General features: G+C 34.2%; 7 protein-coding genes across 7 annotated transcripts; 2 read left to right on the top strand and 5 right to left on the bottom strand.

Annotated features, from left to right (window-relative positions):
* Positions 1–17,569: 17,569 nt before the first annotated feature.
* LOC132277296 (protein BUNDLE SHEATH DEFECTIVE 2, chloroplastic-like) lies at positions 17,570–22,824 on the top strand. The gene is made up of 5 exons (XM_059779115.1): positions 17,570–17,824; positions 17,974–18,071; positions 18,892–18,955; positions 20,350–20,446; positions 22,537–22,824. Exons 1-5 carry the CDS (start codon positions 17,767–17,769, stop codon positions 22,613–22,615), a joined length of 396 nt encoding a protein of 131 aa, XP_059635098.1. The 5' UTR covers positions 17,570–17,766; the 3' UTR covers positions 22,616–22,824.
* Positions 22,825–27,514: 4,690 nt separating this feature from the next.
* On the bottom strand, positions 27,515–28,583 carry LOC132279969 (embryo-specific protein ATS3A-like). Its single transcript, XM_059782052.1, has 3 exons — positions 28,430–28,583; positions 28,210–28,317; positions 27,515–28,096 (listed from the first exon to the last, which is right to left on the bottom strand). The coding sequence occupies exons 1-3, from the start codon at positions 28,547–28,549 to the stop codon at positions 27,815–27,817; spliced, it is 510 nt and encodes a 169-aa protein (XP_059638035.1). The 5' UTR covers positions 28,550–28,583; the 3' UTR covers positions 27,515–27,814.
* A 1,313-nt stretch (positions 28,584–29,896) lies between these two features.
* On the bottom strand, positions 29,897–35,596 carry LOC132277298 (heme oxygenase 1, chloroplastic-like). Its single transcript, XM_059779117.1, has 4 exons — positions 35,013–35,596; positions 33,286–33,509; positions 30,244–30,351; positions 29,897–30,110 (listed from the first exon to the last, which is right to left on the bottom strand). Exons 1-4 carry the CDS (start codon positions 35,440–35,442, stop codon positions 30,018–30,020), a joined length of 855 nt encoding a protein of 284 aa, XP_059635100.1. The 5' UTR covers positions 35,443–35,596; the 3' UTR covers positions 29,897–30,017.
* Positions 35,526–37,848, bottom strand: LOC132277297 (peroxidase 25). The gene is made up of 4 exons (XM_059779116.1): positions 37,602–37,848; positions 37,302–37,481; positions 37,005–37,167; positions 35,526–36,915 (listed from the first exon to the last, which is right to left on the bottom strand). Exons 1-4 carry the CDS (start codon positions 37,806–37,808, stop codon positions 36,494–36,496), a joined length of 972 nt encoding a protein of 323 aa, XP_059635099.1. The 5' UTR covers positions 37,809–37,848; the 3' UTR covers positions 35,526–36,493.
* A 3,958-nt stretch (positions 37,849–41,806) lies between these two features.
* On the bottom strand, positions 41,807–44,639 carry LOC132277299 (SPX domain-containing protein 2-like). Its single transcript, XM_059779118.1, has 3 exons — positions 44,142–44,639; positions 42,926–43,052; positions 41,807–42,428 (listed from the first exon to the last, which is right to left on the bottom strand). The coding sequence occupies exons 1-3, from the start codon at positions 44,445–44,447 to the stop codon at positions 41,983–41,985; spliced, it is 879 nt and encodes a 292-aa protein (XP_059635101.1). The 5' UTR covers positions 44,448–44,639; the 3' UTR covers positions 41,807–41,982.
* A 10,404-nt stretch (positions 44,640–55,043) lies between these two features.
* Positions 55,044–56,635, bottom strand: LOC132277300 (ethylene-responsive transcription factor WIN1-like). Its single transcript, XM_059779119.1, has 2 exons — positions 56,080–56,635; positions 55,044–55,812 (listed from the first exon to the last, which is right to left on the bottom strand). Exons 1-2 carry the CDS (start codon positions 56,157–56,159, stop codon positions 55,257–55,259), a joined length of 636 nt encoding a protein of 211 aa, XP_059635102.1. The 5' UTR covers positions 56,160–56,635; the 3' UTR covers positions 55,044–55,256.
* Positions 56,636–57,820: 1,185 nt separating this feature from the next.
* Positions 57,821–60,156, top strand: LOC132277301 (pentatricopeptide repeat-containing protein At4g37170). The gene has a single exon (XM_059779120.1). The coding sequence runs from the start codon at positions 57,904–57,906 to the stop codon at positions 60,040–60,042; it is 2,139 nt and encodes a 712-aa protein (XP_059635103.1). The 5' UTR covers positions 57,821–57,903; the 3' UTR covers positions 60,043–60,156.
* The last annotated feature ends 11,933 nt before the right edge of the window (positions 60,157–72,089 follow it).

The following is a 72,089-nucleotide window of genomic DNA, read 5'->3' on the forward strand; positions in this document are numbered from 1 at the left end:
TGATAAGATATTTAATGTTTTATTTTTCATTAGAGCATTAATAACGTTATACACTCAATCTAAAATCAATAGTGTTAGCTCCCCAACGGAGTGGTCTATACTAGGTGATTTTAGAAAGGCTAAACATAATCGGGAATCAGTTCATATAGATAGACAAGGCATTGTCTTAAAAGATATGGAAATGATAGGATTTGCCCGCCAATAGCAATAATGAACTTCGCCAACCGAATAAGTTATTGGCGTATTGGTTATTCGATTTTTCATGCAGTGGTTAAGGGACCCACATACTATTTTAATGGAAGTGCTCGCCTAATAGTAAATGAATCTCAACAATAGTAATAATGAACTCCTCCAACAGGATAAGTTATTGACATATTGATTGGTTGATTTATTATGCTACAGAGTTGAGGGACCCGCATTAATTAAAAGGGATTGTTCACCAATAAAGATAATGATCTCTTGTTCGATTGAGATTTATTGTATTATGTGGTTAACAAGCTCATTTTAATTTTAAATATGCATGACAGTATTAATAATTCACCTTGCATATTGTATGAATGTATCTATATTTAGATTAATTATGTCTAATCCAATTTGTCTACTTGCTTACATATTCAATGTAACTGGACCTCATTAATATTGACTGAGAAATGAACTTAGATATTTTATTCACAACGTAAGGGTACAAATGTATTTACTACTCCTAAACCCAATCCTTTTACTTTAAGATACCTAAGAGAACATTAATGATTTGAATAAGTGAAATAAGGCAAATGAGATGACTTGGTGCAATATTCTAGAGTTTACCTCGAATACGCTCCAAAGCTAACATTTACATTATTTTATTTTCTTCAAGCATCATGTTAAATGTCAATAAGATGTTTTGGTGAGATTAGATAGAGAGTATGCCAAAGTACTATATCAGACTTGAATAGCATCAAGATAGCCTAAGGAACTCCAGTATGAAATCGAATTTTGGAAAATGATTGTTTATTATTTAAAAATTAGCTGGAGATCAATAGGGCTGACTTGAGTGGTAAGTTTCAAGTTAACATGATTATTGCCTTGTTACCAAACTCATTCGATTCTGTTAGAGTGAACTAAATAAGGAATCAGTTTGAGTTCACACTCGCTGATATTCTTATAGAATTGGTAACAGATGAAGGGATAATCAAGAGTATGGGCGTTCCTATCAATCTAACCTAGTTTATACCATCTTCTTCTAGGCCCAAGTGGACGGGCAAAGCAAAGAAGAATGATGATAATAGGACTAGGCTAGCACAAAATATAGGTATCTAAAAGGTTAAAGGGAATAAGGCAGTGTATGTTGAGGGCGAATGAAACTGTTTCTTTTACCGCTAACTAAAACACTATAGGACGAACTGTCTAAGCAATGACGTGGCATAGGAAAATATATATTTAATTATTGAGCCATGTTATGTGGTTATATCTATTAATTCCTGATGAATAGATTCTGAGGCCACTAAACATGTTTGCAATCATTGCAAGGATTTCAAGAATCCAGAAGCCTCGATGATATGGAATATATTTGTACTTGACCTGATGTCAAGGTTGTAGCTAAGTCAGTGGGAGTATTACATCTGAAATTAGAGAGTATGAGGATATTAGTATTAGAGAATTATCTTTATGCACAGTGGTTAGACGCTATCTAATTTTTGTTTCACTTGTGGTTTATAGAAACTGTGTTGTTATTTTCTAAAACTGGTTTTATAAAATTGAATAGATATGCGATTGCTTCTGGTGCATTGAAAGATGGTTAATATACTATAATCACAAACTCTTAAGATTTGCAGGATGTAGAAACTAATGTTGCATCTTCTAGATTGAATGTTAAGAGAAAATTGTTATTCCTTACTCATTGTATTTTTTTGGTGTCTATTTTTTGGTTGTAATCAATCAAAATGAGATTCAAAGATTGGTCAAAGAAGGTTTATTACCTAGTGAGGCAGAGGAGCCTAAACCAAACTTGTGAATCCTGTTTTGAAGGATAGATAACTCTAAGGGCTTAATCAGCCAAATGAAATAGACATAAAAAACAATTGGAGTCGGTACACACGGACACGTGTGGTCTTATGAACATCCAATCAAGATTACTCACGTTTTGGATAAATTTATCTGTTGCGACATAAGTCTTATACTTTTGGTATATTCCGAGAGGGTCAAGACTGATGAATAGTCATTGGTTCAGTCGGTCCATAGTAATCTAGATTTTTCTCTTCTATATAGATGGGTAGATATTTTTCTGAAGGAATCTCAACAAAAATGCAACTTAACTCCATATTTGATTGTATGAATACAACATTTTTTTTTTAGCACAAATTAGGTAAACTTATCAAGACACTTCGATCTGATCGAGTATATGAGTATTTCTTGGGATAGTGCAAAGACTATATGGTCAATGAGGGTGTTGTGTACAAGTTTTTCGCAATTGACGCTAAATTAATTTAGGTGTCAAATAGGAATAACAGAATTCCACTTAACATGGTTAGATCTATGATAAGTTATGCCACATTATCTCTTTCATTTAAGAGTTTAGCGTTAATGACATCGATGCACATTATGAACTGCATTCCATCTTAGTCTGTCTCAAGGATACCGTTGAGCTGTGTTTTTGACTAAATCTTAGTTTGAATCACATGCACATATGGGGTAGTCTTGCACATGTGCATTTGATATGGACAAGTAAGTTGGAAGCAAATCATAGGCATGCTAGATTTGATAGCTACTCTTAAGTCACTAGGATGGATTATTTTATGATCTCAAAGATAAAAGTTGATGGTTTACACTCACTGTTTATCTATAAGAGAATCATATTATGAATCACATACCTAGTAGCATAGTGTTAGAGAATATGGTAAGAGTACCAGATATACCACATATGAACACACTTATTATAGAAATTGAGATTAATATATGAATTCCCTATTAATGCGTTAGCATCATCGATTTCTGCATCGGTACATTGATGTAGTGGGAGGATTATCATTCAATTCGACAGAATCATGTTTTTAGGTGAGACCATTATGGACATCCCTGTTAAACATGAGTTGGACCCAGTAAGCTACACGGAAGCGTGAACCGATATGGATACAGATCGTTTTGGTGAGTTACTATGAAATCAGAGTTGGAATCTATGTATTCTAATAAATTCTGGGATCTTGTAGAACTTTCTAGTAGGGTGATTCCTATGGATGACAAGTTAATCTACAAAAGGATATCAGAAGATTTCTTAGTAAATAAATCATAAGTGTACAAGGGAATGTCATTATTTTTCTAATTCTATATATATATATATTGTTGACATCCTACTCATTTAGAATGATGTGGAAGTTTTGTCATCAATAAAGAGGTAGTTGTTCAATTACTTTTAAATGAAGGATTTTCAAGATGTAAGCTATATTCCTAGGATTAAACTTTTGCAAGATCAGGTTAAAAGGAAATTAGGCTTATCTTAATAATCCTACATTGATAAAGTTTTGACCAGGTTTGGTATGCATAACTCAAAGAATGAGTTCTTGCTTTATTGATATGGATGGCTCTCTCTAGTAAGTAGTTTTTCAAGACTATCAAAGGAGATTGAGCAAATGAGACTGGAAAAATATGCTTCGGCATATGAGAGTCTCATATATGCCATGGTCTATACCAAACAGGACATCCGCTACATAGTAGGGATAGTCAGTAGAGATCAGTCCAATACTGGACTTGACAACTGGTCTGTTGTGAAAAATATCATTAAGTACCTAAGGAGGACCAAGGATATCATACTCATTTATGGATGTGATGATATGGCCCTAGTCAGGTATGCTAGTTCTGATTTTCAATCAGAAGTAGATACTATGAGGTTCATGACTTAGTGTATGTTCACTTAATGGAAGGGAAATCAGTTGGTAGATTGTTAAGCAGATTTCAACTGTTGACTCAAACTTGCAGGTGGAATATATTGCAGCCTTAAAGGCGGCAAAATAAGCCTATTGGTTTGATCTCACTGATTTAGAGGTTGTGGAGCATACTAGCCTGCCTATCGAGCTATATTGCGACAATAGTGCAGAAGTAGTCCAAACCAATGACCCAAGGTTCCATAGATGAACAAAATACACTGATAGGAAGTATCATGTTCTACATGATATTGTCCGGCAGGAAAATGTACTTGTGGTTAGAACATTGCATTGGAACACAACTTTGTTGTTCCATTAACAAAGGTATCGTCGATCAATAGTTTTGATCAACACCTGGATAACATTGGAGTTAGATGCAATTTGAATTGACTATGAGGGCAAGTGGGAGCTGTTGGGATTTATATGCCCTGGCATAGCAAATTCTTATCTGGATTATAGTGACATATGTTCCTGACATATCTGAAATATTTATGATTTATATAATTGGTGAATTCAATGTATTATGTTTCGATTCACTATAAAATTGATAGTGTCCCTGTGATTACGAGAAATATTTATATATATGTATGTGATGGCAATCAACGCATGATATATAAATAGTAATTATAAATTGTTCATAGTCGGTAATTATGGATGGACTCATAATTAATTAAGACTTGAACTGGATCCGCATTAGGTTGAGATATATTGCGTATGCAATTGCTCCCTATCACCGTCATAGCATTTGACTCTTAAGCATGAGAAAATTTTAGACTCTTTTATTAATTAATAATTACTTTGATTTGTTCGGCGGATTCTTCGGGATCCTTAGACCGACACTTTGGGTAGTTTTGTAATTAATAGTTAGAGGGTTATATTTTTAATATTTGCATCATTGCTACTTGTATTTATTTTGTATTGATTATGGTTGATCACAAAGTAAATTCGAAGTCCTTCGTATGTTTTTAGACAAAATGATTTATTATATATTTATTTATTTAAATTATTATTTTTTGTCAAACAAATGTTTTATTGTGATCTAGCCAGAAATAATCAAAGGTACCAAAATAAATATATTAATTAAGTAGTCGGATTGATGGTTTTATTTATCCGATAACTAATTATGCATAGAGGGGTCAAAGTGCAATATTGACTTAGAGGTTATTTATTATTTAATTGGAGTTCAATTAATTTCTTTTAGTGGAGTAGAAATTAATTTATGAATTAATTTAATTGGGTCCATGGACCGGGCCAATCATTAATTCATTGTAGCAAATAAAATAATAGGCCCAATGGATTCTCACTCATAGCCTAACTTGATATTGGAATCATATTAGATTTGAGACATGTGAATTAGAGATTGAGAAGGATTAGTTGTTTCCTTTTCTTTACCTTTATGTTGCCTATAAATATACATGGTCTATGTATATTTTAGGGGTGATTTTGATGAGAAGAAAAAAGGAATAAATTTTCTCTCTCTAGAAAATTAGGGTTTATGTCCTCATCTAATGGAGGCTCCCACAAGCCTAATTTTCCAAGGTCATTCATGGAGGCATATGAGTGATTCCTAAAGGCAAAACAATTACTAAGAAGATGAAGATCCAAGGAGAATGCATCTTGCTAAGGGATCTACAATAAGTGAGAACATTCACTTTAGAGGAGAGATCTAAGGTTTACTCAAACATTGATGTAAGTATTCAATCTTTTAATTGAATGATACATTATGTTTTATTTTTGCATGAAACTTGTCTCTATGTAATGAATCAAGATCTATGAATTTAAATCCCTCAAAAAGTTTTTAAAACTAGCACGTTTCCCAACACAAACTCCATGAATGCCGACGATTTGTACTGAGCATCCAGCTAGCTAAACCCAACAAAAGCTCCAAACTGCTGCAATACCCACCTCGACGTTCTCCATCAGCGACCAAAACTGAAAGCTCCGTTAGCAAGAACACCGGCGAGACCCAGTTCGGCGACGCTTACCTATTTCGGTCATCATTTAGTGACCTACACTTTCATGCATGTGCATCTAGTGAACCATGATACACCTGACATAAAGCTTTTTCAAGAGACCCACTCTAGCGAGCTTTAATCTAGTCCGGCAATAGTTCTGTCGAGCCCCTTATATATATTTCCAGTGACAACTTATAGCATTAGCAACAACTTATTCAACCACTGCCATCCTTTCATACATGAGCTGGCTTTTCACCGGTGGTTTATTGATTCACTCAATTTCTCTCTCTAAAATTATTTCTTTCTTTTTTTCTCTCTTTATATCGCTCAATATATGTGTATGTATAGTCAGTTTGGAATGGAATTGAAGTACATTTTAGTCCTAAGGTGATTAAAAGGGCAGTTTGGTCAGATTAAGTGAAATATTATTCTTCCCCTTTGTTTCAGACGAAAAATTAACAAGGAGGGGGTGGTATGATAGACTTTTTAAAACATCATGGGGTAATATAATAGTTTCTTTAGTTAAGGGGGTTAGTTAATAGTTTTTGTAAACAACTGTGGGGTTTTATGATTATAGCCCAAAAATTTTATGTATATCTTACTTTTATATGTGGATCGACTTGAAGTAAAAAATTTATGTCTTTTACAAAACTATATTTATGATTTCAATTAAGTATGTTTGGTTGCATGGAGTTGGAGTCTTTGAATTTTCAATTCCATGCAACCCAAAGTATAGTATGTCAATATAAAATTCGTGTTAGTTTTGATTGGTGAAAGAAAGGAAATGAAAGATATACATGATGTTGAAATTTGTTATTATGCATCATCATGTGTGGTGTTTTAGTTGAGTTGAATTCTTCTAAAACTACTTTCACAATGAAAAACTATTGCCAATGAAGAGCCAGATGATTTTAACTGTTTTAAAGACAATTTAAGTTAAAAACCTCCCTCCCTCAATTTCCCTCTATAAAAACACCCCTCCTCTACCTTTCTATAACCATCTCCAAACTTCTTCTCCTAATTTATATCTATATATATTCTGATTGATAATGGAGCTCAACAATGGTGCTCTTCTCGTGATTATTATGTCCTCTCTCCTGATTGTGTCGTCATAGTCAGTGGAGGCAACCCACCAAGTCCACTCACCCCCTCCAGTCATCCCATTTAACGAAACTCTCTTCCAATATTTATTGCATAAGGGAAAAGTTAGTGCATAGTCAGGTTAATTTGCAAATCATCAACAAGCGTCTCGGCGAAAGCTCTGTGCTGCCTAAGGAAACCAAATGCCTTTCCACCTACAGGAAGATCTTCCAAGACACGGCTACTGATTATGGCAAAGCCCAGGAAGACTTTGGGAAAAAATCCTACTCCTTGCTCAGAAAAAGTTTAGATGGAGTCGTCTTCTACTTTGACAATTGTGGGATTTGTTTTGGTGACAAAGCCAGAGATTCAGTCATCTTTAATAATCTCATGACCATTGAGACCGCAATTGAGAAGAGCCGAAACCAACTTATAACAGCCAACTTAGGACAATATTAATTATATATTGTTTGGCCAATCCAAACACACACACACACACACATATATATATACTGTTGCCTTTTTGTGGCTCAATTTCTGAGGTCAGCAAAATCATTCCCTATTTACATCATTCATTCCATCAGCATTATGGGCTTCAAGAATGTGTGATCATCAAGTCTTTTACGTGGTCACCAAGGTGTTTGATCAGCAAGCTGTGGTGAAGTCTTTTCTTGTGTGCGTGGACAGCAAGTTGTGTGATGGCTATAAATAGCCTATGATCTCCATGGTTCAAATCATTCCAAATCAATTGAGTGAATTTGTAATATCAGTTAGTGAGTGAGAGAGTTTGGGTATAATTTGGTTTTGGTTGTGAACTACTTTGCCTTGTATCTTTTTATTTTCATAGTGAAATATTATTCTGTCTTCTCCCCGTAGACGTAGGTATAGCAGAACCACGTAAATCATTATCTCGTTTGTGTGTGTGCCATTTTTTTTTTCTTGTCATTTATTTCTCTCTTATTCTCATAAACTTCTATTCGATCCTTATTTCATAACAAATTGGTATCAGAGTTCGGGTTCGTGTATATTGTGTATAAATACTATTCAGTTACTGTTCATAAATACGGTACTATTCACCGAGTAATTTTTAGGGAGTTTTTTGAGATGTCGACCAGATACGAGATTGAGAAATTTGATGGCAAGATTAGCTTCAGTCTTTAGCGCATTAAGATACTGACCCTGCTGACTCAGTAAGGTCTAAAGAAGGTGTTGTTCGGGAAAGACAAGTTGGTAATAACTATGTCCAATGAAGACAAGGATGAGGTCGATGAAAAAGAACGCAGTGTAATTATTTTGAATCTAGTTGATGAGGTACTGCGTGAAATTATTGATGAAGACACAACGGCAAAGTTATGGCTAAAATTGGAGAGTCTATATATAACGAAGTCTCTCACCAATAGACTTTACCTAAAATAGAGACTCTACACTCTTCGTATAAAGGAAGGTATGCATCTTAAGGAGCATATTGATAATTTCAATTCTATTATTATGGATTTGAAAAATACTAATATTAAAATTGATGACGAAGATCAAACCCTTATTTTGTTGTGTTCTTTGCCTCCTTCCTATGAGCATTTTGTTGTGACATCGCTCTATGGAAAAGACACTATTAGTATGGAGGATATTAAATCCTCATTAAACCCTCAGGAGTTGAGGAAAAAGGTGTCTGGGAATATTGAAGATGAACAAGACGAGGGTCTATTTGTAAAAGGCAAAAGTAAGACAAAGGGTTCTGGTAGTAGGGGTAAATCTAAATCTCATAAAATTGTGGAAGGTTATTACTGTCATGAGATTGGGCACATCATCAAGCACTGTCCCAAACTAGTGGCAAAAAATGGGAATGACAAAGAGAAGGTTCAAGAAGCAGCTTCTGTGGCAACTGCTACAACGAGTGATTGGGATAATGACGATTATGTTCTCATAACAATCTTGTGTTCAAGTAAGTCATTTAATTACTGGTGGATTCTTGATTCTGGTTGTTTTGTTCATATGTGTCCTAGTATGGATTATTTCTCTTCCTATAAAGAGGTGAGAGGTGAAAGGTGGTTCGATTTTGATGGCAGACAAGAAAGCTTTCAAAATTTTGGGAATTGGAACAGTCAAGATTAAGACGCACAATGGGTTGGTGAGAACATTGTCAGATGTGCAACATATACCGGATCTGAAAATGAATCTTATTTCAGTAGGTGTGTTAGACTCCAAAGGTTACAAGGTTGTAACAGAAGGTGGAGTAATGATGGTCGTGATGGATTCTCTTGTGGTACTATAGGGCACCAAGGTGAAAAATTTGTATCTTCTCCAAGGGAATATAGTAACAGGTGGAGCTTCTACAGGGTCTTCTATAGCTAGCAGAAATCTGCTTTCGGGTCTTAGCAAAAGAAGAGCTAGAAAGAGGAGTGATGATCCTAGTTCTCAAAAGGGTTGTGAGGGGACTACACAACATGGTGGGAGAATGAAATCTGTTTTCAGATGGCAACCAAAATTACAGCAGTCCTTATAGAGAGGCAGGCCCATGAGGACAGGTGTGATATTAACTTGCAATAATCTTGGTGGCAATGAGATAGTCCATTCGAGTGCCATTAAGATGCGTGGAGGGCAAGTAATTGGTCACAACAGATATGTGAGGAAAAGTCAAAGACGTCCTATTCTCCACAAGGGTGAGAAGATGATTTTTTATTACCAACCGGTGGTTTGTGGGCGGTTGGAGAAGGTTACTGAAGGAGATGTCAAACTTAGAATTTCTGAGGGTGTTTTTGATAAGAGCTTAGAGTTTGACAGAAATACTAGATGTATACTTGTGGCTGCGCAAGACATGCATAGGTTGAAGAATGAGAGCCCGAGTGTTAAGATTAAGGATGACTCAAACTTAACTATAATTCTTAATTAATTTGTTTTGTGGAGAAGATAGTTTGTTTTGCAGAGATACAGTGGCTCATTTAAATTTTCGTTAATGTGAAGATTTGTTGACTTTTTGTGGCTCAATTTCTAAAGTCAGCAAAATCATTCCCCATTTACATCATTCATTCCATTAGCATTGTGGGCTTCAAGAATGTGTGATCATTAAGTCTTTTGCATGGTCACCAAGGTACTTGATCAACAAGCCGTGGTGAAGCTTTTTCTTGTGTACATGGACAACAAGTTGTGTGATGGCTATAAATAGCCTACGATCTCCATGGTTCAAATCATCCCAAATTAATTGAGTGAATTTGTAATATCAGTTAGTGAGTGAGAGAGTTTGGGTGTAATTGGGTTTTGGTTGTGAGCTATTTTGCTTTGTATCTCCTTATTTCCATAGTGAAATATTGTTCTGTCTTTTCCCCATGGACGTAGGCATAGCTGAACCATGTAAATTCTTATCTCATTTGTGTGTGTGCCATTTTTTTTTTTTCTTGTCATTTATTTTTCTCTTATTCTCATAAACTCCTATTCAATCCTTATTTCGTAACATATATTATCATTGTTCCTATCTGCATAATAATTGTTGTGTGTTTATGTTTTGGCATATCTATATATAGTACAACATTGCCTATGTGGTGGTTGTGAATTGGTGGAACACTTTAATGTGTTGGCTTTGACACTACCTTGATGGTTGTAGTAGGATACAAGAATCTAAATTTCACTCAATTGAGTCATATCAATGTAGAGATAAATTTCATTTACTTGTGTAACTCAATCAAGACGTTTAATTGGTACATAATATATTAATTACATAAGTGATAAGAGCGGATCTAGCATTTTTGAATGGAGTGGACTAATATTACTTTTATTTTTTTTCTTTTTTTTGAGTTGGACTAAAAGTAATATATTTTTTTGGGGTGGGCTTCCACCCCCCCCCCCCCCCCCCCTCTGCCTAGTAACATAATAAGCTGAGCTACAATAAATATCATTCAATCTTGCTACACCCAGAACATAGCAGGGCCTTCTTGCCTATATGATTCAGTTTAACATGACAAATTAACTAAAATTTATTATCCATGTGCCTCATTTCCCTTTAATGTTCTAAAAGTTATAGAAATACGTTTATATGTTCATATATTTACATTGATAGAGCTAGGACAAAATAAAAATTCAAAGGGACAAAAACTCATTTTTACATACATTTCTTAATCAAGATTCAATTAGTATGTCGTTATTCACACAAAAAAAAATAAAAAATGTTATAGTATCGAAAAATAAAAAATGCACATTGAGTTCATAAAATTACAGTAATAAATTTCAAAAAAAAAAAAAAAAAAAAAAAAAGGGAAGAAGTTATAGTAAGAAAATCATACATGAGTGCAAAAAGAAAAAAATTTGAGAAGCATAAATAAATAAATAAATAGAAAAGAGGAGGAAGAAAAAGAGAACTTTGAAGGAAAATAAAAATTATGGTTTGATCAAAGAAGTGAAATGTAACTTTTTCTTAAAGGAATAAAAGGAATTTGAAGAGTAAAAGTGAAAAGAAAGAAAAAAATTAAGAGATATTTTTAGAAATAGGGGTCACTTTGTAAAAATTTTATATGTGCATAAAAATAAGTATATATATATACATAGATAAATTATATTGGGCGGGGCGGGGCGGGGCGGGGCGGCTGCCCCCGAGCCTACAACTCACTTGTTGCCAGTTTAGTGCATCCTTGCTGCAAATTAAATTGGAGCAAGTGAAAATGAAGTCAGTGATGTGCCAAATTAGAAGCATTTGAATAGAATTATTGAGGCGGTTATTTATCATATTGTTGATGAAAGTTTTTTGGAGTGAGAAAATTATTGTAACGACCCTAGCTGATGCCAAAAATTAAAAAAAAAATTCGGCATAACCTCCCCTAAAAATGGGCCTTCAACAACCTGTCCCAACACATAATAAAATTAATATATTCCAACATCCCATTCATCACACCTCAACATTGCTCCTCTCATGGTAGAACATGCACACACCAATTAATCCAAGTTATAATAATTACAGTCCCAAAATATAGTTACAATAACAAGAAGAGTTCACGAATCTCTATACCAAATATAACAAACTAAGATTTTACAAAAATATGGGACTTAATACAAAAATAGCAAAAGAAGTCTTCTAATTCAGATTAGGCCTGTGGTGGAAAGTCATCCGCCACTTCTTTCCCGTTTCCTGAAAAATAATAAGTATGCAAGGTGAGCTATATGCTCAGTAGGTGACACTTAAGACACGCATCTTGTGTCCTTCTGAATCCATACAAAGAATAGATCAATAGGAATGAGGATCATACAATATCGGGATAATACAACATTCCAATTAAACTCAAGTACAAACAATGCAATGCCATGAAATGCAAATGCATGCCGATGTCGCTCCCCGTTTTCACATTTAAAATCTATCTCTTTCAAACTGTTAATATAACCCTCCCTTTGGTGACCCCGCAGCGACACGAGAGGAGTATTGGCTAGTGTCCCTAACCCTTGGTAACCCCGCGAGGTCATTATGGGGCCCAGCTAGCTCAACCACGCTAGGGCGACTCCCTAGTCCCCTCTAGGCTATATTAACACTCCGGCCCTTTGGTACCCCTGCGGCGACCGGGTTTTCCAAAAACACTTTCATCAAAATACTTTTCCCCAAAACTCCCTATTTTCATTTCAAAAAACAATCTTCCTAATCATGTCTCATGGTATGCATGTACATCATGTTCTTAATGTCATGGAAGTGAAGGCTTTCACATTATACAATTGTGCATACATTACAAGTACTCTAGAGAAATTACACATGCCATCCCATATCATTCTAACAAGTTTTACAACAATATAAGCATGGTAAATCAATTTATCAAACAAGGAAATTAGTCAAATAAACATGTTCTCATACAACTCAAGTGACACATTTAATCATAACCTCACATATAACACTTACATCATCTTTAATACAATTAATTCAAAAATAAGCATGCTTTTCAACAATTTAGGAGGTATAATTCACAAAAGAGCAAGAACATCATGAATTAAGGGCCCCTACCTCAAGATTGCACAAAACCCTTAAAATGGGTCCTTAAATTCGAAGCCCCTAGGAAGACCAAAAACTGAAATTGCTTGTATGAGCGCGTAGAGCTCGTCGCGGGCTTTGTTTTGCCTCAAACGATACTTAAAAACACAAAGAAATGAGGGAGCAATCAAGAATTGAAACCTTGAAGTGGAAAAAGGAAAAAGAAAACAGAGAGGAAGGTGGAAGCGGGCAGCTGGGAAAGAGAAAGTGAGATAGCAGAAAACAAAAACACAAATGTGGTCTTAATGACCACTTTAAAACAAAATTGTGGGTCCCTCCACTAACACACATATATATATATTATGCAAGTCTCCAATTTAATAAAATAATCAATCTTTGACAATTAAAAGTGATAAATTAAACTAAAAAAAATCCGGATCATCACAATCTCCACCACTTAAAAAGAATTTCATCCCCAAAATTCAGATCCAACAGTCATCCTATACCCGAAAACACCAATAATCACAAAACCAAATCCATAAATCCTTAACCCAAGCGATGTGAGATACAGTGATATGTAGGACGTTGTAGTAGCTGACAGTGCTAGTCACCCGCCCACACACTCCGTAACCGTTGTGGTAGCTAGTCAATGCGTCACCCGCCTACTAAAAAAACAAACAATAACAAATCTGGACTACCTGCCCAACCACATTAACCATCCATCCCAGTGGCTACTGGTGAACGCCATGCGCCCACACACACCCGGCTACGAGTGGTAGCTCATCAGTTCTACACACTCGCCCACTCATACCCGTCTACATCATCACTATACCCACACTTCCGGTTGGGTACAGCTCTGATACCAATCTTGTAATGACCCTAGCTGATGCCAAAAATTAAAAAAAAATTCAGCATAACCTCCCCTAAAAATGGGCCTTCAACAACCTATCCCAACACATAATAAAATTAATATACTCCAACATCCCATTCATCACACCTCAACATAGCTCCTCTCATGGTAGAACATGCACACACCAATTAATCCAAGTTATAATAATTACAGTCCCAAAATATAGTTACAATAACAAGAAGAGTTCACAAATCTCTATACCAAATATAACAAACTAAGATTTTACAAAAATATGGGACTTAATACAAAAATAGCAAAAGAAGTCTTCTAATTCAGATTAGGCCTGTGGTGGAAAGTCATCCGTCACTTCTTTCCCGTTTCCTGAAAAAAATAATAAGTATGCAGGGTGAGCTATATGCTCAGTAGGTGACACTTAAGACACGCATCTTGTGTCCTTGTGAATCCATACAAAGAATAGATCAATAGGAATGGGGATCATACAATATCGGGATAATACAACATTCCAATCAAACTCAAGTACAAACAATGCAATGCCATGAAATGCGAATGCATGCCAATGTCGCTCCCCGTTTTCACATTTAAAATCCATCTCTTTCAAACTGTTAATATAACCCGCCCTTTGGTGACCCCGCAGCGACACGAGAGGAGGATTGGCTAGTGTCCCTGACCCTTGGTAACCCCGCGGCGTCATTATGGGGCCCAGCTAGCTCAACCACGCTAGGGCGACTCCCTAGTTCCCTCTAGGCTATATTAACACTCCGGCCCTTTGGTACCCCCGCGGCGACTGGGTTTTCCAAAAACACTTTCATCAAAATACTTTTCCCCAAAACTCCCTATTTTCATTTCAAAAAACAATCTTCCCAATCATGTCTCATAGTATGCATGTACATCATGTTCTTAATGCCCTGGAAGTGAAGGCTTTCACATTATACAATTGTGCATACATTACAAGTACTCTAGGGAAATTACACATGCCATCCCATATCATTCTAGCAAGTTTTACAACAATATAAGCATGGTAAATCAATTTATCAGACAAGAAAATTAGTCAAATAAACATGTTCTCAAACAACTCAAGTAACACATTTAATCATAACCTCACATATAACACTTACATCATCTTTAATACAATTAATTCAAAAATAAGCATGTTTTTCAACAATTTAGGAGGTATAATTCACAAAAGAGCAAGAACATCATGAATTAAAGGCCCCTACCTCAAGATTGCACAAAACCCTTAAAATGGGTCCTTAAATTCGAAGCCCCTAGGAAGACCAAAAACTGAAATTGCTTGTATGAGCGTGTAGAGCTCATCGCGGGCTTTGTTTTGCCTCAAACGATACTTAAAAACACAAAGAAATGAGGGAGCAATCAAGAATTGAAACCTTGAAGTGGAAAAAGGAAAAAGAAAACAGAGAGGAAGGTGGAAGCGGGCAGCTGGGAAAGAGAGAGTGAGATAGCAGAAAACAAAAACACAAATGTGGTCTTAATGACCACTTTAAAACAAAATTGTGGGTCCCTCCACTAACACACATATATATATATTATGCAAGTCTCCAATTTAATAAAATAATCAATCTTTGACAATTAAAAGTGATAAATTAAACTAAAAAAAATCCGGATCATCACAATTATTCCATGTAGGTCAAGAATGTTGAAGCTAACATCTAAGGAGGAACCTAAGCAACACGAGAGATTCTTATTTTTGGTTGACATTAAGAGAGGGAAGGCAAAAATTAGTACCCAGGTAACTCGAGCTCGGGGGTAGTTGGTCTGTCCTTTAATAACTGATTATCTCTCCTATTTATACTACTCCTTCTTCCGGTTAAGGACAGGATGACTCATCTTTTACCTATAGACGGTTTAATGGTCATGCCTCTAATAGATGGGACACCGACAGGTGGCCTGAGGCGATTCGTATCTTAGTTCGAGGGGGTGGTCATATCCTGCATTAAATGCGGGTCATGTTAACAGGTTGCCGCATTCAATGCGCCATCTATCCTCTAGTAAGAGCTCGGTCCTGGGTAATAATCATCCTCTCCCCCTTGTGCTAGTCTCACCTCGAGGCGTTTTCTTATATCCCAGCCACCTGTTCGTTATACCTCAGATTCTTGACGCCATAAATGAGGGAGAGGGATCCCTCAGGGCTCTGCCTTCTAGATTCCCCGAGACCCCCATCCTTTCCGCACCCCGAGTCTCGTAAACAAGTGAACTCGAGATGGGAGATCATTTTTCAAGATCGAAGCTCTATCTGCACGAAAGAGCTCCGAGAGTAACACGAGAGGTGAGAGCAGGGTCCCTCCACATGAGAGAGAAGGGTGGCGACCCATTCCTCTCACAAGATATGCAATTGCGGAACAAGTAGCTCGAGGTTACTTGGTACCCTTCAGAGGGATGCCCAGGCAGATACCGGCGTGGTCTACTCAGCATTGACTAAGTGTAATATTCCAGAAATGCTGCCACATGGCGTGGTGCCGCGGTTTGCTCATCTACACATATTTATCAAAATCTATTTACCAATTCAGGATGATATTTGCATGATTGATCTCACCAACCTTTGCCTTGTCCGTCAATGATGCCCAAACTATAGACATTGAGGCCACTTATGCCACTGAATCCTAGCCATTGACTCGCATCACGCCCCTTCCATTCTGGTAGGTGAGGATGGCGCCACAATTTTTTCTCGAAATCTACATACTATTTGGGAAAAGGGAAAGAAGAAGAAGATTACATTATAATATAATTTTGTGAATAAACCATACTTATTTGATTTGATGCATGTATTTTTATAAATATCAAATTAATTTTTTCCTTACATTAAAATCAATTTTCTTAGCCTTGCATGGACCACTAAACATTGCTGGAGTTAACAAAAATTTCGACCACCTTAGGAGTTACATTTTTTGTGTTACATGCAGCATTCCATGCCTTCAGAAATGCCTAAAATGGAGTATAAATGGTTTTGTTAATTTTCTTAAGGTGAAAAAATGAACTAAAACTCACAAGAAAAAAAAAATACTCGAGTATCATCTTTATGGCTCCCCGATAGCTCCATACTCCAAGACATTAAAAGTGCCTGCATTTTTTTTTTTTTGGCGTTTGAGGAAGCAATCATTGAAGAAACTATGCCTAGAACAAATATAAAAGCAAAAATATCCTGCAAAACATGAGAAGTAGAAAAAGACGGAGTTAATTAGTTTAATGTATAGTTTTCAAGTTTATATGAATCATATATATTTGGAAAACGTATTTATGGATGTAACCTATAATCAATTCCAAAAGTATGAATTGTTATGAAACTAGAGTTACCTATGCAAAAGAAACTAGCTAATTATTTAAATTGAAAAAGAAACAAAAAGTTAATTCTCACCATGATGTATGAAAAAATACTAGAAATGGCCACACACACACGGGAAATGTAGACCTAAAATACAAACAAAAACAAAGTTACAATTTAGTAATTCTAAAGAATCAACTGTAAAACTGTAGGAGTATAAAATTAAAATTAATGAAGCATTTAAGTTTTGCAATTTCTCTTTTCAATTTAATCATATCCTTGTGATATACTTACCATTACAATTCAGTTTATACACAGTTCATTGAAAATCAAGTTAATGTCTTTTCCATTTTCCTACTCAAATAAGATTTTAATTCTTCTCAGTCCAGCTCCAGTTAAATAATATAATTTTTTTGTTATTTTAGGGCTTAAAGATGTGCAAAATACGCAATTCAAAGAGTATAGATTGTAAAAAGGCAAATTGGAATGTCCATGGGCATTTCAGTAAAAACATATGTCATAATTTGTCTTCACTACGAGGGCGCCTTATCTATCTAGTTGTTGTGTAGCTTCTGCTTGTATTCGTCATCACCACCACCACCATCTCCGATCCAAATTTACCTGCGCTTCGAAGGCATTTGCCATCCAGACTGTCCCAAGTTTAACAGTCGTCTTCCAATCATCTTCAAAAGCACTTTCCAATTTCAATTATCAAAGTAAAACCAACCAACCAACCAACTTCAAGCTCTTTAAAAATGGTGAACTCTCTGTGTTTCACTCCACCAATTTCCTTCAAACCCGCTAATAAACCAGGTACATATGTTCCCCTTCCCATCTCTCTCTTTCTCTATATATACACACATATATGTACACATGTATATTACTCTTGATTCATTTTATCTTATTATATATCTTGTATTAAGTGTATAAGCTTTTATTGTAATGAATATTGATGGTTTTAGGGCTTAATAATGGAAATTCTACTGCTCAGAAGGTTCTTTGGGTCAACGGTACAACTCACAACTGTAAAAATGCTAAATTTCAATCTATGGAGGCTAAGGTGAGAGTTCATTTGATTCAAAGATTTGAATTCTAACCATTTTAGCTGAATACAATCAAGCACAATACTTGAACAAACTTATTAAATAAGGAGCTCATACCGATTTATTATCTGCTTAAATTGTATTAATTGCAAGATATGTGAACAGAAAATGTTTAACTGATTACTAGGAATACTAAGAAAATACGGGATGTGTTTTTGGTGCAAAACTAGGAAGTAACAGTGGAAATGTTAAAGATTCATCACCAGGAAATACCACAAAGACTCCATTTTCTTTTAGATTTCTATTGAACATTTTTAGGTGAATTTCACATGAAACTGCCCATAAGAGGTATTTCAAAGCTATCCTCTATTGCATTTGATTTATACAATTCATGTTTAATGAAAAATGTGATATTGTGGTCTGAAACCTGGCACATTTACTCGTATGCATTGTTAACAACAAATTTTTTTTTTTTTTTTTTTGAAAGTTAGTTAACAACATTGTGCCTATAAATTTAGCATATTAAATCTTTTAGATGAATGAATGGGAGAGAAGAAGTAATATACTTAGAAAGTGGAGTTTTTGTAAAACTTAGATGCGTGATGAAGGAAAGTCGTCTAGGATTGTAACTGCAAAAGAGATTCGTGGTCGCCTTATTACTTAGAAGTAGATATGGAGCAAAATGGAAATAAAGAATTTATGTAGCCACTCAACATATAGGATGGCCTTAGTTGAGTTGACTTGAATAGTATTCAGATTGCATTTTAATTCAAAGGGCTTTTGCCTGATATCTCTGTGTTTCTGACCTTTGAATTAGCTTTCATCTTGGCTTTACAGGCTACAAATAGCAGTCAAACCCCCAAATCAAATAGCTTAGTTTGTGCTGATTGTGAAGGAAATGGTAAGTTGAACTAGTGACTTTTATTTCTCTTTTCTCTAGGGTTCTTTCTTTCTATCACTGATGTTTTCTTATTGTTTCATGAGATTGAACATTTTTGTAGTTATTGTTGATATTAAATTGGTACACAATTTATTCTATGTCCTGTAGAATGATGTTTATATGTTATACATTATTTGCAACTGGTTTAAGATGATAAAATATGTGATTTGCTGAATCTGGTCATTCCAGGTGCTTAAAAAAACACTTGGAGTGCAAATTTTATTCTTATATATGGTTGTGTACTTTGAGATGGCACATATTTTCCTTGAGAAGGGTAGTAGGATTTGATCTCCATTTCATTCATCTTTCATGATTATCTGATTTGAACAAGTATGGCTATTCTAAGTTTCAGTCATGGACAATTCATTCAGAAGGATGGCTATCCTAAGTTTCAGTCATGGACAATTCATTCAGAAGGATGGCTATCCTAAGTTTCAGTCATGGAGAATCCTTTCAGAAGGAAAGTGTAGCTTAATCTAATTTGTTAATGGACAAAAGCAACACAGAGCATTATAACATGCTGATGCTTAATAGTTCTGATTATGGATGCCTCTGTTGCGAAGAATAGCTAATAATATTATTACGAAAAATGGTGCTTGTTGATGTTCTATTCATAATTCTTATTTGTGGACACCATCTATGTACGGGAAGATATTAGATATATTACGTGAAGTAGCAGAATATTGCTCAACTGCTACGTCTGATTATGGAACCAGCAAATCTTGTTGCAAAAAAATTCTCACAGTGGTTTAGAGAATATGTAACTATGTAAGGTCAATTTGCCATTCTTGTTCATTAGGTACGACAGTTAGAACACAATTATACATATAGGTTTCTTCTCTTTATGAAGAGGTGCATTTAATCAATTAAATCTCTGGATGTTAGGTGATTGAGAAGTAAGATTATTGTTTTAAGCCACTAGTAACTGTCTTAGCCTTTGAGAGGTGACTTTTGTATTCTCAATATCAAATTATGGTGGTTGAAGAGATATGTAATCCCTTGGTAGAATGTGTGTTATGTATTATAAGTGCAATATTGCTTGATTAGATCCTATCTTAACATTGTCCCACTAGTGCTTCCGTGTTGGTTAGGCAGATTTGTTCGGATGGCACTTTAAACCTTCTATTAACGTGTAATCATGCAACACTTTTAAGAAGAGTTTATTTCTTTATCAACCAAAGTTCTCAATGAATATGAATATCGGTTGTGTACATATTTATTTGTTTCGATCTATGACTGCTATTGTAAGGAACTTTCTTTAAATCCTTACTTTCAACCATGCAGTTTTCCTTCTCTGGAAACAAATATTTGTTAAAATATCATCTCAGAAAGTTTCTATTTTTCATTGCCACCAGGAGTCATATTGTGTTCACAGTGCAAAGGCACTGCAGTTAACTCCACGGATTACTTCAACGGACGATTTAAAGCTGGTGGATTATGTTGGCTTTGCAGGTATGTATAATCAATTGTTTTAGCTGCCTTGCTATTTTTTTTATTTTTTTCCCATAGTTTTTTAGCTGCCTTGCTAGCCATTGGATGTTGGACCATTTAAGTACTATACTACTAGTATCAGCTGATTCTCTTGTCCCCATACCACATTAACAAAGGTATGAGTATGACGCAACAGGGTTGTGGTATGGAGATGTGTTGGATGGGGAATCGAAATTGAACACTTAATCCTGTACTTTTGATTGCAGAATAAATTCGAATAAGAATACTTTTCTATTTTTTACCTGAAAAAAATTGATAGAAAATCTTTCTCATTTTTTTCCCCCTCATTACATCCCAATTAATTTGAATTCCATTAGTTCATTTGTGAAAAATACTAATTGTGATATAAACATCACAATATTATAGAAAATATAATCCATTTGAATGTGCAGGATGTATCCACATATCTGTGTCCAAAATTTAAAACCATTTCAAGCTGAGTCCTCATATCCTGAGATTTGGGGTTCAGGGAAGTCTGAAAACACAAAAAACCAATTCATGTAGTTGAATCCATTAGCATTTGAGTATTTGTATCATCGCATTTATAATCATCATTGTCATCCCAACTTGTGAAGGCTAGAGAATTTTCAGTTTTTGACCCAGTTTTTGATTGAGATGAAATGAAAATTTTGGAAAGTTAAAACTATATTATGGAACTCTATAGGAAGTTAGGAACCAATCAAATTTGGCTGAAATTAGAAATTGACTCAAAAATGAAATTATGTTCCCATTGAGGAAATGGCTATAAAAAATATATGTTGTTATTGTGTTGGAAGCACAAGCAGATAGATATGCTATAGGAACTAAGATGGATTGTTGGATCCTTCGTTGCAATTTGTAATCCTGGACAACTTTAATGACCCATTATAAAAGGTAGGTCTCATCACTTGCCACTTCGTTTGCCTTCAACTGTTTCTCTTCTCAAATTTAGGTTGTCATTGCAAAATTTTAGGACAAATTCTCATATATTGCTTTATACGTGATAACAATTATTGTAACAGTAAAAAAAGAAAAAGAAAAAAAAAAGGTACCTTGGTCTCAAAATCTTGGGGTGCTGCTTTGAGGGAAATAGCATCTATTAGAGCAAGCTTACCATGAGGACAACCTCAATGTTCTTGCCATGGGCTTTGAACTCTGAGGTTGGAGCAAGTTTACCATGACGACAACCTTCTGATTGGTATATTTTCTGCTTAAAAATTTATGCTAAAAAACAAATCAAGGTATCTTAAAATGGCATCAACACACTTGGGTAAAAGAGGATGACAGTAATTGGGTCAAACTTGGTTTAGGACAGACAAATGATTGATCAGTGCGCGCAGTGAGTCTGTTTTATTGGATAGTGATTGTTGAATGGCTGGGACCTTAGGGGCATGTCTTGATATTTATGCAAGTTTGCACTTTGGACCTAAACATGTTTATAGTGTTTTCTATTCTATTTATCCTTTATAGTAATGCTATTAAGAGAGCTCTCTCATGACAAGAGACATGAGTTCTCCACATTTAACTACTGGATTGAGACAGTTTTTTAAGATCCGTGAAAAATTAATTGAGTCCCTGAATACATTTTTCAATTCAGTGATTAAATGTGGAGAGTTCATTGCTCTTGTCACGAGAGAGCTCTCTTAATAACATTACACTATTTTTTATTTATCTAATCTTTCAGAATTTTTGTAACACATTATAACATCTTGATGAATGACTCTTCCAATACCTTTGCTACTTTTTCGTTGGACAATCATCTATTTCATTGAAACAGATATAGCCAAAAGCATTTTAACTTCCTTTACATTTAAAATACTGAGAAAAGTCAGGTGGAGTGCAGAACCCCCCGCCTTGTTGACATTTTATGCACTAGTATGCATGTACGAATGTTATGATTTCTTTATGAATATCTTGTATTGTATGCCGAATATTGTTGGTTAGACGACATTGATGGAACATGCGCAAGCATAATCTTCCACAGTGGCTTTACCATTCAGTGAATTTGGTTACAAGACCTTCATCTGGGCACCAATTTGATAACAGCTCGTTTTATTTTTAATTCATTGCAGAGGTAAAAAGGAGATCTTATGCGGGAGTTGTAATGGAGCTGGCTTTGTGGGTGGATTCATGAGCACTGGAGATGGTTAGAATTCAGATCTTGAGTGAGATGTGCTGGTCTTGAGATGAATTTGGTAGATTATTTAACGTCTTTTTGTTATGCATCTTAAGATGGAAATGGCATACATCATTGTAAAATGTCCTTTAGACACAAATCAGATACTTCTTATGTCCAATCAGATAAAATAAAAAAAATAAAAAAAAAAATAAAAAAAGGTGGTTTTAATCCTTTATCTCAATCTCATAATTGCTCTGTCAGTTTTTTCTATTTAAGGTGTTTGTTGGAATATTGAATGCAAGGGTTTGGCGGACCATAACTTGAAATTATGGGTTTGGTGAATTCTTGCTCTGTCATGACTTTGTAACTGCATTTTGTTTAGATTATGATGCAAAGATCAAATTGGGCTTTTTCCAACTTCTATTCAACTCAAGTCAAATCAACAAACCATTCCAAATTATATGGGGTGGGTTAGATAAATCATTTTTGTCCTTCTAAATCTCAATTAAACCATATAATAGTATATATATTTATAAAAAAAATACCAATTGTCCCAATCCGTTTCTTGTTCTGTCCAATCTCCCAAGCATTATCATCAACAGGCATTCGAGAGTTGACCCTTATTGAACGTTATTTCCTTTGAACTGGCATGAGAGTCGGAATAAAATTCACATAGTCCACTTCAAGTAGTTGGAAAAAGAATTGGTGATGGTTGTTGTCGTTGAAAAAGAGTTAGAAGTTGATGGCAATTATCAGACATCTTTTTTCAAATGGAAGCGAGAAGCAACATTTATAAGTGAAACTCTTAAAATTTTGTGTTGAAGAGTTAACCAACCTTATTGATAATTTTTCCAATTTCCTACCCATTGTTTTCATTCATAAGAGTGGCTTCTCACCTCCATTTGAAGATACGTTAAGTTCCCTTACGCGTCAAAGGATTTTGTATAATGTCAATTAAGTTTTAACTTTTTGGTCCATAATTTTCTCGTGAGCTTAATTTGACAACCATTTCAAAGTGCTTTGACGAGCTGTGCTGTTTGAAGGGTTCCTTGCATCAGTAAATTAAAAATAGGGTATAATACGTAAATACCTGAGAATACAGTTTTTATGCTATGATGGTGAATATCATGAAAAAACACATAAATCATAATATGTTATCTCAATCTCCCATTTGAGGAGAGGTTATACCGTCAAAATCAAAGACAAAAATTAAATATTATATATATATATATATATATTGCCAGAGTTAATCATGAAAAAACACATAAATCATAAATATTCACCATCATAGCATAAAAACAGACACTCACGTACATGATGTCCACACATGTCCTATTAAATGGACGACCGTTATTAGGAACAAGATTATAAATAGGATATGAATTACAAAAATACGTGCCACAACAAATTAAGTTGGACATGTGGGTTATTGAAAAGTTTTCAATAACCCACAATTTCGCATAACCAACTTAATTTGTATTCAATGAAAACTCTCATTGTGCTCTCCAACATGCACAATTTCGCTCATACATGAATTGGGCCCTGGCCCAACCCACACACCTTCGCCAAAACAACCTGCGACAAACGGTACGAGACCACTAGTTAAGCTCTCACCGGAGATTTCTATTCTCTCTGCATTCCAACCGTCCGATCTAATCCTTTTAATACGCAGTTAACAGATCTTGTCCGTGCACCTCGAATCTTTATAACCTAACCAAACCATAAATAAATAAAATCATTAAAATAAAAAATTTAAAATTTGAAATAAATACCCATTAATTCAAACTAGATTTCTCTGAAATGAGTTGGCATTAGATTTTAAATTTCAGTGGAAAATCATTTGAAATAAAAAATTATAAATACTACTTACCACGGAGCCAGAAACGTCGCCAAAATCGAAAGTGATTTGGTGGTTGGTGATTGGTGCTGAGGAACATCTTGCTCTGACTATCATTTTCTACAGGGAAAGTGCAGAAAACACCTCTGAAGTGTACTTTGTGTAGCACTTTTACTCCCTATTTAAAAAAGTGTGCAATAAACACCCTTAATCTTTTAAAATTATACAAAATTACCCATCTGTGCAATAAACACCCCTAAATTATTGCTGTAATACCCATTTTGCTCTTTTAATCTTCCCAAAATACCCCTCTTTCTCTTTCTACTCTCTGCCGCCAATCCCACCACCGTCTTCTTCTGCACCCAATTTTGCTTTCACTCTTCTTCTTCATCATCATCACCGAATCAACAGACATCCAATTAAAAGCTAAAACATGAAATTAAAAGCTAAAATATACTAATAATTTACAGACATGATTGCTTGATTCGAGAACTCACACGAATCGGATCCGGGCAGGGACAGGCTCAGAGAGGTAGGCGGGTCGGTGGTCAACGACGACGACGACGATCTGCTGTATCGGAGGAGCTACCCCGACGGTTCTCTCAGACGAATTAGATTCGTCGATCTGCAGCCAATTCCAACGCCCCTTGCTCATAACCGCCGTGAGATCTCGTTGGCCGCCCGCCTATCCTGGGATCCATAGTCACCGGTGGGTTCTTCTCCATCCACCGAGCTTTTTTTTCACGCCCAGATTCACAATGCAGGCAAAAATCACAACCTTTTCGGCAGCGACAGAAGCGGACTAGATGGCTGAAACGGTGACTTGGGACGGAGTGCGGCAGTGAGCTTCGGATCGGTGGACCGGCAGAGATGGACAGCTGGTGACATGGGTTCGGTTCGACGGTGGCTTCGGCTGTGACGAAGCTTGGCTGGACTGATGGCTGTGCAACGACGGCGGAGCCCGTCTTCTCCCTTCTTGCCGGCAATGTTACTCTTGGTTTTGTGATGAATTTTTAGAGAGATGAGAGAGAGTGTTTGAGAACTGAGGGCGGGAGTGTTGTGGTTTTTGGTCTTTTTACAACATTTTGTACTTTTATATATTTTATAAAATTATTGACTAAGGGTATTTTAGTCAAGTTTGATTTTAAATTGGCAAGAGGGACTTGATTGCACCAAATTAAAATTTGAGGGGTATTTTTTGCACTGGAGGGATGTGATATGCACTATATGCATACTTGAGGGGTGTTTTTTGCACTTCACCCTTTTATATAGACATGTAGTTGCAACCTGATCATGATATTTTAAGAATTTAAAACAAGTATTATTATTAATAACCCATATATATATATATATATATATATATATAATATGTGTGGCTGTGTAAAATATATTTTATATTAGAAATAGATAGCTAGCGCGTGTTCTTAATTGTAATGTGATAAAAGTATATTAAGGTAAAGGTACTGAATGGACCCAATTTGAAATTTGAAATTGAAATAATTAATGAAATCAAACATGAAAAAATAGTCCAATTCAATTCAGTTCTCCAATTTTGAGGCTTTTTATATTTCAATCTAATATATATATAATAAAATGCATATTATATATTATATAATATTCTATTCTATATATTATAATACATAGTTGAGTAAGTAAAAGATTAATTGTCTTTAATTATATACTCCCTTTGTCCAAAAAAAAAAAATGTCATAATTTCTTTTTTTGTCTGTCCCAAAATAATTATTCAATTTTTTTTTTTCAAATAATATATTTTACATCTTTTCATATATGCCCTTGGAATTTAAAATTTCAAACTTGAATATATGGACAGATTAGTAACTTTCCAGAAAGATAAGACATGTCTTATACGTCTCCTTAAAAATTCTTACTTTCCAAAAGTGACATGAGAATGTATTATATAAAATATATAAATATATATTTTAAATAAAGATTTGGTTCGATTTGAAATAATATAATTTTAAGCTAAAATTAAATCATTTATAAACAATTTTATATTTTTGAAATCAGCATCGAATTGAACCAAACAGTTAAAAAAAAGTACAAATCAAATTGACCGAGTTCATTTGATCCGATTAGTTTAACGGGTTTTTTAATTTTTACTGGCACCACTACCATATATAGACATATTTTTGAATTTTGCATTACCTGGTTAGTTTTGATCTGGAAGGATGTGAAGAGGTGGGACTGCCTTGTAGTGATGGTTCTGCAAAGAGGAAGAGGAGGAGAAATGAGAGTAATTTGGCCATTTTTGTGTAGAATGTCAGTGGGACTGAATGAATATGCGTCACAAAATGTGTATGCATATATATATATATATATATATATATAGTCTTACCCTAATAAATAGTTGTGATAATTAGTAAAACAACAAAATGCACACGTCCTCAATTATCAACTTTGTTTTGTTGCAAGATTTAAAACAAAAAATTTAAAAAAAAAATTATAAATGACAACAAAATTATAATTGGGACCTTCGGTAACATCTTTTTGTTTTGCCGTAGGCCAACAACCAAAAAAAAACAAATTGAAGATTCTTCCGAATGCTTTTACGTTAATGGCGAGAAACACACCGCCGATGGTTAAAATATCTATCAAAGAAAATTTATGCCACATTTTTTTTTTTTTTCTAATTAGTATTCACACACACATATATTTTTTCTGAAACTTGAACCCTAACCTCCTTTTAGTATATAAAAAACTGATATTGATAGACCGTTAGTTATACCACGCATGCTTTATCTCTTTTTATCCAGCAAAAAAACATATTGTGTCTCAAAGAAGAACACAACAAGTAACAATTGGTTTCAGTAGCTCGATTAGTATGATTTTTTTTTTTAATAGAAAATTAAGAGTTTACTTCAAGCTTTTTTGGAATAAATATTTTTGAGACATGGTCATTGAATCTGATTTCTATTTAGGTACTAAAGGAATCAATCCTTTTAATGATATTAATTAATAGTGCCAAAAGTTAATTAGATGAAGCTTCAACTGCAATAAAAAAATCTGAATGTTGGGAATTTAACATTAGTCTATAGAAAATGGTAAACATTTTTTGCCAATTGATAATCTATGGATAAAGGTTGTTTCCTTTTGACTGGCTTCCAATAAATAATGTCCGATGCAAATAAAAAGTCTACAAATAAGTAGATATATTGTGAGCCTATCTTATAATTGCACAAATGAAATGATTTCTTATTTGCCTGGAATGAAAAAGCAATGAGCCTATCTTATTATTCTTATATTGCCATCAAATGAAAAAATAAAATAAAATAAAATAAAAAGGTCTTATTTGCATGGACAAAAATCCCTTCTTTAAGAAAATAAAAAATAAAAACAAAAAAGTCCATCATTTAAGCATTAATATAGGACTCACTCATATTGTCTTCTCCCACATAACTGCAGATAATGACACAGTGTTACAATGATTGAACCCAAACCACACACCGTTGGGTAGAAACGTATTATAGTAAAAAGTAACAGCCCTAGAATTTGGACCGTAGATCTTTACACTCTCTGGCTTCCAACCGTCCGATCCACTCCTCAACATGTACAGATAACAGATCTCGTACGCGCAGGGCCCTCGTATCTGAAACGTATCTGTAGAACATCTCTCGAACGTCCTGGAATACGGATCGTCCAGTCTTGGTGCATAGACCTAACCATCAAATCCATCGGCAGAATTTGAAAAAAATAAAAATACCCATTAATTCAAATCGATTTTGCTACAATGGGTTGGTCTTAGAATTGTGAATTTTGATTGGTACTTGCCTCTTTGCCATAAGAGTCACCAAATGCGAGACTAACTTTGTCTCTGGTGTATGATGTTGAGGAACAGCTCGTTTTGATGATCACCGTGTACGGACAGCTACTTGCAGTCTGATTATGAAATTTTGTGAATTAAAAGAAGACGTAAATATATATATGTGTGTATTTCTGTGAATATTATATATGCATGGATATGTATAGAGATTCGTGAATCTTGATGTACCTTGTTAGTTTTGATCTTGAAGGATCTGAGAAAATGGGGCTGTGTTGGAGTGATAGATCTGGCGATGGAGGTTACAAGGAAGGCTGCAAAGAGGAGGAAAATGGGGAGTAATCTGACCATTTTTAATACAATCGCCTATGTCCTACCGTGCGTGTGCGTGTGCGTGTGCAATGCAATCTATATATATATATATATATATATATATATATATATATATAGAAGGAAAGAAATTCATATTAAATAAGATTGGGACAGATTGATGATCATGAACTGTCTATTTTATTTATTTATTTTCTTTTTCTAACCTCTGTCAAATCATAGTTCCTTTATAATCTATGATTTTTAAAGTATGAAATTATTGATGTCATGGTAGGTCATGTTAACTGCTGGGGTTCACACGCCATGACTTTCATTTCAGATCTACGGTGCCAAGTGGTCAAAACTCACAACCATGCTGTTAATTTCTTATGATGCGTCTCTTATGTCGAAATCATCATGCTTTAACGGTAATTCATCTAGTTAATATCAACTAGATTGAAATCATGACGTTTTTTTTTAATTTTTTTTTCAATGCTTTAACTTTTGTAATATAATAAAAGATAAATTACATTAAAATCATCATGCTTTTTTATAATTCGGTTTTCAAAAATTAGTTTTTAGATAAAATGTCAAGTAAATTGATGACCTTTGTTTTAGAAGTAGAGCATTCTTGGGCTTTCATCATAATATACACCAGTAAAACTTCGCATACAGAGTCTGTATTCTAGATTTTAGATGCACGGGTAAAAAAATCAAACATTTATATAGGAGTATAAATTTCAATTATCACAACATGATTCTGACATCTTTATAAAAATTCTGTTTTTCCTAATAAATTGGAGAATTATTGATGATAATAGGATCCATCAATGTCATTCTCCATTAGGTTACAGAATCATTTACCTACACAACCATCCAGATATGCCTGGAATTGGATCAGTTTAAAAACAAACACTCCATCATAGAACAGATGCCATCTCTACTAAATGGAAGCCTATCTTGTCACCGTAAAACCACCAAATCCAAATGCTGGAAGGTGAAAGCTATGGCAATGGTGCTCACTGTTCTCACCGTGAAATCACATTCTCAGTTGCTGAATTGAGAACTCTCTCACTGAACCCAAGTACTGATAATGTATTAATGCGAATCCAAAGAAGACATAATTTTGACACCATCTACAAATTTGCTTTAGGGTCATCATATTACATGTAAAGACCTGGAAGAGCACTTTGGAAACAATTAACAAGGCTTCTCGTATCATACTTTATGCTATAGACAATGTATGAATTTTCAAATGGAAGGAATAATAACCCCACCACAATCAGAAATAATTCGTGCTCTTGCTCAGAGAGAAAATCTGTCGGTACCCATCAATATTATATTGGAGCAAATTTTCATATTTCATATTCATTTAAATTTTGAACGAACTTCTATTATGCACAACAACAGTGAATTCATAAAATTATTAAGAAAGAAGTTTCAAATATAGGCAAATGTTACAGCTTGCACCACCACTTGAGTTTACAAGAACTGAGTGCAGTTTTGCACATCATGACAATATTAGACGGAGGATATCACCCGAGAACTTAAACGATTTCTCAGTTTCTTCCAAGCAATGGTTCTTCTCCTCTCTAGTCCATCTCTGAATAAAACAACATATATGAATATATCAGAAACTAAGAGTATAAACAAAATAACTGCATTCAAGAGTAATTATAACAAATAAAGAAAATCAAAGAAACTTAACCACAGAAAACAAAACAAGAGAAAATTACTTCAGCAACTCTATTCAGCTTCTCCCTCACATTCTGCAACAGTTGGGAAAGGTCACCATTCCATTTATAGAATTCTAACTCTTTACTGTTTAGAATCATTTCAGCTACCTGAAAAGGTAAAAAATAGAATAATTTAAGCCATGTAACAAGGTAACACCTGATAACTTAGATTAAAGAGATTAAAATCACCTTTTTTGCATCTTGAGCAAAATCTCATCAGAGTTGCTACGCATAAAAAAGAAAGGACATTTGGTAGGAAAGGATAGGAAGCAGGGACTCATCTTTAACTTAGCAAAGCAGGGTATAAAGTGGGTACACAGTGAATCCAATGGCCAGGTCGAATAACAAAAGAACTACAAGTTATGGGGACACTTAGACAAGATGAAACTTAATCATCTGCTCATTAACAAACACTGTTGACCTTAAGGACTCCATCCAAGGATAATCTAGAGGTTTTGATAATAACAAACCATTAATGGTGTTTAAGGACTGATGTTTACATTGAGTGCTATAAATAATTTACATTCAAAGAAGAACCTCAATGAAGATCATAAAGATCATTCCAAGTATTCCATTACTCAAGATCACATCAAGGAAAGCAATGGATACAAAGAAGACATGAAATTGTAAAGAACCAAATGCAAAGTCCATCCAAAGATAACTTAGACTACAATGAGCAAGAAAGCAACTCAAAGGAGGGAAGAAGAAGACTACCTCAAAGCCTAAAGATCATGGACAAAGCTTAAAGAAAGGGGTAGATAGGATGGTGAGTGTTTAGAATTAAATGTCAAAATATTTATGAATCCATTTGAAACTCATCTCTATAGGACCATGCATATCATTACATCATTCATATGCTCCTATATCTATTAGCAATAAACTATGCACTTCATTTATATATAATTGACATATGGAGTCTTTGCTAAAAAGTGAGTTAGTTCAAGGTTGCATAAGTTTTGAAAGAACTCATCACTTGTGCTAGAAATGCTAAGACCATGCACATCAATCACATGATTCATGTTGGTCAACGATTGAGGCATATGAAGCTTTCATTACCATGAGTTGGTAACGGACATTAGGACCCCTGAATGCACATCATGAAAAACTGTGTTTTTGGCTAAGTGTGAAAAATGAATTTTTGAAATAATGATTATTTCAAAATAATTTTTCCCAGTAAATTCTCCTTGCACTTCAAGTAGCTTAAACTGATTTTATAGGATTTTATGACCAAGTCTACATTAGTCTACACGAGGATTCATTTTTACCAAAACCGTCGAAAATCCAAATTTGTACTAAAACTGAATTTCTACATTTTGATTTAGTTGAATTTCAAGTTTCTTATATTTTTTATTGAATCCAAATGGGGAGTACTTCCTTATTTACATTGTAAACTTAAAGTAAATTGACATATAAATATTCTAAAGACATTTACTTAAATGTTTAAAATGGAAGTGCAGATGTCCGGTAGAAAAACTGTATCATCTATTAGCTTAGAACAAGACTTCTGAAGCATCAGTTTCATTTCGGCAGACCGAAATGCATAGGCAAATTGAACCGAACGATCGGTTACTGGGCAGTAGCCAAGACAATTCGAGAGGCACAACCGGCAGACCGGTTTGCCATTTCGGACAACCGAAATGAGGCCTTAGGCAGACCTTATTTCATTTCGGTCGACCGATATAAGTCCAGTTTGAATTTGAACGGCTATTTTTCCTCCAGCTCCGTGCACAATAGCTATATTTTTTAATAGCTGCATCAAAACTCTATAAATAGAGCTGGGGACTTCAGGATTTAAGTGTTGCTACCATAGAGAAACATCATATAGCATCCAAAGAGCTATTATTCTTGTATTCATACATCCCATATCATTAGAAAAGTATTGTGCTTCATTGTATTCATATATATACTCTAGAGTGAGTTTAAACTTTGTACTACAAATCTATGAGAGATTATCTTATACTGAAAATCTAATATTTAAATCTGTTGTAAAGCCTAAGAGGAGGTGTTCTCTTAGCAAAGGAAGAAGAAGCTAGTTGGCTTGAAATTTGTAAGGGTTGGTGTGACCCAAAGGAAGACTAAGGGAAAGTTATTCCCTTAGCAAGGTGAAGCAAGGAGTTGCTTCATGTAAAGGTTTGCCCTACACAGGGCCGGTCCTGAGATTGACAAAATCTTAAGAAGCCCTAGGCAAACTTAAACTTAAGGCCCTTTAATTACTGAAATACACACTAACATAAAGTAGTAAAGGGCCATATTCAATTTCGAATTTAATCACCAAGTTTTTAAGGGCTCTAATTTTGAATAGGCTGTGAATTTGTTTAATCGAAGGGCCTTAAGTTTTTTTTTTAATATTATTATTATTATTTTGGCCTATCACTCATGGTAAGGGGCCTAATTTTTTTTTTTTTTTTTTTTTTTGAACCTATCACTAATGGGCCCAAAAATTTTGAGGCCCTAGGCGACCGCCTTGGTCGCCCGGCCCTAGCCCTACACCAGTAAAAAGAAGCCATAGTGGATTGGGAGGTCTTAAGAGGAGTCTTGAGCCGAGGAGTAGGAGTTTCTGAACCTCGCTAAAATCGCCGTATAAATGTTTGCAAATCTCTCTTCCCTCATCTCCTTTACATTTATGCTATTAATTGCTTATGTCTATATATTGATTATTGCAAAATTGTTAAAAGGTTTTTAGTAAAATTTATAAAATTGAAAATTGGCCATTATTTGCCATAGACTCTGTTCCCCCACCCAGAGTCAATACTTGAGCAACAAACACATTTCAGCAAAAGCTGTATTTTCATACTGAAGAAAGAAAAAATGAGTTTTGGGGTTGGTATTGATCCAAGAGACCTACTTCACTTGCATATAGTGCATATGTTTTCAATACTAACTACTTTATACCACAGTTATAGGAATGAGAAAATATTAGATGGAGCAATGAACACAACTCGTATTTCATTACAAGACAATGCATATATATATATATATAATTTGTTGTTATGAGATAATGTAATTTAAAGTTTAAAACTTTCCAAACAAATACTTATTTACCTTTTTCCCAATCATTCGACCACCAGCTGTGTGAGCAAAGTATATATTGTAAAAATGGCAAAGGAATCCTTGAGGATCTTTCTCCGATAATTCTTCAAGAAAAAGAGCATAGCTAGCACCAGGAGATGATGGTTCAGGAATGACATGACCTTTCTCTTTAAACCATTCCAGATCTTTTGCCAAACCTTCTGACCTCTCCAACCCTGTATTTCTGAATTCAGCATCTGTATAGAGAACAAAAAAGGTATATTTTTAGAATTTACTTGAATGAAGAAATTTGAAGTACCTGAGATATTTGAAGCTAAGGGATTTAAAATCAATATTTAAAAGCTCCACTGATTGGCATATTTTGTTTGCATACAAATCCCTACATCTCACATATTTCTTGTTTAACACAACAAGATATTAGAAAATAAGATTTTTATTTTGACATCCATATTTAATACTCACTGTTTAGATTATAGAAAGAGAAAACCAAGGACAGAGAAGTGATAAAGAAAGTCCTTACAGACAGGCTCGCTGAGAGAGGAGAGAGAGCGCTTGGTAACGTTCAATTAACCAGCAAAACTCAATGGTCCATTGACTTAATTGCTTTCTTTCATGAGACAATCATCTTTGTATTAGAGCCCCAAAATCCATCCTTGAATAACTCAAAGAGTATTTAAAATTCTTGTAGCGTTTTACTGAGTATTTTGAAATCCTTTTTCAACCTCATATCTCTCAAGTAAACAGAGCCTTAGGATTCTAGCTACGTCATTGAAAAAAATAAAAAAAATAAAAAAAAGCCTTCTGTGGGTGGCACATAACGGCATGCTCATTAACCAGATCATCTATTTGAAAAGGCCACAAAGATCACAACTTTCAAGTTATCAAATAAATTCATAAACATAATTGCCTCTCTAACAGCGCAGCCAGAGAACACTATTTGTGATATTTCATATTGACCATTGAAACTACAAATTTAGCATTTAAATTTCATAACTTTGAGTATATTAGAGCTTGGGAAGTATATGACCACGCATATGTTCAAAATTTCTAACTAGACAGTTCTTGCATTTAAATGCCTGTTAGCACTGATGAACTAAACAATGCTCAATCTTCCAAATTGAAACTTAGAATAGTTTTCCAATCATGTCCAATCAATAAACTAAAAAACAAACCGCATCTTAACACTTGTAAAGGAAATCGAAGGGCTCAAAATTTTTTTTGATAAGTAATATGTGCATTAGAAAAAACACTCAAAAGGAGAACACATCCCCAAAAGCTACACAAGGCCAAATAGGGCCTCTAAACTCTCAAAGTCTCCAAAAGATCAATAATCTCCTCTATGTATATACAATTTCTCCCCAGGACCCAACAGATCACGGAAAGGCTCAAATAAACACAGACATGCAAAATCACACCACAGGCTGTTTCAAACTATAGCTAATTAGCAACTTGCCAAGTGACACCCGAACACAATTAAAGTCACAGAACAAACATCAAAGAATACAATAATAACAATAACAACCAAAACGTATCAAAACAAAAACTATTGTAATCATGTCCAATCAGAAAACTAAAAGATAACCCATCTTAACACTGTTGTTAACTTGTTGTAAAGAATAGCAAGCAAGTTAACAACTTGTAAAAATTACACCCAAACACAATTGAAATTAAAGAACAAACTTCAAAAAAAAAAAAAAATCAAACACAATCCACGAAAAAACAAACTGAGTAAAGCTTACATTCAGGAAAAGCTGCTTTTTCGATGATCGTCTCAAGCGTATCGTAAACCAACTTGCTGTCCACAAGAAACCTCAAATACCCATCAATGGAGGGTTTCCATTTGGCTACTGGTTGACCCTGGGGCTCCTTCTCGCCCTCTTTCGCCTGGTCTCTGGTGTGCAATTTCATTGCCACAAACCTCATCTCCTCCACGAACCCTTTTGCCTCTCCTGGGTACCTCTTCTTCGGCTTCTCCGCCGTCGTGGCCGACACAACCACCATCTTCTTCTTCGAATGCGTTGCCATAGTTCCACCACCCGTACTGTGATCAGAGAAAACCCTAGAATTAAAATTGGGGCTAGCGATGAAAGTGGTCCGGAGCTTTCTTGTTCTGAATTGAAGTTTGTTGAAAAGAGGTTGAGATTGATAAATGGGGCTGATAGAAGCCATGTGAAGGAAGTGGTAGTTGAGTTGATTTTAGAGAGAGAGAAGAGTGAAAGAATGGACTACGATGACTCTTCACGTATCCTTGAAGCCAAAGCGATATATATATATATATATAAAGAGTATTTTGGGGGGAAATGAATGTAGGGGTTTGATACTATCGGCATAGCTTCCATGAATACGTTTCTTTTCTTTATTTAAAGCTTCAATTCAATGGCCTGCTTCTTCCGGATAAAACGAGAATGTCCTTGTTGATGAAAGGAGGCGACGACGTTTATTAGTAATATATTACAGAACGACGCCGTAGCATCCATCCCTTTTGCGGTTTTGCCTTCCTTTTGCTTGTGGACGATAGATTCTGACATGGCATTCTTGGTACCATGAATTTGGGAGAAGAAAACCAAAACCTTGGCAAGTTGCTATATTATTTTTAAGAAATACTCCCTCCCTCTGTCATTCCCAAAGACACTAAGTTTAATTTGGGACGGGGAAGTATTTATTATATTATTTTATTAATATATAAATTAAAATATTAAAATAAAACTAACAAGCATAACTAATATTATTTCTATATAAATAGGGTATATAAATTTTTTTATTTTTTATTTTTTATTTTTTTCTTTGCTCAATCACATACGTGTCTTTCCTTAAATTTAATTTTTCAAAATCCTTCCTTATTACTCTTCCTCCATATAAATAAATCTCTTAATTTTTTTATTTCCAGTAAATAAAAACTTCTCTCCGCCTAATTTATTCACATTTTTTTTTTTTTCTTAAAGAATGGAAATGGTTGATAGCTTCATGAGCATCAAATTAAACAATCCAATGGAATTTTTATTCTCTTGATAACCGCTTGTTTATTTTATTAATTTTGGCATCCAATGGAATTTTTTATTTTTATTTTATTTATTTATTTTTTTTTGGGCACTTGCAAGGTTCTTTATGTGACTTAACTCTTCCATTTTACTTCCATCCATCAACTTTATCAGAAGTTAATTACAATAACAACATCATTATGCTCCAATGTTGCATATGTTACACTGATATCATTAAGCTGCTAATTGAACTTTGAACATATTTTTCTGATCTCTCCTTGTGTACCAGTCTTCACCTCAATGCTACTCATTTTGATCATAGCTTTCTGAAACTCGAAATCAAATCTAAATCCCAGTAAGCCTCTTATGTTCCCTGCATAATTTTGCACGATGCTGCGCGTTGCAGCATCTCCCCAGAGCCTCTGGTCCGACTCCAGAATTCCATTGCCATCTCTGACATTCTTGAAGAAGCTCGCATCAAAATTCATCTGACTATCTTTGTCTAACGCCACGCGTTTTGAGCCATCGCCATCTTTGGGGCAGAGGGCTTGTAGTTGCGCCACGAATGCTTGGTTTATAGTTGGGTCTGAATTGCCTGTTGTCGTGTAGTTGTACAGACGGTATCTGAAGAATAAGCAGTCTGTTTGGCCTATGGTATGTGCCCCTGCATATCAGAAATAACCCTTTTAATACTAACATTTGATAATATAAGTATAAATGGTTACATTGAAATGAGAGAGGTGAAGAGTGTACCAACAAGTGTGACAAGGTCATGATCATCTAGGCCTTTGGCTGAAAACTTGCTTCTCTGGGCAGCAACAGAATCGAAAGGAGATGGCATATTTGAGGACTCAGATGATGAAGAGATCCTACCATCTCTTCTTCCAGCAGGCACTACCCAACTTGGACCTTGGCTCTGAGATGTGGCATCAAATTAAAAACACCCCATTGACAACCATGCCAAATATTATTTTGTGTGTGTGTGTGTGTGAGTGAGCTAGAGAGACACAGGGTTGTAATGTGGTCTTTAATTAATTGATTATTAATTACCAAGTCTACAGAATCACGAGCAGCGAATGCTAGTATATCAGCACATGAGACCAGTCCAGGGCACAAGGCCTCTAGTTGTGTCTTTGCATCATCAACCACTTCAAATCCTCTCAATCCAAGGTTTGGCAATGCATTCCTTTCAGCTGAAGCTCCTGTAATCAAAATTGAACCATCGCAGCCCTGCAAACATATATATATAAATGCCTATCATGTCAAAATAATAAGAAATACCCCTTGATATATAAACTCTGATATCAATACATACATACATATAAATAAATAAATAAATAAATTAAGCACCCGAACAAAGCAGTCATGGAAATGAAGCCTAAGCAAGCCAGCTGCAATGGTTGGATCTTTGCGGAAGTTTGCTTCAACAGTGGACCTGACTATGGCTTCTGCTTTTGGGCAAGACGAAGAATAGAAATTTGTTCTTAATCCTCCTTGACCTTTTGCTGCCAAAACCATCAACAGAATCACTAGAAAACTCAGACATATAGTTTCCATCTGAACTAATTAACAGGCTAGAGATAGAGTACTCGATGATTCTCGGTCACTAATGCTACAATTTATACGCAGTTTTGCTTAATTTCTACTGTACGTTTTGGTTGTCCCTTTCATTGAATTTTTTGGGCTAGCTTTTTGTTAAACTTCCTTAAGTGGAGACGCGTTGGACGATAGGTGACAGATGGCGGGGTTCCTTTTCTTAGGCACTCACTTGGTGTTTGGAGAGTCTGAAGTGGGATTCACTGGTGATTAATATTGTATTTCAAGAAATGATGATAATGGATTCTCTCTTATCTTTTATTCTTAGCTTTTTTTTTTTTTTTTCCCCTTCTTGACGCGTTAAACGTCTCCCTGCTCTATCGTTTTCTCTCTCTTTTCCTTTTCTTCGTTTCAAATATTTTCTTTGCATTCACATTTACTTTCTATTTTTCATGCTTGCATGTATCTGCAGTTTGATTGATTGGCACAGAAATATATTATGTTGACAACACAATAATGCCATGCTTGCAGCACCTAATCAACATAACATGCAATTAATCAGAGTCTAATGAAGTTTAGCGATCGCCATGATTTATTGTCGCTCATACTTCAAATAATTTAAGGGTGGCATAGTATGAAGTTCATGGACATCACAGTGCACCTCAATCTATAATAAAGATAATGAATCAACTGGTATTGCTTACAAGGATAAGGTCACTTCAAAAGTGACATGGAATTCATCATTTTAATTTGGTGCATGTGAACGCACAGAACAATCAACTACAATGGAGCCGCTGCATGACATTAGAGACTTCATTTTCCTTTCAAACATTTTTTTTCGCATTCACATTTGCTTTCTGTTTTCCATGCTTACATGGATCAGCTGCTTGATTGGCATGGTAATATATTATGTCTTGGGATTTATATGCCCTAGCATAACAAATTCGTATTTGGATTAAAGTGATATATCTTCCTAACATATTTGAAATATTTATACTTTATATAATTAGTAAATTCAATGTATTATGTTTCGATTCATTATGGAATTGATAATGTCCACTTGATTACAAGAGATATTTATATATGTATGTAATGGCGATCAATACATTAATATAAATAATAATTATAAATAGTTCATACTTGGTAATTATGGATGAATTCATTATTAACTAAAACTTGAACTGGATTCACATTATGTTGAGATATATTACGAGAGCCGTCGTATGTAATTGCTCCCTATCACTGTCATGTTATTTGACTCTTACGCATGAGAGATATATAAACTCTTTTATTAATTAGTAATTACTTTGATTTGTTCAGCGGAATCTTTGGAATCCATAGACTGACACTTTGGGTAATTATGTAATTAATAGTTAGAGAGTTATATTTTCAATATTTGCATCATTACTACTTGTATATATTTTGTATTGATTATGGCTGATTACAAAGTAAATTCGAAGGCCTTCGTGTATTTTTAAACAAAATGATTTTATTTATATATATTTATTTATTTAAATTATTATTTTTATCAAACAAATGTTTTATTGTGATCAAACTGGAAATAATCAAAGGTACCAAAATAAATATATTAATTTAATGGTCGGATTGATGGGTTTATTTATCCGATAACTAATTATGTATAGAGGGATAAAAATGCAATATTAACTTAGAGGTTATTTATTATTTAATTAGAGTCCAATTAATTTCTTTTAGTGGAGTAGAAATTAATTTATGAATTAATTGAATTAGGTCCATGGATCAGGCCAATTATTAATTCATTGTAGCCAAGAAAATAATAAGCCCAAAGGATTCTCACTCATAACCCAACTTGATATTGGAATCCCATTAGATTTGAGATACCACTTTAATTTTAGACATTGAGGAAAATATAATACCTTCAATTATTATTTTTATGTTGTCTGTATATACATGGAGTCCATGTATATTTTAGGTTACGACTATGTGTAATTATTTTTAGAAGACAATAAATTATTTTGTCTCTAAGATTTGAAGGTTCGTGTTCTCATCCGATGGAGGCTCCTACAAGTTTAACTCTCCAATATCATTCAAGGAGGCTGCATGTAAGAAAGGAATTTACAATAAGTGAGAACATTCATTTTAAAAAAGAGATTTACGGTTTACACAAACCTTGATGTAAGTTTTCTATCTCTACTTTAATGGATCATCATATTCTTGATACATAAAACTTGTATCTACACATTAATCAAGATCTTTATTTGAAAATCCCTTATTATGTTTTAAAAACTTCTGTTTCCCAACATTATGTTTACACATTAATGCCATGCTTGCCCGTATATGCCTAGTCAACATAACACGTAATTAATCACACAGTCTAATCATGGTTCGTGATGACCACGATATTTAATTGTGCGCTTATATATGCATCAATATACCTCTAATAATGGCATGGTATGAAACCGCTGCATCAAATGATTGTAATCAGCTATACAAGGAAAAATATGGAAGAGTTTCATCATATAAGAAGTAAAATCTTCCTAAAATGTTCCTCAACACGAGAATCCATGTGAAAAGTAAATTAAATCATCTCAATAACAGAGTGGAATATCGTATTTAAGTGAACTCGTTTAACTTGCAAACAAGAACTTAGCAAGCTTTTGTCAGTTCCTCAATTGGCATGGATTCACTATATCTAATCCTATCTTACGTGGTGATTAATTAACTAGCCAACCCAACCAAGCGACTTGCTTGTAGTTAGGTTTTGTACAGTGTGAATGCAAAGGCTGGAGTGGAAAGTCCATTGAGGGGCTAAAACATCAGCAAATGCGATATCACAATGCACAAAATCTTCCCGACATATCAAAGAAAATACTGGTCTTCACGATACTCCATCCATTTAGCTTCTGTTACTTTTGGTGATGTGTTGGTGTTATCATGTTAATTTATTTTAGATACATGGGAAAATATTACTTCTTTTTTCTTTTTTTATTTATTAGGTAAATAAAATCTCACACACACTCAAACAAGAGGTTATACCACCTGTGTAGTGGAAAGAGATTACTTACACAGAGTGTAGCATAAAAATCATCGTTTCAACTTTATCGAGTTTGCCATGCATTATATGTAGAAACAATATCCATGCATTTATATAATTTTATAATGTCAATGGTCCCCTTTCTTACGCATGATTTGGTTACTCATGGTGAACAGAGACTTCCACTAAATTTTGAAATTAAACAAAGTCCATACTAGAGACCAGTGCTATCATGTGCTAGTACCAGTCTGGTAATAATGGTAACAGAAGTCAGGATATATTCCTCTCCAAGGGAGCTTTCAAAATGAGGGATTTTTCTCAATTTCAGTTCCTCAGTCATAACGTCACGCCACTGAGGGTGTACTGGTGCATCTGCAATTCTATAAGGAAGAGGGACCGAGGCAAGAGAAAGAAGAAAACTCCGATAGGAGAGTGGGAGAGCACAATCGGAAAGCATATTCTCAACTGCTAATTTAGAACTGAATTGTAATTGTAGCTGCAAAGTAATATTTGTCTAATCTTTATAAAACAATCAAAAGGAGAGGCATAGTTTTTAAATAATAATAAAAATATAAAAGAAACACATCAGAGCAAAAACAAGTGTTTTTTTTTTTGGGTTAATGAAAGCAAAAACAAGTTGTTATTACTTCCACTAAACAATGTTGCTCCTGTACGTTTGGATTGGTGCAATTGGATCCTCCCATTTTCTTTCTACATTCAGATTTAAATTTCATCCTACCTCCAAAGCTATCTTCTACCTTGAAATTATTTCATCACCTCCAAAGTTATCTTCTACCTCGAGAAAAGCACAATTATCAGGAGTGTTCCTAAAATGGACCATATATATAAATCAACTAAGCAGCCCTTAAAATCAATTAAACTTGGCTCCTGGATTAGCAAAAAGCACATTTGCCTACTGGGAAGTTTAAAATTTGCAGGAAGCTTGAAGAGACATACAGAACATATGATTCTATTATACGAAATTTGCAGGAAGCTTGAAGAGACATACAGAACATATGATTCTATTATACGAATTTCATCGTCCTTAAATTTATAGATTTTACACGTGTTAGTAAAATACATGCATTTCAAATGCACAAGTAAAAAAATAAAAATAAAAATAAAAAAAACAAAAACTAAAGGAAGTGACACATTTATCCTCTCTCCCTTCATAAAATTGAACTATTTTGCTTCTTGCTCCAGAACAGGAATTTTATTCCATGTATCCTCCAAACCACTAATTTGCAGCGGCGGCAATGAGAAAAAACTAACAGTTGAGCTTTTACTGCGAATTTCCTTCAGAGCTCGCAGTGCTGATATGGTGCTCTTCATGTATAAGCTCTCCATGAACTCAATTTCTGCAAGTTCCTTGGGTATCCTCAGCAGACCATCATTCTTGGTAGTGGCAGAAGAAGTTAAGGGTTCATCATTCCCATCATCAGTTGCCTCGGTAGAAGCCAGAGGTTTGTTTACAGGAAAAAGGCGATCGAGCATTGTCTCACACTCCTTCACAAGCTTGTATAGTAAATCAGTGGTGAAGAAGGGTTGCTGTAAGACCCTCTGAATGAAGGGCAGGCGAAGGAGGGCGCCAGTTCTCTTGTCATACTTCTTAAGTATCTTTACCAATCCTGTTCAAACCAATATTACGTAAATATTACTTCACTTGGATACATCAAAGAATTAACATTGAAGAAGTTTCAAAAGTCCATGACTGATGATTGCACATGCATTTTGCAATACAGTCAGCCAGTATATTATTATTCCCGCAGTTCTCAGATAGTTCTGTTCGATAAAACTTTATAGTTCATGATTTTTAAAATTCAAAAAATCTGTATTTTTCAGGCACCGCAAGTTTTAGACTGACACTAAATACTTGCTCGACAGTAACTAGTCCATGTACAAGATCTGCATTTCCACGTGCATTGCGAGCTTAGCTGGACTTACATGTGGTCATATCTACCACATACATGTGTCATAAAATATTTGCATTTTCTTCCAGAAAAGCATTGATTCTAATACCAGTCGAATGCAATTATGCTAATGAGGTACTTATTTTATCAAACACAATAAACTGATATTAAATCATCGACTCGTGCAAAAAAAAAATAATGGAGAATGAATTTACCTGTATAATTAAGGGCACTATAATTCTCCAACAAAACCATCTCTCCATGGAAGTCCACAATCTCCTTCCGTATCTTTAACATCTCTTCACTCCAATCCTTGGCCTTTGCAACTCTATCTTGCAACTCCTGTACCACCAATCACAATAAAATTAAAACATGCCACCATTTAATCTGAATCCACCATATCCCACCTAAACTCACAAATTTATTATTTATTTTTAAAAATAAAAAAGAACGGACATCTTTCGACCAAACATAGTAATGGAGCACAGAATATGCTAAATTGAGAACATTAGTGCGCAGAAATTACTCAAACAAAGTGGAACACATTACAATTGGACTTGGATTCTTTTCCAAGCATCTGGACAAAATTGATGTAATCACAACCACCCATTAAAAAGGTAAACACACTACAACTAAACTATATTTTCCATGTCGTCAAATGAACTGTGAAGAAAAAAATTCACTAATCATTTCAAGAGAAAATATTACAGCATACATCATTTATAGTTCTATTGAAACAGAAAATGTGGATTTTCAGTCCCAAAAACCAAAATTCATGACAAATTTGAACCATTAACTATTGACTGCTGACTGCGAATTTATGACAATTCTTGGATTTGAATCTAAAATTATGTTTTCGAAAATCCAAATTGATACATAACTAATCAGTATTGATTTTTTTCAATAAATAAAAATCCTTGTCAATTTCAATTATAACAACAATTATGAGTATGTGTAAACCCCAGAACAGAAATTGTTACAGAGATATTTAATGGAGTTTTTTTTTATATAATTTCATTGGTTTCATGGGAACCAAGCCAACCAACTCCTATCTTTTTCTTCTTTTTTTTTTATTTTAAGGGTTTAGTATTCAATAGTAAATTAAGTCAATTGTCATTTCAAATTTTACTTCATTTTAAAGAAGTTTGTGACATTATAAGAATATTCAAATTGCATTATAACACTGACATAATTAGATAAAAATAAATTAAGCAATGAATTAAGTCATCAAACAACCATCTTAATTTAACAAAAATACAGAGTGTACTGTTTAATAATAATTAGTAAAATTTCAAGAATTCGGTTTAACACACAGTATATAGAAATTAGAAAGGGAACGGTGTCGTTTTGCTATGTTGCAAAACAAATGCAAAACTAGATCTCAAGCCATTAATTAATGAAAGATTAATGAATTAGTAGCAGTAGTAGTACCTTTAGTCTGATAATGTACTCTTCCTCCTTCTCGACGAAGAAGGTGTTGAATTTCTCGAGCTCGTCCTCCAACAATTTGATGAAATCGACCTCCTCTTTGGTCATCTCGCTCACCTCCTTCTCTCCGGCACCGTCCGTACAATCTCCGGCGGAGGCCAACCTGGGCCGCTTGGTGGCCCTCTTGTCTCCAGCTTTGGGTTCAATGAGTTTCAGCTTCTTCTTCAGCTCTTTATAGGAAAGAAACTTGTCTCTCCATTCAGGTAAGGTCTCGTCGATCTGATTGCTAAGACTCTTTCCGAACTTCATATCGATACTACTTTCTCTCTCGAGAATTAAGTAATTAGAAGCAGTAGACAAGCGAAGGCGATGGGAGGGAAATTAAGAAAATGAGTACATAGTATGAGAGGAAAGTGAAGGAAAGTGGAAGAAAATGGGAGGGTGGAGGAGGGGATGATATAACGTAAAGACAGAATATGCGAGGGCTGGAATTGCGAATATTCTTTGTTTTTGTGCAAGGAGGAGTATATCTCAGGGTTTTATTCCGTTGATAGAGAGACTTTAATTGGGATGCCAGGTGGCAGACGAAGTGGCGCCTGTTGAAGCTGGTTGGCATTGGATTGACTGTTGATAAGCCATGAGCTAATTTTAGAAATATTTTTTATTCTGATTAAATTTGACTGTATTTCATAATTAATCATAGAATCTCATTATAAGCACTGATAAACTTGTAGTGTTTATAGGTTCCAAAATTTTGAATATATAAAATAAAAATTTTATTATATTCCACTTTTAAAAAATTATACAAATTTCTTCTATCAACGTCCTTAAGATTAGAAGATTGAGAATCATGATCATCTTCAATTTTTTGTATTTTGCATAAGATTATGCATATAAAATGTGGAGTTGTAAATTATCGGATAATAAATTATAATGTGCTCTAAAAAGCCCTACATCACAATGATACCAAAAAATAATAATAATAATAAACATAAACACACCACCATGGGAATTTATTTTGATTATAAGTTTTTAGCTGCCACGCTATTCACAATATATATAACTTGTTTTTCTTTCAATTATTTTATAATCATATTATTTATTAAAAAATAATAATAAATACACTAATTTTTATAAGTGCACTTTTTTTTTATTTTGAATAAATTACACGAATCTCCCTCATAATTTGCTTTAATTATACGAACTTTTACTACTATTGACAAAATTACACAGATCTCTCATAAAAAAACAAACCTTGTTAAATAGGTCTCTTGTACTAGTGACGGACCACCAAATGAATTAATATATTTGTACATTTTACTAAAATGTCCTTACAAAACACCATGAAAATGATTATACTACCTATATCATCTTGATGATGCTTTGCCATGTCACCAATTTTTAGAGGAAAAATTTTTGAAAAGGGGAAAGCTTTCACTTTCACTTTCACACTGCAGAGATAGGGTTTACAAAGATTGACAATTAGATGACATGGTGGAGTTAACTCCATTCATACTTGACAAGTCATTGACGAGAAGAGATCCAATCCATCGTAAGTAAAATCAAGGATAGTTGTATCAAGCACTGAGCTTGCTGCTAGTGGTTGGCTTGACACTTCCATGGGTTACTCTTCTTATTTTTATAATAACACAACACCAAATGAAATCTAGTATGTTTGATAATAACTACTTTATATTTAGCAAACTTAATCTCCAAATACAACAATTTACGTGTGTGTGTGTGTGAATGTTAAAGGTTTTTTTTTTTATTTTTTATTTTATTTTTAAAAGGTTGCATGAATTTTAAATTTCATTGGTTGAAAAGATATCATGTAGTCAAATCAGAACTAGATGATTTGGAACATGGTAATGGATTGCTTTTGGATGGGAAGTTCGTGTAAAGGTTATAGTGGAAGGGATGATGTGGTCTGATTTGTAATTTCACCTTATAAAAATAAGGTTCAAACTGTCTTTTAATTTAATTAAGGGCAGTATTGGTATTTTAAATATATTTAGTAGATGACATTAACAATTTTTGTCATTGATTAAAGCTACTCTGTGTAATAAAGTTAAGTTTTGTTTTTAAACGATGTCAAGAGTAATTTTAAAATTTATAGAGAATATCTTTGTAATTATAATAAATCTTAAAGAAAATTAGTGTAATTTATCTTTTTATTTTTGATTTTAAGTTAAATGATGTAAATAAATTTTATACTTAATTCTCATTAATTGAATCAACAAAAAAATCATGATAATTCACATTTATATAAAATTAGAATGCATTCATCACATCTTTTATGAAATTGTGGACATAACTGTTAAAAGAAAATTTCTTTCACCAACTTACCCAAAAAATAATAATAATAATAATAATATAATAAAATTGATATTTGTAGTTCATCCACGTGGCGAACCAGGATTCACTCCAAAGGAACAGCCGTTAGTAGGCTAAAGCAACTCCGCCAAACGAGGCTTCAACCCGCGCCTAGAAAGCCGAGCACCGGCTCGTTCCGAGCCAATGACTTATTTTCCATTGATTAATGGAAGAGGTTTGGTATAATCTTGAAGGCATGTGGAATATGCGTGACTTTTATGCCAAACAAATATAATACCATAAACACAAAGGTCATTTCAAGGTAAGTTTGAAATCAAAGCTTGATAAATAACTTATGGAATATTCTATTTATGTTCTTTGGAAGATTCGGATATCTTTGTGGGATACCCTTAAGTTTTGACGTTGGAAGTAAGGTACACTTATTTTATTGATGATTACAAAAAATAAAATAAAGTATCGTTCGTTATTAACGTATTTAGACCGAATCTTTATAATGATCTCAGTTAGATTTAGTAGAAAATAATGTCAATATGTTTAGACCGAATCTTTACAATTATCTCAGTTAGATTTAGTGAGAAATAATGTCAATATCATAATAAACGTGAACTTGATAAGATACAAGTCGTTCTAACTATCAAAATATTTTTTAAATTTTAGTAAAAAATAACGTCAATATACTATAACAACAATAAAATGTTAGTAAAAAATATCGTCAATGAACTATAACGATAATAAAACGTTAGCTTAATAAAGTATAAATCGCTCTGATTATCAAAATATTTTTCAATAAAACTGTGTTGAAAAAAACATTTTTGACCCAATTTTTTAATAGTCAGGGCGGATTATTCCATAAGTTATTTTCCATTGATTACTGGAAGAGGTTTGGTATAATCTTGAAGGCATGTGGAATGTGCGTGACTTTATACCAACAAATATAATAAAAAGTACATATGCGTGCCCTTTTTTAAGCTGCCTTTTTCCATACACCATAAACACAAGGTAAATTTGAAATCAAAACTTGATAAATAACTTATGGAATATTCTATTTATGTTCTTTGGAAGATTCGGATATCTTTGTGGGATACCCTTAAATTTTGATGTTGGAAGTAACGTACACTTATTTTATTGATCATTATAAAAATAAAATAAAGTAAAGTATCATTACAGTGAATATGTTTAGACCGAATCTCTGTAACTATCTCAGTTAGATTTAATAAGAAATATACTATAATGACAATAAAATGTGAGAGTCAATATACTGTAACGACAATAAAACGTAAGCTTAATAAGTTATAAGTAGTCCTAACTATCAAAATATTTTTAAAATTTAGTGAAAAATAATGTCAATATATTGTAATGACAATAAAACGTGAGCTTAATAAGTTATAAATCGCTCTGACTATTAAAATATTTTTCAATAAAACGTTGTTGGAGTATTAAAATATTTTTCAATAAAACGTTGTTGGAGAAAACGTTTTTTACCCAATTTTTTAAAGTAATTTAATTGTCCACTTTTATCAATTAATACCACACGATTTTTCTTTTTCTTTTTCTTTTTCTTTTTTCCGACTAGTCGGTCTAAAATCTACCTATTTCCTGAATTTGTTTTTAAAATTAGAGCAAATATATTGTGAAGATACCTTTCAAAAATAATGTATATTATGAAGAAACTGTTGCTAAATAATGCACTCATAATGGTTGTGAAAATGTGTATATATTGAATTGTTATTGTTATTTGGTAATGGTTTTTCTAATTTTACTTTGCAAATACTTGGTTCAAGAGCTTCTCCCCCATTCTCCAACCCTTTTTGTAATTTTGTCCTTTATAGTTTAAGATTGCTCCTTAAAACTCCAGCCAGTTTGGAAGATTTTATTGCAACTTGCTTTTATTCACAAAACATGTACTACAATTTCTTCTCATCTTATTCTTCTTCTTCTTTCTCATCCACAAGTCATTCTTTACGAAAAATAAAAATGTTATAATACTACCCAAAAAAAATTAAAAAGAAGTTCTTTATCCATTTTAAAAAGTAACAATATATCATGAGTTTATATATATATATATATATAATTTTAAGGTTTCTATAGGCAATAAACACATAATTTACAAGAACGATAACAACAAGATACTTTAAATATTTTATATTATTGTCAGATCATATTCTTTTTGTATCGAAAGGTCTCATATTATCAGTTTATAATTCATATATATATATATATATATATATATATATATATATTGCTAATGCGCCAAGTGAAATTAGCCGTGATGAATTTTAAGGTTTCTACAGGCAATAAACAGATAATTTACAAGAACAATAACAACAAGATACTTTAAATATTTTATATTATTGTCAGATCATATTCTTTTTGTATCGAAAGGTCTCATATTATCAGTTTATACTTCATATTGTTTTTTTATCAAAAAGTCTTATTGTTTAATAGTTATATACTCGAAAAATATATATATATATATATAGTTATATGTGTGGCCCAAGGATGGCATCTTATCTGAAGCTTATAAAAATGCGATGTAAACGACTATTATATGCATTTAATCACAAGATAAAGTGTGGGACAAGAAGTTGGAAAAGTAAAGAATGGCATATTCCAATTTGGTTCTTTTGTGCCACCCATAAATATGGTCCATCTTTTTCTATTCTACATTATCATATTCAATGTTTTAGATCTGGACTAATTATTTCTCTTTGTCAAATATATATGACCAACCACCCATTTTTTTCTCTCATATCATTCATTGCTATTATCTCTCCATTCATTGGCATTACCTTCAAGTAACTACTACCAGGTCTAGACTTTGAATGACAAAACTTTCAATTACAAGAATACTTCAAAATCTATCACTATATCTTTCGAGAAGCAATAATAGGCATATTAGACATATTAGAATCCGGATCTTATTGTGTGAGTTGAATAGTTCAGTGCATAGAGAAAGGTGAAGATTAGCGTATGTAAAGTGAACTTCGTTTTATTTTTGGAGTTAGCAAAGTCTTAAAAGGTGATAGTCATCTTCCCTTGTGATCAAAGTTGGACGTATTAAAGAACTTATTATATGCTTTTGTGACATGAATGTTTTATGTATCACATACTCTAAATATAGGTTCATGGGCCGCCAGGGGTATAGCGCGGATTCGGGAGATACGTTCTTAAAATTCCGCTTTGGAATCGTACTCTTGACTTAAATGATGTATGTCGTGGACTGACACACGTGCTATAAGAAAATATATATAGAGAGAGAGAAAGAGAGAGAGAGAGGTTCACGTGATCTATTATTGGGTCCAGGTTCAGTTGTACGAATTGAAGGACAAACTCTAATCTTTAACACTGGAATTGGGCTTTAATTGAAGTCAAAGTTGGATCCTTTGTGGGCTAAGCCCAATTGGCTGATCTGCTTCTATACTCACATGCAGTTTATTTTAAAGGCTTAAAGTACAAGACTAAGCCTGACTCAGAAGTGAGAAGAACCAAGACGGATATAAATTTTTTCCGGGTCCTATCAGTGGAGAAGCCTAAGCCCAAGATCAAGCCCATTTTTTTTCTGGGCAGCCTCAGGGACGTAATTTCTGCCCAATAAAAATGTTCTATGGAAGAGCCTTGTAGCCCAAAAAAAAATTCTACCCAAGTACCCATTACAAAACATGTACTTGTCAATAAAGGAAAAAAAAATTAAAAAAAATTAGGGAGTTTATATTCTATAAAATTGTTGAAAAACCTCTATAATATTTTTCAAGTAATACTTTTTTTTGTAAAATATTTTTTTATTTTTTATTTTTCGATATATGGTAAAGGTCCTATAAAATATTTTTTTGAAAAGTATATTTTGGTGTTTTACTTCTTAAAACATTTTAAAATAAAAATTGAAGCCCTTATTTTACTCATTGATTATTAAATTTCTCTTTTACCTATCCATTAGTCTAAGTATTTATATTCCAATATTTTATTGGTAAGTCACTTTTTTAAAAAATTTACCAAGTAAAATATATATATATATATATATATATATATATATATATATATATATATATTGGACAACCAAATACCAAAAAATTAAAAAAAATTATTTTCAAAAAATGTTTTACATTGACAGAGTTGTTTGATTACTTAATTCTGAATATATTCAACGATTATCCAATTAAGTGTATTTGATAACGCACTTTGAATACCGTTGAAAACGATAAGCACCACGGAATAAAATTTTAAATATCAAATATATCACTTATTACTGAAAAAATTCAAAAAGATATAAAAAAATATATATATTCATTTTTAATTACAACTTAAAATTCAGCTCTTAAAATTTTCAATACTTAATTTCAATGTAATCAAACGGAGTATAAATTTCTTATCTAGATAAGCCATACTAATCAAACCAAAGAAATGGTCACTTGATATAACTCGAAGAGATGGATGAATCCCTCGTTTGTGAAAGAGAGTTCCAGCAGATTATATTTTTCTCTGCTTTCAAATTTGCTTCTTAATCCAAAGTTGAAGTAGCTTTTCACACAAAAGCGAAATTCCTATATTTCTCATATATTATATTATACAAACATATATATATATATATATATATATATATATATATATATATACCCTGGTTTGAGAATAAGAGAGCCTTTTGCTACTGGACCTCACTAGTTAATTAGTGATTTTCATTTTCAACTCTCTGGTACAATTCTTTGTAGAGAGGTGGGGATGGGTTGGGACCAACCGCATTGTATGCTTTTGGACTCACTTTAGACTTAATGGTACTCAGCCCATTGACTCTTGGCGACGCTCTCCACCACAAACCCTACTATGAATACAACAAATAAAAGGTTCTTTAACAACCTTTTATGTGACACTAGTAGTATGGTTTGATTGGTGCATTGAAGACTTTTTTTTGTGATTAATATTTGCATCTCACAAACATACAAGACTTTATTGTATATAATTCTCTGCTCCACTTATTTCTACAATGTGTAACGTTCTTTAACAAGTGTGAAATAATTTATTTTGCTTACGGCAAAAATAATAATAATAATAATAACTTATTTTGCAATTGTGACATAACTATTTCAACTTGTAACAAAATAATTTTTTTTTCTTTTGATAATTAAAACATGTTTGATTTGTAATTTTAAAAATAATTTTTAAGAATTTAAAAACTAGACATTTTTATAACTGAATTTTTAAAAAATTAAAATTTTTGTACAATTTTTTACTTTAATTTCTCTAAAAATAAAAAAAAATATTTTCAAAACTACAAATAGTACATAATTGGTACAATTGAACAGACGTAAACCCCCTATCTACTAGCCGCAGACCTCGATACACAAAATAAATGGAGGAGTGAATTAAAAACATATATTACATGTGTTCTAATTTGGATTTTGTGGTATATTTTTTTCACCAAACAAAGATTTAGTTGTAATTGGTGTGTTGCTGTGTCGAAATAAATTGTTTGACTTTTTGTACCCTGTTAAGTACAGTAAGGCATCCGTCGACATCAATGGGGAAGACTTTTTTATACTATTATTTTGTTGTTGATAAGGGTAGGTAGGGTGGGTAGTTGAGTTTTTGGACCGAACATGCTAAGAGACATAGCCACATGCATTTCCCAAGTACCTGCTTCGGACTTGTTTTGTGGAAATCAAAGTTGTTGGTTGGTCATTTTGATTTCATTGCAAAGAAGAAAAAATCTTGTTTAATCTTGTTTAATTATAGAATCAAAAAAATATAATTTAGAACGTAATATTCAATTATATAGATGTACTTACATTTCTTTTTTTTTTTCTGTCTTAATTCAATTATGTCAATGAAGTTTTTGTCTTTGAAAGAAAATAATAATTTTTTTAAAAAAAATTAATAATGAAAAACACAAATCCTATTTATTTAATCAAGAAATTATATTATTGTTAATTCTCAGCATTGTCACTCTTCAAAGCACCGTGGTCAACATGGTTCGTGGGTCCCATGAGGAGGGCTGTGGGTAGTGGCAAAGTCAAGAGTTGGTTGCTGTAGAACGATTCTTCTTCATTTCATTAGTTGGGCATTTTCATCATTAATTTATTTCAATATTTAGCTATCGGCTTATCTGTAGATGGTCCGATTCGATACGATTTTTAACTAAATTGAAATTATGAACAAAAACGTTAAAAGACATGTTTGGTTCAGTTCCAAACCACAGGTCCTTTTTTTTAAAATAAAAAAATAAAAAAACCCTCAATAACTCACTACCAAAAAGATGGATTTACCTTTGCACAATAATAAACCTCTCAACCAAGAAATAAAATATATTTGTAATGCAAATGAACTATTATAATTTTTTGTGAAATAAATATGAAATATAGAAGTAAAAATTCATTAAAGAGTAGCGTTATCTCTGTGTGTGGTCAAAAAATATATATTGTTATCAAACTTCTACTTTTCAAAAGGAGGTCAGGGTTCGAATCTCAATGGAGGCATGTGTGTGATAGTACCAATTAAGAAATTTTTATTTTTTTTAATCTTTGTAACATATGTTATATTGTTGTTTATTAATATTGTAATATAGGTATATATAATATATATTTTGTTTACTATACGGTTGGAATTAATTCTGGTTCCAATTAATTTAGAATCGAAATCGTAAACTAGTGACTTCTCATTTTTGAATCAAATTTGAAATCGAATCGTAAAAAAATTAAATTAAAGTGGCGATTCAGTGCGATGCCATGATTTTAATAATCCAACGGTTCTTTGTATATCCGTGTTAAAAATCACTATTTCACTATTTGTCGTATGATCATTTGTGGGCGTGCGAGAAAGCAACATCATTAAGAGCTTGTTGCCATCTTCTTATTAGAGAAAGACTAGGGACGAACATGACTTTTGTGAGTTAAAAGAAAATCGTTGGTCACTTGTCTTTGTCGATGATTAAGTTTGTGTTTTTGTGTACAATATCAAGTTATGATCATCACCACCACCGGCATCATCACGTAAGTAATTTGAAAAAGACTAAGTGAGAGAGAGCATGAATTTTGTGAGTTTTAAATAAAATTGTTACTAACTTGTTTTTGTTGATGATTAATAAGTTTTTGTTTTGATTACAATATCAAAGATGAGCATCGTAATTATCAGCATCACCACCAGCATCATCACATGTAGACCAACTACATTAACCCACTAATCATGAAAAAGGTAGTAAAATTTAATGCTTTTGGACATGAGGATATCTTGCTATTGTTGTATGGTTCTTGTACTTGTCCCAATTTGGTGCACAAATAATATATATTACTATTTAAGAATTGAAAAATTAGAAAATATTAACTTCCTTTAAAAAAACTAAGAATAAAATTATTCATTTTTTATTGTTATGTTAAAAAAAAAAAAAAATCAGCTTCTTAATACTTGTTATTTCCACCAGCTTCTTAACTCAATATTTGACCACAAAGTTGATATTCAATTTCAATCAACAAATTTCCATCTCTTCTTCCTTTCTTCTTTTCTTTGTCGCCTCAAAACTGTGATCTAGGGCTTGAGACTAAATTGAGACCCAAAAAGATAAAGGTAGACAAATTTAACTTTATCTTCTTAGCCACGTATTGATCAGAGTTTGTTCTCGCTGTTGCCTCTCTCTGGTTCAATTGTAGCATCTCCTAGTTGCTGCTTTTTGTTTATATATGTGTGTGTGTGTGTGTGTGGTTTTGGAGCTTCGGTCTGCTTCTTATAAAAAAATTTATGATTGCAAACGCCTCAATAAACTAATGCATTTCATGATAATCTTCATGCATGAGTCTCATTGAGTTTGACCTAGCTTCTGTTTTAATTAGGATGCATGTTTTGTGAAGCTAACAATTAATTATCTGAAAATGTGAGTGCAAACAAGCATTCGAATTCCTTTTATAAAGAAAGAACTTTATCGAATCGAAAACATGTTTGCAGACCTATACGGTAGTATATATTTATTGTGTATAGGAATATGTCATTGATCGACCAATGAAATCACTGCAACAAATGTACTTTTCACTGACACTACTATATATATTCAAGAACTTCATTGCTCAAGCTTTACTTATGAGAAGATGACCCAGCTTTACTTATGCGGATGGTCGGCAGAAAGAAGACAATCTTTACTTATGAGACCAAGGAATTCTACAAGTTAATCACAAAGTAAATAAGACAAACTAATTTCAATATAATTATTATTAGTCAATTTTATTATAAAATCTATTAAAAGATGAATTTGATTTACAAGCACAACGCGATTGTCTAAACACTTCGTGAGCATGTTCTGTATATAGTAATAAGTCCATTTAGACCTAGAACTAGCTAGAAAATACTAATTTTCATTCTTATGAAATGTTATAGCTCATAGAACTAGTAAAAATAAAAATTGCTCCACGATATGCAAGAACAAACCTCCAAAATCTAGTGAGAATATAAATCTTTTGCCAAACAAATTATAATTAATTAGTCCCCACTTATTTCACACTGCAATTCCATTCATCTGTATGTATGTATATATATAAATTCCTAAGAGGAGAAACTTTGTACTTTGACCATTTAAATCTAAAAATAACATAACACAGAAGTAATTAGGATAAAGAAACTGTTATCACAATTTTATTCTTTTTTTTTTTTTTTTCGATAATTAACACAATTTTATTCTTCTATATATATATCCATTGTCACCTAGCTAGACAACATTTTCTTAATTAGTACTAATTAATTTCTACCCAAAGCCTCCCTTGTCTTCAATATGAACAGAAATAGATACATTGATATATATATATATTTAGGGAACTACATGCAAAAGTAACCCACACCTTGAATCTCAAATGAAGGGCTAGGACAATTAGTGTAAAGAAGTTCATCTATCATTTGCACTGCAATTCTCTCCTCTTCATCCATCTCATCATTTCTCAACCTCTTTGAACCCACCATTGTTGGGGACTGGTCAGACAAAGGCAGTGATGATTCGCTCTCGTTGACTTTGCCATTGTTCTTCTTCTCGAGATCAACTGTCATTACCCAGTTGGAATCTGAGCACGGACCGGCGCGCTTTTGCCACACTCCAATATGGGAATTCTCAGTGTCTAGCCTCAAACAAGTGAGAGATGGAGATGGTGTTTTGCTACATTTTCGAAACTTAGCTCGTAGGATTTCTGATAGACCCTTTAGTGGCGATGAAGATGACTCTTGATCATCGGTGCTGGTGCTGTTCGAGTCTTGGTCTGGTTTTCGGGCTACAGGGAAGTTGGTTTTGGCATTTCGGCCATTCATTAAAATGGCAGCTTGATCATAGGCTCTAGCTGCCTCCTCGGCGGTATCAAATGTTCCTAGCCACACCCTTCTCTTCCTGCAACAAATTAGAATAAGATCGAGCTAAAGATGTACATATATTTCCATATTTATGTACCCTGTTGTATACATATATGCTACATATACAATTTGTATCGTTATCATATGCAGAATGTTGCATGCCCCCTTGTCTCTCTATAACATGCCCTTGAACCCCACACACACATACACACACAAACACGCACACAAGCACAGAGATCAGTCACAATGACAAAATTAAGATGCTACAGAAGGAATTTAGGAAAGAATGTCACTGTGAGCTTACAGTAATGGGTGGCGAATTTCGGAAACCCAAGAACCCCAGTGACGTTGCCGGACACCTCTGAATTTCTTTGATTGTACCATTAGTATTGAGAGAGAGAGATTTGGGGAGAGAGTATAAGCAGAGATTAAATTAAGTACATAAACCACTCACCGGAGTACTAGGGGATATTCATGGAAGTGATGATGAAGAGGTGAAAGAGCAGAGGTAGGTTACAACTGAACGTAAGAATATATACACGATATTGTCGGTGATCTAAAGATTGTTTGTCCTGCATAATTAACATTATCACCTATATATCATACATCCACAATTAAAAAATAAAAAAAATAAAAAGAAACAAAATGATGACTGGTAACAAATTAGCTTGATTTGATATATAACTCAACCATTTAACGGTGTATAAAATTTTTGAACACTGTGAAAGACGAAAATGGAAAAAGAATACGTACTATTCAAAGGGGAATAATCAGGCACATGCAATAGCTAGGCCATTGGGTCATCAAGTGAGTTTGTTACTATTAAATGTAAAGTGAGTTCTATTATAGATTAAAGGTTTTTTTTTTTTTTTTTTTCAATTGGAAGATTTTAATGTACAAGCATGTTACAAATGATTCAGTCATGTCATTATTAGTTCAGAGTTCTAATTTTTCGAGTGAGAAAAAAAAAAAAAAAAGACTAATTGTTCAAATATTGTTAGGGACAATTTATTAATGGAGACATTTACTTAAATTTTTAAGAATATAATTTTTCTTTTCTCACCATCAATAATTGCTTGGGAGAAGGGCTGAAATTTATAAATGCAACTGAGAAGATAACCCTCACAGAAATTACCTAAAAAGAAGATAATCCTTACCGATCTAGCTAACATATATGCATGAGAAATACTTGCTTCAACTTAGAGTCCACCTTCAAATCATCTGGTACGTGATTGACTTTACCTCTTCCAATGACAAAAGCTTTCGTTTTCATATTCTAAACCGTACGTCTACAATTGAATGATTGTGAGAGAATCAAACCCAATCAAAACATACAAGTTCAATTTACTTCAAATCTAATTTGACCAATTGAATGATTTTACATGCACCATGTAGTACATCGGGCTCCCAACCGTAACCTAAAACCTAAAACCTAATTTTTTTTTTTTTTTTTTTTTAATGTACTCTAACGATGCTAAGTCAAGAGTCAGAGTCTGACGCAAAAAAGTCAGAACCAGAGTCAGACTGAGTTAAAAATAAAAACTCATTCCAACTGTAAACTCAAACCTAATTCTTTGAATTCACAATTCTGAATCAGGAGCAGAGTCTGACTGAGTCTTACTGTAGTGCTTACTCGTTACTATATGACCCACCAATGATGGGTCCCATGTTTCTTGTTAATATAATGTTGCAAGGTGTGGGTTGGGATGGCATCGGGCTGACTTGGGGAAGGGTTTATTTTTCTGTTAGCAAATTTGTGGTATTAATTTTATTTTTATTTCGAACTAATTTGTGATTTTGTCTTCCGTATAAAAAAAAATAAATTAATTAATTAATTTAGTTCAATGTGCTCAAATTAAACTGATAAATAAATTGATCCAGCTTTTAAATTATTAAGTAGTTGGTATTAACTAACACTTATTTTAAAAATATTAAATATATATTTTATTTATATAAAAAAAATTAAAAATATATATATATAATCAGGATGGATTCATTGTTAAATTTGCATCCTAGGTGTGGGTCCCACTTTTGCGCCAAAACAACTCCCTCCCGCTTAGGTTTTTGAATACTTTATATTTCAAGTTTCCGACGACAATGTAAAACGTCTGTATACTTTTACTCATCCATGTTGGGAGAAAACATGAGATCGATTCAATTGCATAAGCAAAAACAACTTTTGAAACTCTTTTCGTCTAATCTGTACGCTTTTCTTCACATCAACAGAAGCTTTGCTTCCTCTTCTCCTCCTCCTCCTCCTCCTCAGATCCAAATCAATCAAAAACCTTTTATACCCAAAACTTTCTTCAAATCGGATAACAAAGATGAACACATAAGCCGCTTATGTAAAGAAAATAAATTTACAGAAGCCATAGACATCCTATGCCAACAAAAGCGTTTAAGAGACGCAACTCAAACGCTTGAGCTTGTGCGTCGCCCCAACCCAACTATATACTCCAAGATCATACAGCTCTGCCTTCAACAAAGAGATCTCCAGGAGGGAAAAAGGGTTCATGACCACATTCGGTTCTCGGGTTTTGTACCTGGCCCCTTTATTTCCAATTGTCTTCTTGACATGTACTGCAAGTGTGAGAGCCTTGCTGATGCGCGGAGGGTGTTTGATGAAATGACCGATAGAGACTTGTGTTCTTGGAATACAATGATTTCTGGCTACGCAAAGATGGGACAATTGGAAGAAGCACGGAAATTGTTTGATGCAATGCCGGAGAGAGATAGTTTTTCTTGGACAGCCATGATATCGGGCTTTGTTCGACATGACCGGCCTAAAGAAGCTTTGGATTTTTATAGAATGATGCAAAGGCATGAAAATTTGAAATGCAATAAGTTTGTGATTTCTAGTGTTCTTGCCGCTTCGACTGCCACTCAATCTTTACATCGGGGTAAAGAAATTCATGGACATATTATGAGAACAGGGTTGGCTTCGGATGCGGTGGTTTGGAGTGCTTTGTCGGATTTGTATGGGAAATGTGGGAGTATACATGAAGCTCGTCGCATTTTTGACCGGACAGTAGCTAGAGATGTTGTTTCCTGGACAGCAATGATTGATAGATACTTTAAGGATGGGAAGAGCGATGAGGGCTTTGCCTTGTTCTCAGACTTATTAAGGTCGGGGATTAGACCTAATGACTTTACTTTTGCTGGAGTATTAGATGCATGTGCTGATCAACCAGCTGAGGATTTGGGTAAGCAGGTTCACGGGCACATGATGCGAATTGGGTTTGACCCATATTCATATGCAGCAAGTGCCCTCGTCCATATGTACTCAAAGTGTGGAAACATTGACATTGCAAAAAGGGTTTTCAATTGCATGCCTCAGCCGCATTTGGTTTCGTGGACTTCCCTTATCAATGGATATGCTCAACATGGCAGACCCAATGAGGCTCTTCAGTTTTTCGAGTTGCTTCTCAAATCAGGCACTCAGCCGGATCACATTACTTTTGTTGGCGTTCTTCATGCTTGCTCTCATGCTGGTTTAGTTGATAAAGGCCTTGAATATTTTCACTCAATAGAGGATAAACACGGGTTAGCTCACACAGCAGATCATTATGCATGTGTGATTGATCTTTTGGGGCGATCTGGCAGATTCAAAGAAGCTGAGGATGTTATCAATAAAATGCCTATGAAACCTGACAAAGTTTTGTGGGCGTCCCTACTTAGTGGCTGTAGAATTCATGGAAATCTTGAACTGGCAAAGCGAGCTGCAGAAGCGTTATTCGAGATAGAACCTGAAAATCCAGCTACATATGTTACGTTGGCCAACATCTATGCAACTGCTGGTATGTGGGGAGAAGTGGCAAAAATCAGAAAGACTATGGATGACAGAGAAGTGGTAAAGAAACCTGGTTTGAGTTGGATTGAAATCAAGAGAGAAGTCCACGTGTTCTTAGTGGGAGATACATCCCACCCAAAATCAAAGGAAATACATGAATTCTTGGAGAAAATTTTGAAGAGAATGAAGGAAGAAGGGTATGCCCCTCACACGGACTTTGTGCTGCATGATGTAGAAGAAGAACAGAAGGAGCAAAATCTCTCCCATCACAGTGAGAAGCTTGCCGTTGCTTTTGGAATCATTGCTACTCCGCCAGGAACGCCAATTAAGGTCTTTAAGAATTTAAGGACCTGTGTGGACTGCCACACTGCTTTAAAATTTATTTCAAAGATTGTTGAGAGAAAAATTATTGTCCGGGATTCAAATCGGTTCCATTTTTTTGAGAATGGGAACTGTTCATGTAAAGACTATTGGTGATTCAGACCGTTAAGAAAATCAGCCAAACACAGAGTGCTTCTAAAAGACAAACTTTCAGTAGTATTACTTTTACAGACATATTATAACATGTTCTGATTAAGGTTGTAGTCTTTTTGGAAGTTTTCTGGATTTTTTTTTTTTTAATTTTTTTTTTATTTTTTATCTAATGGGTACTCACACACACTTGTCTCTTTTGAGATTTGAACTCCTGACCTCCTTTTGAGAAGTAAGAGGCTGATACCCGTTAGTAAGTTTTCTGGATTTTCACACTGAAGTTTTTTTGAAAATGTTGCTTTCTGATTAATTTTTTGTTTATGATTTTGCAATTGCATGCTTGATGCCACTTCTTTAATGTCTAAATTAAATTACATAGGAAGGAATGTGTCATATATAAATTGCCAAGGTAGTTGCTGGAGCTTGAGTAAGCAAAGATTTTGATGGGAAAAACCTAACTAAAATATTACCTTACTTGAGTGTCATTTGTGTTCAGAATAGAACAAATACCATCCTGAGATGTGGAGAGTTACAAGGTAATATTTTTCTTAGGTTTTTCCCATCAAAATCGAGAGTTACGAATGGCCCAATTTTAAGTGGAGTTTTTAGTTTTATTGGTTCCTAAATAGTGAAAGATCGATGATTTGAATTTTTATCTTTCTTTTCAAATTCTTTATTTGTTGCTGTATCAAGATGGAGCACTAAACAGTAGTTATATGTGTGTGCGCGCTTGTTTCCTTACATTTTAAATCAGTTGCAATGGTCTCATTCCACTGATCGTTTTTATATGTTGATGCTGGTCCAACTTAATTTTGGCATTATAGCTTTCCATCTATTAACTTCTTATATTGATCCTTAATTACTTTTTTTTTTTTTTAAAGGTGCTTTAGTTAGGTGTGCCAAAGTAAAGTGGAGATAGTGTATTCTCTTCAATCTATAGGATTTGAGTTTATTACTCTTCATTGTAGAATAATTTTTCAATGGGTACTTTTGGCATTCATCAGTTTACTGGTATACATGGTGTCTCAATTCTATTTTCTTTTTCTTTTTTTCTTTCAATTAACTCGAGTTTTGACATAAATTATTTGCATCTTTAAATCAAGTACACTCGCTTGAGAAGTTAGGTGCTTTACCAATTAGGTTATTAAGTAATGTCCGTTTTCATTCATTTTAGGAGACGGTACATGTGATTAACTTTTTCTTCATCTGTTTTGGTTGCCTTCTTTAAATTACAGTTCGAACTTTGATGATCGCTTGTGGTGATGGGTAGGGTCATTCATGAAGAAGAAGGAGACTAAGGACCAACTCAAATTTGATTTGCTGTGCAGAGAGGTCCTCATAGCTCACAAATGGTACAATAATAGACCAAACATCACTCCCAACTGGTCCGTCCATCCTTATTTATAAAGATCAGTGTGTAATTAAAAACTATTTAATTACAAAGACTAATCTTTGTCTGTTTTTTCCAATTTGTAGGCCACCTTGTGTAGGAAGGTCTCGAAATTGGCCAACTAAATGATCAATCCATTTATTGTAATATCCATTCCCATTTCTGTTTGCTATGGTTTTGGAGAAAAATAAAAACTAAAAATAGATTTGTAAAGGGAAAAGTACATATAAATAAAATTAGGGGAACATTTTTTACAGTCATGCGAAGTAAAACTTTTCAAATTTCAAATAGATAAATTCTACAAAATTGTTGAGGTAGACATGAACAGACATTGTGCATTATTTTGAATGACCCACTATGCCCCCTTTTATATTATTATTATTATTATTTTTATTTTTATTTTTATGCATGTACCACTTTTGTTTGCTTAGGCTTCCTTTGGCTAGATATAATCAACAAGAAAAGAAAGAAAATATCATTTTTTATTTTTTATGTTTTAGTTTGGATGGAATGAAAATATAAAATTCTAAAAAATTAGGATTCCCGCCACTTCTTATTTTCCCCAAAATTTTATTTCGGCTTGTATTTTGTGTTTCTATTTATCAATGCAGACCAACAACAATTTCATCGATTTTTATTGGATTTTAAAGAATTGGAGTTCAACAGTAACTTTATTGCTAATAGAGTTTGAATAAACTTGACTTCCATTCCTATGATTATTTTCCATCATAAATGAAAATGAAATAAATACTAGTTTGCGTTTGAACTAATTCAAACTCATATTTTTTTATATACATTACTACTACTTAATTCTTTATTATTCTACTATTTATTTTATTAGTTTAATATTTTTATAAAATAAAGTCAATTTAGGTATATAAGCTATAATATGATATTTATTACAATTTTCTTCAATAAATTTTCATGCTAACCAACTTAATATTAGAAAAATTAAATTTCTTTTAATTCACTTCACTTTTCTTTTCATTTTTCATTTCTCTCATCTTTTTGTCATTTTTTTTTTGTAACCAAACGGTACCTTAGGCACTACTTTCGTGCCATCAGGCATCACCTTTGAATTTTTTTAAAAAAAACATCCGCCTAAGTACCACTTTTGTTCACTTAGATACAACTTTTGTGCAACTTACTTTTGTGCATATCATCCTAAAATGATAAAGTAAAAGTAAAAATGGTACTGTATACTAGATAATTTAAAATAATGCATAATGTTTGTTAACGCCTACTTGGCAATTTTGGTGAATCCATGTATTTGAAAAGTTATGACCGTAAAAACTAAAAAGGTCCTCTAAGTAATTTTCTCATTTGTAAAATTTGGGATGCACAAAGAATCGGTGAAATTGTTAACAATTGGAACCGGTGTTCCAATTTCGATTTTAAATTTTAGGAACCGTTAAATTAATTTTTTTAATTATATAATTATTAATATATGTGCTCAGCGCCTATATATATTTACCGTATATATATATGCCTATTGATGCTTGCTTGGATGTAAATGTGGCTCAAAGAATTGTGGTGGTCAATGTATTACTAAAAAATAGTAAGTTATTAAAAAATAATAAATAAATAAAGGAAACTGGAATTGAACCCCGAAACGGGTGGTTTCATGTCCCAACAGTTTCGATTCCAATTTCAATTTTAAGAATCGTTGGGAACCTTTTCGATTCCACAAAAAATTGTACCGAATTAGACCGTGTGCATCCCTTCCATAAAACCTTTTCCCAAAATAAAAACTACTCCTTATTAGTCGTTCCCTAAACTTATCACTTTTTATGGGATAAGGGAATACTACGTAAATAATTAAATATTGAATAATTGTACTTGTGCATATTATTATTATTATTATTATTATTATATATATATAATAAGTATGTGATGGCATGAACAGTATATTTTTATTTCTTCCGTTTGGTTGAGGCTGCAGCTTCAAATCCCTATTGGGCATGGCAGGTACAAAAGTATCTTCAAATCAGGACTCTCCATCATAAACTCCAAAGCCTCTGGTGTGCCACTGGCGCGACTTGTCATGGACGAACCACGCTTTTGTATAACTGTATATTCAACGATAAAAACAACAATTATTGGTACGCAGTCCCCATTCTACGCCCCTTCACGCGCGTCCGCCCACCTGGCCTATCCCACCTCTACAATTAACCGGTATCCGCATTAATGTGAAGTGTGTGTAACCGAAGCCAATTAAAAGGTCCACATTATAAAGCAATAAATATATTCTAACCTATTAAATGTAGATATCTATATAAAATATATTCTACCTAACATTTATAGCACTATCTAGAAACATAATTTTTTTTAGTTAAACTAAAATATAATACCAAGTTTTTTTTCATTTTTTATCCGGCAATACTGAGTGTTGAAACAAATACCCTAGTATGGAGGTTTAAGTTCTTATCTCTTAGCAGTTCAATAACCGACTTAGATGTTCTAAATTAAATCTTCTTTTAAGTTATTTTAAATTGAATTTGTTAAGAATTGACATGTAACATTTAAAATGCATCTATTATTGCTTATGTATAAACTGCATTGTTTTGAAATAAGGAGAATTTACTATACTCTTAACGACGTTAATATCGTTTTTTCTCTCATCTTTTTCAAAAAAGATTGTTCCCTATCTCTCTTCTCTTTATTCCAATCTTAAACAAGCCAGCAATAATCGGTGTTAATGTCGTTCCCTTTCTCATCTTTTCTGAAAAAGATCGCTCCCTATCTTCTTCTCTCGTTCATTCCTTGGTCTATGTTTTTCTCTTAACCTGAATACCACTTTCAAGACAAGAGATTCCATTGGTCCGATTTCGAACTAGACTGCAAACTTTTCTGTAATGGATTTTGCAATTTGAATTTCAGAAAACAGAGGAATTTTGTAATATAGATTTCATAAAAACAGAGTGAACCAGATCTTCTAGGCACTAAAAATCGTGGGAATGAATATTTATTTTTTGGCGCGAAATATCCCCCATCGTAGGAATGAGAAAGAGGAGAGAGAGGGAGCGTTCTCATTTTTTTGTACAAAACGGTACAATTTTTAAATTTTTTTTAAATTAGTTGATGTATTTTGACACAAGCAGTAGATACATTTTAAGTCCAAAACACCACAACATCTACAATGTCTAATTTCTACATGGTAAAAAAAAAAAAAGTAAGTCAAATAAAAAGGAGTTAATATTAATATTTATTTAAGTGATTTAATAAAAAGGTAAATTACACTAACATTTTTTGAGGTTTGGACAAATTACACATACCGTTCAACGTTTATTGTTTTGACCTCCACTAAAATTTGGTGCATGTGATCAACGATATTTCTAGCGTTTTCTTTTCGGTAAGCATGTTAGATTAATTTTTATAAAATAACAATTTTGCCCTTTCTTTCTATAAAATGCAAAACATTATTATAATATAAAGGTATAATAAACTTTTCATATTTAAAGTCACTTTTCAACAATAAATCGGACTTCAAGATCAATATCAATAAACAATTTACGAATATATAATTTATTCAAATTTGTAGAGAATTCACTATAATTTATCCTGTAATTTACCTCATAATAAAAGTTCACATGATAAGAGAACTTTCCTATACTTATTTTCAATTTTATAAACAAATAACATCAAAATTTTCTTAGGGTTCAATGAAAGTTCAGTCTCTTTCTAATAGTTTGGCAATAGAAAATAAAAAAAATAAAAATTTAGTAAACATTGCTAATAGAAGATACAAGAGTAACGTTGCTCCACGCGATTTCATCACATATTAAGTTGAAAACGGATACATTACCATTCTCACCATTTTAATATAGGGTCAATTCCATCTGCACCCTCTAACGTTTGCTTCTATTCTACTTACACTTTCTTTACGTTTCATAATTTCACTTACCTCCTTTGAAGTTTTGATTTATGCAACAACTTACTCCCTGCCGTTAAGCAACTGACGGTGTTAGTATGAACAAATCAGTACAAGGTTAATTTTACCCTTCTAATACTTGCAATGACATTTTTAACCTTAGTGTAATACCCCGTAATTTTAAAGAGTTTATTTAAATTAATTTTGTGTTAGGTTAATTCTTTAATGTGTAGATTTATTCACCTTTTTAATTATATATGTTAAATTATTTAATTAATTTTATTTATTTGTGCATGTAATATTGATTGTATGTTCTATATATTATAATGTTTAGTTTATAAATTTTTATTGGTTATGTTTTAGATTAATTATTATTATTTAATTAAAGTATTTAATTTGTATTGAATAATAATAATAATATAATAATAATATTTATAATAATAATAATTATAATAGTTTATTAATAATAATATAATAATAATATTTATAATAATAATAATTATAATAGTTTATTAATAATAATAATAATATTTATAATAAATAATAATAGTATTAAATCAATGTAATGATGAAGAAATTAAATCTTAGGATAGGATTTCATTCCCATAGTTGAACCTTAGGACATCTTGCTTGACTTGGCTTGCTTGCCTTAAAGCCATATGGTTGGGAATGTGGTTAATTAAATGCAAAAATAGATATTTGTAATATTTATATTATATAAATTGTATATAAATTAGCTAGCCTACCTTAGAAGGAAGGAAAGGGAGTTAGAAACAAATTATAACTTTTAATGAGCCATTGTAAAAGTGTGGAAAGGAAGAGAGAGAAAGAAAGGAGCTTGGACCGGTGTAGGAAAAATTTACCCGACTACGCGCAACCGGCGGATTTATTTTAAATCCAAAAAGGCAAGTTATTATCTACTTTTCCCCTTTGAGTCCATAAATTATTCATTACATTTATTCGGCTATTTTTTTTAGTTAGAAACCATGCTAGGACAATGAGAAATTAATTATTTAATTTATTAAAATAATGTGATATTAATTATTTAAGGGTTAAATAATTTATTATTGGCCTAGGTAATTAATTGAAACTTAGGAAATTGTTATTTTAAGGCTTTAGAACTTTTTCTAGAATTTTTGGGCAATTTTCGGAATTTTTCTGTATTTTCCGGCGACCCTCCGGCGAGTTTTCCGGTCGCCGGCAATGGGGGAGATGACCGGAGTGATCCGGTGTGATGCGGCGCACCATAAGAGGGTGTGCGCGCGCATCCTGGGCCTTAGATGAAGCTGATTGATCCGGTGCATCGCGGTCCATGTTACCGCGGTACACCTGGATCATTGACCCTTGGATTAGGTGAGATGAGATGAAGTGATCCTGTGTAGCGCATCCACAGCAAGCCAATACAGCCAACCAACCAGGAGGTGCCACGTCTGAAGGAGTCTTAATCACCCGCGTGGGAGCGCGTGCGCGCGCGTGGCTGATGCCAGACGCACGTGGGAGAGTGGGCTGCGCGTGGGGAAGCTTAGGGCGGCGCGTGGGGGTGCGTGAAGGGCCCTTTCAGCTGCTGGAAATTACCAGAATACCCCTAGGGCCTGTTTTGTAAATTCCAGAACCTTAAACTTGGATTTTTAGGTACTATGTTGGTATTTACGGGTTTAACGGGCCACGAAATTATTATTTTACTACCCGTTACTTATTCTTATGGTCGATTAATATTTCTAAACCTTAAATGGCACGTTTACTTTACGGATATGAAGGTGATTTATTTATCAACATTATTATAGATGCTGTTATTGTTTTATTAAATGGTATTCAGTAGTACTGTTAATAATGTCACGGTTATCGTCATATAAATTAGCCATTAGATATTATGGGATATTTATACTGTTAATCATATATCAACCATGAGTATTATGCTATGTGCATTTCAGAGGATAAATGGACTGTTTAAATTATGTCGCATTTATATTACATGGATGGGTTGCCATATAGAACCATGTGAGCTGGCTAATAAGTTTAGACTCATTTATACCTTATGCATTCGTTGCTATAGACAGATGTGTGGCTGTCGGGGTATGTGGTTTAATATTATTGGCATGTGTTGCCTAATTGACATGCTCAGTATGTTTAGTAATATTATTGGCATGTGTTGCCTAATTTATATGCTCAGTATATTCATCAGTACTTTGAGAGGTGTTATCACTGTGTAGTTCGTTATAGTCTGTGTTGTCAGTACCGTGCACCATGTATAATAGCTGATTTCCCGGGTAGGGAAAGGCGACACTTAACCACCTCGTGTGAGTCTAAGTGATCACCGTCTATTCTGGTTGAGGTCATGTTATACATTGGATAGTTCCCTTAGGATGTATACAGATATAGTACTCATCCGATTCATAATGATTAATTTATTTGATTCTCTGATTTGGGTCATAGTAGAGAGGACTTGCTCATGGGGTTGACCCACCATTGTTGTTATTTCAAGATACGGTCAGTACCCGTTCCAAGGTTGAGGTTAGCAGTGAAGGACCACCATCCGAACTCATCTACTCTTACGATCCAGTTCAGGGTAGAAGTTTTATGTATTACTTCAGTCTCAGTTTTTATTTACTTTTGACGTTGAACTCTCAGGGTTATATTTAGGGATCCTTGACATAGGATTTCCAAGTTGTAATGGAGTACTGTATTAAATAAAGGATGGATGGATGTTGTATTATTTAGTGTTCCTTTCCTGTCGAAATTCTTTTATTATCATCATTTTGTATTCCATGCTTGTATATTGCCAATTGTTTTTGATATCCCTCGTTTTTCGTGTATAAGCCTGATCAACTTATGCGTGGAAAATGTGGGGGTGTTAAAGTTGGTATCAGAGCATTCCAGGTTCGAGTGTCTTAGGGATCTGTGATTACTATACTTCCGCGTTGTGTATTCTGATAATTAGAGCCTAAGTATTAGGGTTCTTTGTATTCTTTTAGTCGGTCCATGATAATGTACTGACGTTAGATTTTACTGAATTTAAAAGAAGGATGTCTCGGCATGGGACAAGGAATGCGAACCGTCATCGCAGTAATTCCCCAACTCAAAATGAGAATCAGGAATTTTCCCCTCAAGTTGCTGATATTATTGCACGAGCTGTAGCAGCAGGAGTAGCATCTGCTCTACGAAACCAGCAACCTCCTCCGATAGTACCTGTTCCTGAACCAGTGGCGCAGCCAATGTCATGGGACAAAACTCGTCACTCGTTTATCAGAGGGAATCCACCGACATTTGCGGGGTCCACAGATGTCTTGTTAGCATATCAGTGGAAACAGGAGAGCGAGCGTCATCTTCGGATGGTAATCTGTACCGAAGTGCAGAAACAGATGCTAGCTACGTTTATGTTGATAGGCAATGCATTGCAGTGGTGGGAGTCTATTACTACTGTCGAAGAGAGGACCAGATTGACTTATGCTGAATTTCAGACTCGCTTTGATGACAAGTATTTTCCTATGTCAGTAAGATCAGCGATGAAGACTGAATTTCTGGATCTGCAACAGGAGGATATGACTGTGGCTGAGTATGAACAGAAGTTCATTAATTTGTCATTATTTGCACCAGAGGAGGTCAATACGGAAGAAAAGAAGAGAGACCGCTTTGTGAAGGGTTTGATATGGCCGATTAAAGTGGTGATTATAGGTAGTCCTGCATATACTACTTATATCTAGGTGGTTAATGCCGCTTTACAGCACTGCCAGATGAGGAGTGATTACCGGAAGTCCAAGGGAGATAAGCGGGCTAACCGAGACTACCAGACAGTGGAGAAAGGAAGCAGCAGTGGTACCAAGTCCAACGATCGGGGCAGATTTCAAGGACATCAACCTTGGAAGAAAAACAAAGGAAACCCAGATGTGCAGAGGGATGGAGTCCCTAATCAGGGTAGACAAGGTGGGGTACCTCAGACCGGACAGGAACAGTGGTCGGGAAATCAACAGAGAAGGCAGGCAGGTCCTTTTACGGGACGTTGTTATCACTGTAGAGAGATTGGGCATCCGGCCAAGATGTGTCCCAAAGCTAAGCAGGGACAGTATGGGCAGCCGAGACTTAATCAGCCGTTACCTCTACCGCCCCCACCGATGCCACATGGGCAAGTTCAGAATTTTCCGGCACTTCCAGCACCACCATTTCCTCCGGGACAACCTCCACAGCAGTTGCATCATGGCAGAGTTTATAACTTCATGCCACATAATGCGCAGGCTCCTAAGGCTATTGAGGGTATGTTTTCTATACATGGTAGAACTGTTCGTATACCGTTTGACACGGGTGCATCACATTCTTTTGTGTCTAGATCTTTTATTATCTTATCTGGTATGACGACTCAGTTATGTGACCAACCTCTTAATATTTATACACCATTGGGAGTTGGTGCAACTTTACGAGAGTGTAGCGGTGATATCCTTATAGATATGGGCCGGCTTCGATTTCTTGCAAATTTGTTAGTGTTAGATATGCATTCGTATGATGTTATACTTGGGATGGACTGGTTATCTCAGTACCATGCTCAGGTTAACTGTTACGAAAAGTCTATTGTATTTGCTATACCAGGACAGGAGATATATCTTCTTGTTGTACCACAACCTGATAGAGGGCCTAGCACTTATTTATTCGTTCTTGAGGAGGACTCACAGGAAGCGACTGCGGTATCTCTTGACAGTATTTCGGTAGTACAGGAATTCCAGGATGTCTTCCAGGAGATTCCAGGCTTGCCACCGAGTTGAGAGATAGACTTCGTCATTGATTTAGCTCCAGGCACTACGCCTATTGCTAAGGCGCCGTACAGAATGGCACCAGTGGAAATGCGAGAGTTGAAAGATCAAATTCAGCAGCTGCTCAACCAGGGATTTATTTGCAGGAGTACTTCACCATGGGGAGCACCAGTACTGTTTGTTAAGAGAAGGATGGATCTCTTCGTCTTTGTATTGATTACAGAGAACTGAACAAGGTCACTATTCGCAACAAGTACCCGTTGCCCAGAATTGATGACCTGTTTGATCAGTTGAAGGGAGCTACTTACTTCTCAAAGATCGATTTGAGGTCTGGTTATCACCAGCTACGAGTCAGAGAACAAGATGTTCCAAAGACAGCATTTCTCACAGGGTACGGATCTTATGAGTTTCGTGTTATGCCTTTCGGTTTAACGAACGCTCCAGCTGTCTTTATGGACTTGATGAATAGAGTATTCAGAGAATATTTAGATCAGTTTGTCATTGTTTTCATTGATGATATTCTGGTTTACTCTAAGTCGGAGAAGGACCATGCCAGACATTTACGCACCGTATTGCAGACACTTCGAGAACATCAGTTGTTTGCGAAGTTTGAGAAGTGTGAATTTTGGCAGAAAGAGGTCAAATTTCTGGGTCATGTAGTGTCAGAAGAAGGGTTAGCAGTAGATCCAGCCAAGGTTGCGGCCGTTATGGAGTAGGGACAGCCTACCTCACCGACAGAGATTCGCAGTTTTCTGGGATTGGCGGGGTATTATCGCAGGTTCATCCAGGGATTTTCCAAAATTGCGGGTCTACTTACTCATCTGACTAAGAAGAATGTACCATTTGTGTGGGATGATTCTTGTCAGACTACTTTTGCTGAATTGAAGAGTAAGTTAACTTCTGCACCTGTCTTAGCCACACCTCAGAGTGGAATCGAGTATTTAGTATTTACCGATGCTTCTCTGAAGGGTTTGGGTTGTGTATTGATGCAAGAAGAGCGACCAGTTTCTTATGGGTCTAGGAAGCTTAAGCCTCATGAGCTTAATTACCCGACTCACGATCTAGAGCTCACAGTAGTGGTTTTTGCCTTGCGTATTTGGAGGCATTATCTTTTGGGGGAGACTTTTCGATTGTTTAGCGATCATAAAAGTCTACAGTATTTGTTCACACAGAGGGAACTGAATATGAGACAGCACAGATGGTTGGAGTTCGTGAAAGACTATCACTTCTCCATTCAGTATCATCCAGGGAAAGCGAATGTTGTAGCAGACGCACTCAGCCGCCGACCCTATGTCAGCCTTTCAGCTTTGTTTGCAACAGAGTGGGATGCTTTGAAGACTGTTGATGAGTTAGCAGACACTTTCATGGCATGTGTGGTAGTAACTCATTCTATCATTCATCAGGTCATTCAAGCGCAACTCTCAGATCAACAGTGTATTGCTCGGGTTTCGGAGTTAGCCTCCGGAGATGTTCCTTTTTATTCTATAGGGACTGATGGAGGATTGAGGTACAAGGGACGTTTAATTGTGCCTTCAGCTGACAATTTGAGAAATGTTGTGATGAGAGAGACACACACTTCTCAGTTCTCTGTACATCCAGGGGGAGACAAGATGTATCAGGACATGAAACGCCAGTTTTGGTGGGCCGGCATGAAAAGAGATATAGCTATCTTTGTCTCTAAATGTAGCACCTGTCAAATGATTAAGATTGATCATCAGAGACCGCCAGGATCGTTACAGCCACTTCCTATACCAGAGTGGAAATAGGAGAGTATTTCCATGGACTTCATAGAGGGATTACCTACTTCACAGCATAATCACAACTCTATTTGGGTCATTGTTGATAGATTGACCAAGTCCGCTCATTTTCTGCCTGTTCGTTCAAACTTTACGTCAGAATAGTATGCTAAGCTTTATATTGCAGAAATGGTGAAACTTCATGGCGTACCATTATCCATCGTATCAGATAGAGATCCGAAATTTGTATCAGGATTTTGGAGGAGCTTTCAGCAGGCTTTGGGTACAGAACTTTATCTTAGCACTGCCTATCATCC

The sequence above is a fragment of the Cornus florida genome, unplaced genomic scaffold (genome assembly GCF_030987335.1).
Source record: "Cornus florida cultivar Cherokee Brave unplaced genomic scaffold, ASM3098733v1 CherokeeBrave_3.0.0_Hap2_Chr10, whole genome shotgun sequence".
Taxonomy (NCBI): Eukaryota; Viridiplantae; Streptophyta; class Magnoliopsida; order Cornales; family Cornaceae; genus Cornus; species Cornus florida.

Coding starts and splice junctions, on each gene's coding strand:
- LOC132277296 (XM_059779115.1), top strand. CDS start 17,767: ATGGTGAACTCTCTGTGTTTCACTCCACCAATTTCCTTCAAACCCGCT. Junction 17,825..17,973: donor CAAACCCGCTAATAAACCAG/GTACATATGTTC, acceptor TGATGGTTTTAG/GGCTTAATAATGGAAATTCT. Junction 18,956..20,349: donor TGCTGATTGTGAAGGAAATG/GTAAGTTGAACT, acceptor CATTGCCACCAG/GAGTCATATTGTGTTCACAG.
- LOC132279969 (XM_059782052.1), bottom strand. CDS start 28,549: ATGGTCAGATTACTCCCCATTTTCCTCCTCTTTGCAGCCTTCCTTGTA. Junction 28,318..28,429: donor TCAAGATCAAAACTAACAAG/GTACATCAAGAT, acceptor TTTCATAATCAG/ACTGCAAGTAGCTGTCCGTA. Junction 28,097..28,209: donor GTGACTCTTATGGCAAAGAG/GCAAGTACCAAT, acceptor TTTGATGGTTAG/GTCTATGCACCAAGACTGGA.
- LOC132277298 (XM_059779117.1), bottom strand. CDS start 35,442: ATGGCTTCTATCAGCCCCATTTATCAATCTCAACCTCTTTTCAACAAA. Junction 33,510..35,012: donor AAAAGCAGCTTTTCCTGAAT/GTAAGCTTTACT, acceptor TTCTCTATACAG/ATGCTGAATTCAGAAATACA. Junction 30,352..33,285: donor GTCGAATGATTGGGAAAAAG/GTAAATAAGTAT, acceptor TTACCTTTTCAG/GTAGCTGAAATGATTCTAAA.
- LOC132277297 (XM_059779116.1), bottom strand. CDS start 37,808: ATGGAAACTATATGTCTGAGTTTTCTAGTGATTCTGTTGATGGTTTTG. Junction 37,482..37,601: donor TCCATGACTGCTTTGTTCGG/GTGCTTAATTTA, acceptor ATATGTTTGCAG/GGCTGCGATGGTTCAATTTT. Junction 36,916..37,004: donor TGACCTTGTCACACTTGTTG/GTACACTCTTCA, acceptor TCTGATATGCAG/GGGCACATACCATAGGCCAA.
- LOC132277299 (XM_059779118.1), bottom strand. CDS start 44,447: ATGAAGTTCGGAAAGAGTCTTAGCAATCAGATCGACGAGACCTTACCT. Junction 43,053..44,141: donor AGTACATTATCAGACTAAAG/GTACTACTACTG, acceptor TTGGTGGTACAG/GAGTTGCAAGATAGAGTTGC. Junction 42,429..42,925: donor TAGTGCCCTTAATTATACAG/GTAAATTCATTC, acceptor TGGTTTGAACAG/GATTGGTAAAGATACTTAAG.
- LOC132277300 (XM_059779119.1), bottom strand. CDS start 56,159: ATGGTACAATCAAAGAAATTCAGAGGTGTCCGGCAACGTCACTGGGGT. Junction 55,813..56,079: donor GAAATTCGCCACCCATTACT/GTAAGCTCACAG, acceptor AATTTGTTGCAG/GAAGAGAAGGGTGTGGCTAG.
- LOC132277301 (XM_059779120.1), top strand. CDS start 57,904: ATGTTGGGAGAAAACATGAGATCGATTCAATTGCATAAGCAAAAACAA.